At 40.6% G+C, this 72,089-nt stretch overlaps 2 protein-coding genes and 1 long non-coding RNA gene across 8 annotated transcripts; 2 read left to right on the top strand and 1 right to left on the bottom strand.

Annotated features, from left to right (window-relative positions):
- The first annotated feature begins 34,795 nt into the window (after positions 1–34,795).
- Positions 34,796–45,589, top strand: pcgf1 (polycomb group ring finger 1). 6 transcript variants are annotated; one of them, XM_081699202.1, is made up of 10 exons: positions 34,820–34,924; positions 35,869–35,974; positions 36,466–36,618; positions 36,705–36,773; positions 36,883–36,988; positions 40,952–40,994; positions 41,923–42,006; positions 43,333–43,482; positions 44,946–45,026; positions 45,411–45,589. In XM_081699202.1, exons 1-10 carry the CDS (start codon positions 34,838–34,840, stop codon positions 45,459–45,461), a joined length of 930 nt encoding a protein of 309 aa, XP_081555328.1. In that variant the 5' UTR covers positions 34,820–34,837; the 3' UTR covers positions 45,462–45,589. The 6 variants fall into 6 exon arrangements, with proteins under 6 accessions (XP_026872317.2, XP_081555328.1, XP_026872310.1 ...); XM_027016509.3 differs by having other exon boundaries at positions 41,920–42,006; XM_027016516.3 differs by lacking the exon at positions 43,333–43,482 and having other exon boundaries at positions 34,796–34,924; positions 41,920–42,006.
- Positions 45,590–48,445: 2,856 nt separating this feature from the next.
- On the bottom strand, positions 48,446–51,199 carry lbx2 (ladybird homeobox 2). Its single transcript, XM_027017093.3, has 2 exons — positions 50,414–51,199; positions 48,446–49,611 (listed from the first exon to the last, which is right to left on the bottom strand). Exons 1-2 carry the CDS (start codon positions 50,736–50,738, stop codon positions 49,151–49,153), a joined length of 786 nt encoding a protein of 261 aa, XP_026872894.1. The 5' UTR covers positions 50,739–51,199; the 3' UTR covers positions 48,446–49,150.
- Positions 51,200–51,988: 789 nt separating this feature from the next.
- Positions 51,989–57,090, top strand: LOC113581331 (uncharacterized). Its single transcript, XR_003411058.2, has 3 exons — positions 51,989–52,225; positions 56,273–56,412; positions 56,805–57,090. It is a non-coding gene; the product is annotated as an uncharacterized LOC113581331 (long non-coding RNA).
- Positions 57,091–72,089: the final 14,999 nt, after the last annotated feature.

The following is a 72,089-nucleotide window of genomic DNA, read 5'->3' as shown; positions in this document are numbered from 1 at the left end:
CAATGGAACTATTCCTTTTCCAAATGGATTTCCAAAACCTCTGGTATGAAATCTTGTTCTGGGAGACATTACTTTCGTGGATGACAGTACCCTCATTAGACTGACTACATTAGCCACAAGAGACCATTCATTCTGGTTTTCAATGTGTCAATAACCGACATTAACGCATTAGCGCAGATGCACTCACTCCACTTCACACATCTGGGTTGCCACTGAGGTGCAAAACTTCAGACTCTCAACTAAACGTCTGGAATTCTGTCAAGTCTTTGCTTCTTTCTCTCTATTTCTTTCTCTCCCACTTAGTGACTTCTTTTTGGCTGCCCTGTTTGAGCTGTTTCTCCCTCAGTAAAGGAGGAGGAGGAGGAATGCAGGGTAGCATGTCTTATAATGTTGTGCTCAGGAATGGTGTTTACAGTAGCAGTCAGACTGAAAGATGGCCGTTTTGAGGAAAAAATGCCTTTTGTTTAACTTCCCACTGATGTTATCAGAGCCAGCTCTCTACAGCCACCTACAGCGGGCAAAGACTGGGACACGCGGTCCAATTTAGATGTTCCTTTGGTCCAAACCTTTTCTTTTTGGAGGTACAAAGTAGAGTGATATGTGGCATAGAGGTCAACGCTAACACTACGGCTGAGGCCAAACCTTAATTACTCAAAATAAACAGCTAAAAAAATATATATATATTTTACACAGACGGCTGTGTGGGTATTACGACCTTGAAGTAACACTCACAGAGTTTCCAGTCAATCTTTTTTCTGGTCTAACACATTTTTGGCGTTAGGGGGTGAGAAGGAGAGTAGATGCGAATGTTGATAAGAGATAAAAATGTATTAACATCTCTGCAAAAATATGTACACATCATTGTGACCTCATGACACCACAAATTTTAGATCAGGATCGGAGCAACCTTATGCTACAACTGTGCATAAATAAAGAACAGGTACCAAAAAAAAAAATTAAAAAAATCCCACAACAAGCTTAATTTTAGAGTAATGTTCTTTGTCCCAAGGGTAATGACCAGTCCTGAAAGCGTCTGATACGTGTTCCGTGTAGATGGAACCAATCCACGACGATAGCTCTTAAAAAAGTTGAATAAACACTTTTTAAGAGTCCAGACATCTGAAAATGAAAGAACAGAGAGCGTTTAGCGCGGGGCTCCTGCCAGCTCCTCTCCTCTGGCTTAACCTTTGATCAGTGGAGGATGGCCCTGGAATGGTCCCAGGATGCTGAAAGGAAACATAAAATCCCTCCATGGAGCTCCTCCCTTTCAGGACGGGGCCCTGTGAACTCCCTGCTGCCGACGGACGCCTATTCATGGGCCTGGCTCCACCGCGGGAGGCTAGCGCAGTGAAAGGTCATGCCGGGAGTTTGCCATCTTTTAGCATCTTTTTTGGCCACTCTCGCGTCCCGTGTGTATATTTAGAACAATGCGCAAAAAGCGCTGCTTTTGGGGAAAGCCCGTAAAATAGGGAGAGAACGTTTTTCCACCGGCTGTGGCCAAAGTATACTAGTTAACACTTGTTTTCTCTGCTGAATGACAGACAGGAAATAAGGGGGTGCGTTACAGTGCGGTGGTCGCTGCCGTGCCCAAGCGCTCGGTGGCTCTGTGGGCAGTGGGATGAGCGGGAAAGGGACAGCAGCGTAAAAGACGCTCAGAGTGCTCTCTTCAGCAACCACACACTTAATGAAAGGGCCATGTCAACAGAAAGCTGGTGGCCCTGCCATTCCCCACATAGAACAGCCTTTGTCTCGCTAAATATTGCTTAACTTCTCCTGGGGCTTCTGATGGCCAAGAAACATGCAAAACCAAAATAATGGTTGACCTCTAATATAATCCTGACTGTCACAGCTCGGCGCGGAGGGAATTTTTTTTTCCTTGAGTCTGTGCAGAAACCACAAGCGTTCGTCTCGTTGCCAGGGAAACGCGCGACCACACTCGGCTGCTCCGTTTTTACTCCGCGCAGCACCGAGGCGGTTTGGTGATTCTCCGCTGGTTTCTTTTTATGACCGGCCTTGTACATATAGCTGAGGGCTGTTTTTACAGGGATACACTATGTTCCAGGAGACGATTACTATGACAAAACAGTTTATGCATCCCGTGTGAAGGAGAGATGATTTGTGTTCATGTTAGGAGACTACAAACAATTGAGAGACAATAATGTATGGGGTAAGGGATTAGTTTCTTTTGTTAAATAATGCAGGCTACTCTTTAGTTTTATGTTGGTTTCTCCACATTAAATGGGATTTTCTCTCTTTTTTTTACATTTATGCCATAAATATTTTTCCGTTTTTTTCCAGAGGCCAGCATTTAGCCTGGACCAACCTGACACTCCATAATAAGAGTGACTGGCAATAAGGAAGGTATGGAAAAGCCCAGCACATTTCCCCTGACACTGTGTGTGTCTGAATAGTAGCTGTCTGGGGCTTCCTGTGAGGAGAGGAGAGGCTGAAAGCTCTGAATCTTCATGAATATATCCCACTTCGATTGAAACACATACAGGGCTGTCCTTAAACAATTGGACATTGATACAGCTTTTGTTCTTTAAAAGTACAGAATGTAATCTTCGGGGTCAAAGGCATTTACATTTATACTGGGTGAATCATATAGCCCTTCTAGACAAATTATATACACATATATCAGGAAGCCATAAGTAATTGTACAAATTAACATAGTTTTGTATAATGTTTAGTACTTGGTTCCAAATATTTGCACTTCACTAGTGCCTAAAGTCTGCAACTTACAGACATCATCATCTTCCCTGGTCTTCAGAAATTTGGTGCGGGCTCAGTAGGGTTCAGGTTGGGTGAGTGACTTGGCCAGTCAAGAACATTCCCCGTTTTAGTCCCGAATATCTATATAGTTGGTTTAGTGGTTTCGGGTCATAATCCTGCGGCAACGTTAAATACCATCCACTGAGTTTTGAAACACAGCAATTAGATCTGAGCAATTAGGACGTGTCTTTAGACTTTAGAATTTACAGTCACCATTGGCAGTCCCATCATCAATAAAGACAAGCAATTCAGCTTCAATGGTAGCTATATATACCACTGTGTTTTGGAGAACTTTGCTTTGGACCTTAAAAGGTTCCTCTTTTTCTTTGCACTCTGGCACTTCTTTGTCTCATAAGTCGACCAGACATTATCACAGAGCACTGCAGGTAAAGCTCCTGACATTATATTGATGCTTTAGGTCTGATGTCAGACCGTTCCTGTTTATGGTATCCATTCCTATATATGGTATGTCTATGTCTACATCCTGTGTAATATTTCAACATTTCTTCTAGATTTTTCTTTCTTCATTCATTCATTACTGTGGTCTTCTGTGGTCTGCCAGGTTGTTTGCTATTGCTAAGCTTATCAGTGTGTAATTCCTTCTTAACAATGTACCAAACAGTTGATTTTGACACAGCCAAAGATTAGGCTACTTCTGATTGCAATTTTTTGGCCTGCTTCTTGGTTCCTCATCTTGAGCTTCAGGAACATACTCCAGATATAAATCTTTCACCTTGAATAAACTGTAAATATTTGCTTAGCACTCTTGTTAATGAATGTATGCAACATACATCTGGCTAATAAACCAGATGTTGGCTAATTGTAAAATGGGGCACTGTGTATAAAAAGAGCTGTTCCTATGTGGTTCACTTAGTGTAGATGGAAATATCCCTGAAATACAGCCAATATCTTCCCTTTAAAACTCATAGTTATTTTTTATTTCATATCCAATGTCCCAAAAAACCAGAACAAAAACTGCAACTGTCAACTGGCCTTCACCGTATACACAAATTTGGACAGGTGACTCTCTTAATAATCACTCCTTGCTTCTTTCTGCTTCTCCCCCCTCTTCATATCTTTTCCCCAATTTTTCTATTTTCTGTTTTTTGTTTTTTTGTTTTGGCTCTATATGTTTTCCTTTGCCACACAATGTTTTTACCCTCATAAATTCCACCCATCCTCTTTCTTTTTTGCTGTGAGTTCCTCATTGTCTTGAGATATGAGATGGTTCTTTGTTGTGCATTGTGCAGGCCTGTAATTAGTGGACTCTGTGCCGGGCGTTTTTTCTCACTGAGCCTGTTCACGATTAATCAGCCCTTTCCCACTGATGGCCAAAGACCCTTGACTCTCCCCTCTCTAGAGCCAAGCCCATCCCTGCCCCCTCCTAATAACCACCTTGTAGTGGCCCACACTGGGAATTTTTTTTGTTTGTTAAAAAAATACACAATTGCATCATATCCTTGCATTATGTCATGATTTGAGGTCTACAGACATTTAATGGATGGGAAGAAGAAATGAGGTCTATTCAAAGGAGCATGGGCACCTGAAGACAAGGGGTCTAACAGGTGATTGTCACTTATTTAATGAAAACATTCAAAAATATATTCGCCAAATATCCTAACATTAAAGCGTATCTCAAATACATATTAAAGTTGGCAACTGACATTGCAAAAGAATAATATAAAGTAATTAAAATTACGGTCATTCATTTGCTCAATTTCAGTACAATGATTCAAAATATGCATGCTCTCTCTCTCTCTTACCCTTAATTAACATTTGAGTTTATTCATCTGAAATGACTAATGGTAATGGCAGAAGAAAATGGAGGTCATTAATTTGATTTTGTTTGTACATGTGCAGCCAACGTTATTGCTGTTATTGTTATATGGGTGGCAACTTATTTCTTTTGCCAGAGTCTTATTGATGGTCAGTCCCATACTTCACACAAGTCATCAGAAAATTCAGCTTTTCTGGATCAGGTAGCATCATTTAGCAGTATATAGAATTTCAGAACTACCATAACATGATGGACATGGAGTTTTTACAGCAAGTTCTTATTACAGTGTTCCCTTTCAAAGTACACACTTTATTCATCATCTCAGTCTGAGTTTAAAGACACCCACAGTGAGCTGATTGTTTTATCGATCAACTAAATTTCCCTTTGTTAAATTCTTCATTGTGAGGAATTCTGCACAGTGCCATTGTAAAGTCGCAGCTGATGGTTGCATGAATGCTTGTTTGTGATTCATGTTGATAAGGAGCTAATGGCCATTTTTATCTGACAGTTGGGATTCTGAATGTTATGTCATATTTATTCGTCACTTAAGAATGAGAGAATATGAACTTAAGAGAGAAAGGAAGAGAGAACCTAAGGGAGAGGCCAGTGCAAAGGCAGGCGAGGATTTCACCTGAGGTCGAGAGATCCGACATATGTTTTCAGAAGCCAAGACAAGCATTCAGTCATTGTGGCCGCTCTCCAAAACTAATGATGTCAAGTGATTCCCTAACAAAATCCCCTTTTTAAAACGAAGAATAAAAGAACTGTTCAAGGGGAGGAGGGAGAGAGTGTGGGGGTTGTGGAGGAGGGGAGGGCCAGGATGTTCAGGGTGGTGGGTGGCTGAAAAAGAAATTGAGGAGAGGCCCGAATTGGGAGACAAAGGCCAAAGGCAAATTGAACTTGAAGTGCCCCCTGACGACCCTACCTGATATCCTGCCTCTGCCAAACCACTGGCACTATCATATCACTCTGTGGTGAGAATAAAACCTTATGCCACTGCTTGTTACCAGAATATTGCTTTTAATTGTTGCCCTGAAATTCCTGCGCTTGCAAAGGATGAGTCAGAGATGATTAATCAGAGTAACGAGGCATTATGAAGGTCTCAGAACAGGCACCAACTGTAGGTCAGGGGTTGGACAATGTGAACATTCAACTACTTAGCTTCCTTTGCAACTTTATGGTAGGAATGTGTTTGCCCAACACCAATTAGGAAGGCTCTTGGTGTGCCCAGATGAATGCGTTTGACGGGAAGGCTTGTCCCATGAAGTGACAGCCACCCTGAGCGGGAACAGGCATGTCAGTGTCATTGGGACCATAATTGGTGTCATTTCCCAGGGGCTCTACCTCACATCCCAGTGGAAGTGCTAAATGATAGGAATCAGGGCTTAATGGGGCTCCTGGGAGTTTTAAACAAATACAGCACAACCCCCCACTGCTCTGCACGCTGCATGCACCAGTGGGGGGTCCTGGCCCTCTGCATTCTGAGTCTTCATACAGGTCTGCTCCCGTGGGCTGCTCCATCTGTGGATTTACCACTACCTGCCAAACGTCAATCCAGTTTCTTATGTGCACCCAGCTCTGTTTCCTCAACATGGATCCAACTTTATTAAAGCCACGGTTGGCTAAAGATAGACTCCAAGACATAATAAAGGTTTGCATTTATTCCAATGACACCAGTAAAAGTTTGCATTTCACAATTTAGTGATTGCAATCCCATAGGATTGGAAAATTTTTACTCTTGTAGAACTAAAAACAGGCCAAGCAGTTTAAGGTATGCTTTGTAGCATGGACAAACTGTTTTCCTGTGATATAATTTGCCATAGCCTCAAGTGATAATTGACATCAGATTATTCAGTTTATGCGGTTGGTAACCACCTTATTTTGTACAGTTTCCTTGCGAAAGGTTATATACAGATATTTTACCAATATTGTTGTCTATGAGATTTGTTAATGATGAGATGGGCAACAACATGTCCAAGTTTAGTATTTTCCAAGGTTCAACAGACCAACAGAAAAGAATCTGAGCAGTTGGTCTTTATTCTGGGCTTCCTGATATGAGAATCTATGAGATTAGTTACATTTTCTGTTTTTCACTAGTCTTTGGATCACAGACTAGTGGACTTTGAAAACAAACTCCTTCACCTAACAACTTGAGCAGGCACCCTGCACATGCACACACACAGACAAAATTCCAATACCCTATTTGCTTGTTGTGGATAGTTGGATAGTTTTTGGTGAGGCTTGAATTGAGTCATTGTTTGATAAGGACATTTACATTTACATTTATGGCATTTTGCATTTCTTATCAAGAATGACTTTAAAAAGTGCATAGTTGTTCACTCAGAAAAGTATCCATAGCTCATACAAGGTCAGAGTCCAAAATCTTCCTTAAACCAAGATACTTCTAGAAACAACAGACAGCGTTGAAACCTAGATTTAGAAATGCAATACAAGATAATACAATTCTCTAAAATACAAGATAATTAAACTGCAATTACTAGACTATTACCAAGCTGGACTATTACCAAGTGGTCATGGTGAGAGGAATAAATCCTGCCTGACATCCAGACCCCAGGTTGTGTGACTTCAGAGCTGTGTCGTAGCAGGTGGTAAGCACTACAGGGCATGGTCCTGTCACCTTTTCTGTTCACACTCTACACATCTAACCTCGGGTACATCTGCAGATATTTTCTAATGACTCTACTGTTGTTGGGTGTGTCATTGACAGGCAGGAGTTGGAGTACAGGAATGTAATTAAAAGCTTTGTGGAGTGGTATGGAAATAATAACGCCCAACTAAAAGGAAGGAGATGGTGGTGGACCTCAGGAAGACCAAAAGCTCAGCGCCTCCTGTCTTCATCCTGGGAAAAGCAATGGATAGCATGGAAACATATAGGCACCTTGGAGTGCATCTGGACCATAACACTGTACTGGACATGTAACACTGATGCAGTCTGCAGTAAAGGTAAGAGCAGATTCCACTTCTGGAGGGGGCTCAGATTGTTTGATGTACATAACAAGATACTTTGGATATTCTGTGACAGTGATGGGTCCAGCGCTGTCTTCTATGCGGTAGTGTGTTGGGGGAGTGGCATGAAAGCAAAAGATGTCAATAGACTCAAGAAACCGATCACGATGGCTAGACAGGTCATTAGGAGCAATATGGCCTCTCTGGAGTCAGTATTTTAGAAATGAACAGTGGAAAACCTGCTGCAGATCAGGGACAACCCCTCCCACCAGCTCCACCTCTGCGTTGTCAGACAGAGGAGTAGTTTTAGCTCCAGAACGCTCCAGCCTCACCGCAATGGAGAGTGTTAGAGGAGGTCCTTCATACCCACTTCTATCAGACTGAATAAATCTTTACTGTGCTCTGAACTCGTATTCAAGGTTATTGTCTCTGCTGTGATTATTGTTGAGTGCGTTTGTGTTTTTAGAGTGACTTATTCTGCTATCTAATAAGTCAAAGAGAAAGAAAAGAAGAATTGTGTTAGGAAATGAAAGAAAGAAACAATAAAAGTCTTAAAAAAAAAAAAAAATCTCTACATGTTAAATATGTTTTTATATGGGCCCTAATAATCACACATGCTGCAACTGACCATATGGAATACCCTGTGCTTATGCTTCCACACCCACCCACTCAAGCGTGCACACACACACACACACACACTCCGAATGACCTCGCAACACTCCTGCCCATGTCTGTTTATAGTAAACGATACCAGGCATCTCATGTCGAGCCGGGACCGCCTCTGCACTCTTGCCCTGTGGGGCACCAGTGGCTGGCTCGGGGGAATTCATCACTGGTGCGGCTTGAGCTCAGATTGGGTTTCACCCTAATGAACTTGATCAACGTGCGCTAATCAAACCTGCAGCAGCGCGAGCGTGCGGAAGACGCCACCAGAGACAGGCTGCCACTCCGCAGCTGCTGTCTGTCAGAGCCGCAGGCATGAGGCTTGAGAAGCCCCAGACCTTGTCCGGGGCTTAGGCTTTATTATCAAAAGACATTTCCATTTTTTAAATGCCACTTTTTTTTTTTTTTTTTTCATTTTTAAATGCCAAGTGTAAGAACTTAAAAATAGCTTCTGAAAATAAATCTGAAAATGAAAATGCTACTACACATTTGTGTTTTTTCTACTCGCAGCAGAAGAGCAGGCAGTGCTTTGAAAGTGAAGTGTAGTTATTGATAGACCTAGTGCTGTGATGGGGATGATTAGAAAGCCCCATGTGTTCTGTGAGTGTGTGTGCGGGTGTATGCATGCTTCATTTTTTTTTTTTCTTGGCTTCTCTTTGTTGTACACAAAGCAGTTGACGAGAGCTGGATTGTGCGAGTCTGTGTGAGTGCACGTGTGTTTCTGTGAGAGCTTTCGGGCCATTAATGATTCGGCCCGATTAATCACTGTCCTTCTCTAGACCCCACCGCTGGCTGACTTCCTCACTGGCTGCCCTGCCTCTTATCAACCACTCCGCTGGAATGTGTCAGCAGCCAAAGCGGGGCTCGACCCCCTAAACACTGCTAGCTCCAAGAGACAGGGAGTGTGTGCATTTAAGATTTCACACAGCGAGACAGGGATTCCACATGGTGACATTCTCAGGCCCAGAGCGCTTACCCTCCTCTCTCACATTATGCATGACCAACTCCACACTCTGAGATTGGGGTTACTCCACACACATATGTGCTATGTGTGTAAATCAGACGGTGCAGTGTGACAAGGCGACTATGGTGGGCTTAATCTGAAAGTCCTTGTGAAAGGCATGTTTGTCGCATTCAGGGTCCACGCACCCCAGCGGTTTTATCCACTGCCGTGTTATTGTGACTGGAAATGAAGTCTGGGATGCTCATAATACAGGTCTGTGCTATTCTGCAGATGTTGCTTTTTCTGTATTAGGTAAATGATTTGGGGTTTTCAGTCAGAACTCATTCTTGGCTTTTCCTCTTGGGGTTTGTCTTGCAGTCCTCTCTGTCCATCAGGTTTAAGCCAACAGATCTGCAACAACCCGGAGAGAGGAGACTGGGTTTTATCTATGAATAATGATCCAGTTCATAGAAGTGAGCAACAGTAGGCACAAGGACTATATGGAGAGAAAGAGCAACAGTGTGGTCATATAGACGCTGTCACCCCTCTCAAATACCCCCCCACCCACACACACTTGCACAAACACACAGCCAAATAGGCACACACTCATGTACATACACACATTTTGACTGACAGGTCACGACAGGGGGGAAATTCCCAAACCCAGTGCAATTTTGCAATTTGTAAAAAGGCATTAGTGTGCACTCCACACACACATATGCACACTTGCACACACATGCGAGCACACACACACACACACACACACACACACACACACACACACACACACACACACCATTTCCTTCCACGGGACTGTGCCATCTATGACTCTGTCTGAGGAAAGCAGAGCTTGACTTACACCTTCAGGTCCTTATCTGAATGGTATCCGATGAAGTGTGTCCTCCTCTTGCCTCGCAGTGCCTCTCTGGGTGCTCCTCTTCATCCTCTAACCTCCCCTTTCCTCCTTCCCCCTATCCTCTTTCTCTCTCTCCTCTCACTCATCTGTCACTGGGAGCAGATGGGCTGCTGATGACCAAGAGTGAATGGAGGACTTGGGGGGTGGGGGGTGGTATTCTCCTCAGCTTCTCAGCCATTCAGGGCACCTTCCCTTAAATGGGCACCCCCACACAATGGCTGGAGTAAATAAAGACCAACTGAAGGAAGCTGTGATGCTCTTGAATGGCAGAGAGGAGATGCTATCTCCACGAGTTGATATCCAAAACCACTCTGGAGGACGATAAAGGCCCTCTGCTTGTTGAAGAGTGTCTCTCTTTTTGTGTTTTGTTTTAAATGCTAGGTTGGGTTACAGGGTTGACGGTGAGGGGGCAGGGGGTAGGCGTGGAGGGTTGAGGATGAGAGGTTGAGGTATAGATGCACAATGGGCCCGCCAGAGTGTAAAATTACCACTCTGTGATAGAAAGGCCAGAGCAAAGACATGGAAAACAAGCAATTTTTTATGTACCATAACAGACAACAACCAACAGGTCAAATCAAATTGAATATTTGTGTCTAATTGTAGGATTTGGGCACATAAAAAAAAAAGTATTTCACATCCTAAGATGCATCTATAATGTTTATTTCACAGTAAATCAAAACTTTAAAAAAAAAGTAATACTTAAAATTATTTTACTTTATTTTCAATTCTTAATTAAAAAAATATATATAATTTAATTAGATTTTTTATTTATTGGCACAGTACAAACTTAGATTCTACCAAACCGCATTACAGAAATAAGCATCCCGTTTCATCAAAAGGCCACTAACAAAGGCAGCAGACCTTAACACTGTGGTGGAGAAAGTCAAAATAATGTCTAGCTATACTACCATCAGTGATGTAGCCCATTCTGGCTTTTGATTGCCCTTTCTTCTCCTTCTTCACTTTCTAAATATGATGCTCCACAGGGCTCTAGTCTTGCAGTGAGAGATGCAGATATCATTCAGGCACGCTGTGCTTTTCTGGGTTTTATCTGCTGCATCATGGTGGCTAGGAGACCAGGAGAGCTTCTTCTGATAGCAGATAATTCAGCTGTTACTCTCTCCACCATAGCCTTTACAAAAAGAAAATTACATCTAGCATTAATCATAAGCTGAAATAATAGCTACAGGATCTTTTTTTTTTTACTCACTGGGGAAGTACCCACAGGTGTTGCAGTACAAATATCACTGCGTTGGAAGCTGCGAAATAATTTGGCCACTGGCATGCGTGATCGAGCCCTGCCTGGAGCAGGAACAGTCGATTCCGGGATGATTCAGATGAAGCAATAACAAACAATGAATTTCCGATGGTTATCGCATGATCAAAAGGGCTGTGCATTACCTGGCAGGTTGGCCAATGTCTTTCCTTTGTCTCAACGTGAAGAGCATGAGGAGCAAAGTCATTCATCAGCATACTGAACTACTGCACGTCTTAAGATACTGGAAATGGGTTCCTTTTCAATGAGGCATCAGGAAGGGATAGGTGAGACAGTACGGCAGACTCTGATTAAGAATGTCTTGCCCCAGTGTTTAGTACTGATAGATGCACATGTGAAAGAAAAAAAAGCATGTCACAATGAATCCTACAGTAAAAGTGAAGATGATTTACATGGATCTGTTTGTGCCTGTTTGTGTCAGTCTGTCTGTAAAAGCACACCTGCTCACACACAAATGATGCAATAAGAGAAGAGGAAAAAAAGGAGATATTTCCTCTATGGTTACTGAGTGGCCAGTAAATTACCTGTGAAAAACCTGACTAAGGGCATTTTTGAAGTCGTAGTTTGATTAGATGAGCATTTTGTTTTGAAAGCCAGTCTGCTTCCCTCCTGCGTGATCGGGACTTTCCACTGTAGCAGAAGCACTCATTAATCAAACTTAAACTCATCATCAGAAAGACTCCTGTCAGATTTGCCCCATGGAAAAAAAGAATGCCCTGCCCCCATCAAACCACTGATTTCACTATTTAGAAATCCAAAGCCAATTTGTAGGTATTGCTTTGCGGTGAGCTATGCAGGAAATGATTAATGATGACACATTTCTGGGATTTTGTTTATTTTATTCAGGGTTGTGGTTTTTGCAGGTCAGGTTTTAAACTGAAGAAGAGATGTTCTATATAGGAGTTGTGGATATGATAAGTGCAACATCTGGGAATTGTTATCATATGCATTTTATATTATTATGAGATCGCACATAGAGGAATTATTAATTAATTAAATGATAAGGACTACAGAAAGTGTTTTAAGGTGATATATATGTTCTTGCGTGGGAACAGAACAGGAGGAACTTGTGATATTAATGCATTTTCATTATATGATGCACATTCCAACACATTAACATGTATACCTATTGTAAGAGACATGAAGCATGTCAGAAAACAAATAAGGGATGAAAAATGCTTTGCTGTACTGTGCTAAACAAAGTAGGGAGAGGCCAGAGAGCTGAAATCAAATTTTGGCCATTTCTTGGCTTGGGCCATCACTCTAACCATAACGATATAAGACAGCATCACTTCTCTGTGTCAAAAGAGTGTTGCAGATGTGTCCTTCCTTTATTTAAGGAGTGTGGGGCTTGGGGTGAGAATAAATTTATGCCTTTGTCTTCCATTTGGGGCTAAGCCGTGTCATTTGTAACTGAGACATAACATGAAACCCAAGGCCTTTTGTTCCAGATTCACTTTTCAAGCCTGTCTCCCTTTCCACCAAGTTCACAATTTAATAAAAGTCTGGACTCCATAAACAAAAAAAAAAAAAAAAAAAAAAACAAAAAAAAAAAAACCAGCTGCAGACTGAACAGTCTGAAAACCATATCGCCCTCTGTCTCTCTATTTAGTAATTCAGTATCATGTTTTTTTTTAAAGAAAATAATTGTTTTAATGTTGGAAAATGTTTGCTAGCCAGAGAAGGTGGATTTAAAAACTGAATGAGAAAAAACAAAGAAAGTAAACCATCTTTCAAATGTTACTAAAAAAAAGAACTGAACTGAACTGGTAATTATCAGGCCTGATTTCAGAGATCATGACTGTCACCACCCAGACTGTTGATGTTAAACCACTTCTTCTTTTTACTTCATATAGTATAGATATTTGCATTCTGTATTGATTATATTTTTACGGCATTGCTGATATTTGTTTATTTATTAATGTACCAGTTTATTAGCCCTTGAAACTGGCTCCTCTGATTTTATATAATAAAATACACAATTTGATTTCATCCTTAAAACATTATTGTGATCTAATCATTTAATTTTCAAATGTAAACAACACACCAAAATCCATCTGTGCAAATGATTAAGATGAGGATTAGAGGTGGAGTTTCCATTCTGACCATTTCCACATCTCATGCTTTCACTGAACTCATCATTTATGAGTTTTCCGCCCGGTTCGCGTGTTTGCACCGGTTACCCTCATGTTTGCTGGATGCTCTGGAGCAGAGAGAGCAGTGTTGATGCTGTTACAAGCTGCTTCCCATTCTCTAGCACACCAGGAAAACTAATAACACGTGGCTTGTTGCCAGGCCCAGCTTATAGGGCCTGTGATGTAATGTTTATACAATATAGGGATATTTCACTTTGCTGTCAGACTGCTAACTCACCTGTGGTTATTCTATCCCTAAAGAATCCCTGCAGCTTGAGTTGCGCTGCAGACAGTGATCGCTCTGCTACATGAGGGGAGGGTGGGGAGGCAGGGAGATGGTGGGTTTCAGGCCTGAGTGAACTGGCCTGCCCTAAGCTAAGGAACGGCTGCGCTGGCCATGGTTCAACAGCGGAGAGTGCAGAATCCTCCCTGGTCCGGTCCCGCACTGAAACCAGAGCTTGTGGCTTTGGCTCGATGTGTGGCCATCTTAAATTGAAAGGAGGTGTTTCCCCAGGAGAGCTGGACTGTAAGAAAATCCCCTTGTCCGATGTTTAAGAAGGACCAGCTGCTCCGGAGCACGGTGAAAGTGTGCAAAGATCTCTCTGAGAAAGGTGACTGAAGAAGTGATGGACTACAGGATATGCTACTACACAAAAGTGACATAGTGTCTAAAATTCACCATCCTATAAGACCTTGAATCCATTCCTCACTGAATTGACCTGTATGGATAGACCAAAAGTGCTGAAAATCATTGCTCTATCAGGGAATCAAATGCTATACCTGACAGTACAGAAAACATGGCCATTGGTCAATGTTTAAATCGATCCTATCCACTGACTGCCAACTAACTGGTTTATTTAAATCAACGATCTAGATGAAGGGCACTTTGTGCCAGTCATAGCAGAGCAATGTGATAATATTTTTCGCTGACATCTGGGCTGCAATGGTCTATGTTGGCTTTTTTGAGTGACAGTGCATCAGAGAAATGAGGGTCGGGTAGGTATGTGAGCGATTGTGTGGGCGTGAGTCAGAGGTTGCAGCATTGCTTGGTTGCTCTCACCTAGCCATGCCAAGTCAAAAGCTCATGCTTTATATAACGCTCTGAGGCGGATGTTGCCTGTTCTGCTCCCAGTCAAACCCATCTTTGTTTAAAGCAAATAGCTCTCTAATCTGTGACACGGCAAATACCTCAGACAACTATTTTTGATGGAGGTTGGCAGCCATCGTTCAGGTAAACTCCAAAATATCTAAATGTTTTGACAGATTCCAAGGTTACTGAAATATTTTGATGGAAGTCGGAGCAAAATATTTTGATAAGGCACCCTAGAAGATTATATTAATGGCACATTGTGGAGAGGCTCTGCCACCTTCTAGGCACTATGTGAGAATGTGTAAAAAGATAAGGTTTACCGCTGGTAATATCACCCAGACCTCCGACCTCCACGGAGCTTGTTGACTGAACTGGTTTTGTCTATGGCAGGATGTCGAGTGGCATTTGCCACAATGAGACCAAATCATGTTTTCTGTAATTAAAGCTGTGATTGCCATACAGATCTGACAGGTCAAGTGCATTCTGTCCTGGAGAGGTTTCATCAAAACCATGCATCAACAAGACTAATCCTTCTACTAAACTCTCATAAGGGCTGTTGGAGGTAACAACAAACTCGCTCTTGAACAAAAACTGAAAGGAACTCAAACTAGTACTCTATTGAGAGAGAGAGAGAGAGAGAGAGAGCGCCATCCAAAGAATTGTTACTCCAATCTCACATCCAATTTTGCAAAACCTCATGACCTTACCTCATCCCTTGCACTTTAACCTTGGACTAGGGTCTGTTTGCTTTTAGGGAGAGAACACACTCATATTGTCATGTCAGGAATAGACTGTACTCAGACTTGCAGATCACCTTTAATTACTTTAATGAATGAACTGGAGACTCAAGTGAAACATATAGGCTCTCAAATAGAAATACTGTGGGGAAAAATGTGCATATTAGCAAAATAGGAATTCAACATCACAGAGGTGAGATTCTTTTACCTTGAACTCAGTGATTGCTAACCTGCCTACTGGGCATTTTCCATTCAGTGCCACCTGTTATTGGTTAATGAACATGATCATATTATTTGTTGCTTGGTCCTAGAATTACAGAAGTGATTGGTGTTCTAAGAAAGTGGAAAAATCTTTGGGTTGAGGTCAAGGTGAGGTATAATTTAGGATTAGCATTGTGGTTAGACCTCTCCTTGGGACTAATCTCTCAATGCTTTTGAGAGCATTACCTCTGAGTGATGAGAGCATCCTCACCCTTCAAAGTGCGGAGCAGGTTTTGTGTGCCTAGCGTAAACACTGTCTGATTATAGGCTGAGATTAGAAGAGTAATGGGCCTCTAAAAGCAACATAAACTTTCCAGAACATTCAGTTCAATTAGAAAACAGTTCTCCATCCATATCAAAGGCTTTGAGGCATCTCAGCCCCTCCATTGCCTGTACACACTAATGATCAGGTATGCGGTATTTTCCATGTCCTTTTTATTTGTCATCTGCTGCCCTTTTCATCAAATACACCATGCTAATTGATAGTGAAAACATGAACCCTTATGGACATTTGGCATCTACTGCTAAAGGTAAAAGAAAAGATCATTTTGGTTAATTTCAGTATTGAAGGTACAAAGGGGAAAGGGGCAAGTTGCAGAGGGAAGGAATGAGAAAGACAAAAAGGGGTGAGGTGAAAGAGGCACTCAATGAGAAAGCCACCCCTTAATGTAACATTCAGCCCTCCATTAGCATAAATTTGAGATTGTCCCTTTGATCTGCACTAGGCACTTAAAAGAGAAGTTAGGCCTTTTTTTCATACAAGAAAAGGCAGCTATTGCAAAGGGAAATAGAGCAGTATTTTGTATCTTTTAAACTCCTTTACTGGCTGTTAGACTGTTGATTAAAATGGTCATACACTAGGAACTGTGCTGTTTGTGGACATTTTACATAAAAAGCACAGATTCTGTGGTCTTCAGGGGCCACTTCAGCATATTACACTGATACGCAGTAGCTTTTGTGTGCACTGTACTGGATCACTGAACAGGCCAGGAGAGTGAGAAGAGAAAGAGTGTGAGAGTGAGTGAGAGAGAGAGAGAGAGAGAGAGAGAGAGAGAGAGAGAGAGAGAGAGAGAGTGAGAGAAAGAGAGAGAGACAAAGAGAAACAGACAGATAAAAAGAGATGCAAACAGGCAGACAAAGACACACAAAAGGAGAGAGGAAGCAAGAATGAGAGGGCCGTAAGAGTCAGCTATCCTTAGCTCTACTTAAAAGTCTCTTGTAAATTGCGAAAAGGAAAAAAGACTTTTTTCTCCCCCCTCGCCTGGGCTGTGACCAACTACAAATAGCATGGCCCTGTGTTTTTTATAGATTGGTGGAAATGAAATGAAACAATTTCATGTTTCTATTTCACTTTCCTTCGCATTTCTGTCCTTCTGTTTGTAGCTACTCTGCCACCCTCTCAGGCATGGTGATGTTAATGATGCTGGGTTCTTGGTTCCCATAGGCTGCTAGAGACTTCTCATGGTTCACAGAGTCCTTCCCAGTGTGGCTCCTCAGCGCAGGGGAGGAAACCCTGTAATCTTGTTGGTCATGGATTAGCAGACCGCTCCACGTTCAGATTCCCATCTCAGTTCCATTTAAGCTCCATGCGTATGTCCAAGCTCCTTGGGCCGTGGCTGTATCTCAGACAATTCGGCGGAACCGCAGCTGACCGCAAGCAAACGGTGGAGCCCGTTCCCACCCGTTCCCACCCGTTCGTTTCGGGCTACGCCATCATGCGTGCGCACGCGTCCTGGTTCTGCCTGCGAGCATGTGTAATGTCACTGTCAGTGTGGGAGCCCCCTCAGAAACGCCTGTCTCACGCTACAGAGACCCCTCAAGGGCCTGCTGTCTCCGAGCAAGTGAACGCACCCTTCCAAAGCAGACAATACCACAGCAATGTCAAACACACTGATATCACAATACTCAAACAGTAATTACATCATGGCATGATCTCACACCTAACGAACAAAACGGTTGTGAATGTTTCCAAGTGTGCAATGACGGAACTGATTCGTTATCTGCTGGGTCCCTTGGGATGTTCACAGGGCATGGGTGTATCCACAAGGCACTATACGCATATTGCTATTTTGTTTAAACAGGTGACATCTATTTCATTCTATGTAGCAAATCATTTGCTGTTCATTTCGGTTCTGTGGGACAATATTAATACCAGGATCAGTGGCATTTAAAACTCAGAACAAAAAATCATTCATGCCTTTATAAGATTCGGCAGGATCAGTGTGTTCATCAATTGGAGAACATGGTGCCTTCACCAGTCACGTAATCTTGACAGTTCAGACCCTTCACTTGCTCAAGTCAAAAGTGCTAAGGAGCACTCACTGCGTTATCGCCAGCCTGGCACTAACATCAGCTCACCACGTTATCGCCAGCCTGGCGCTAATATCAGCGGCTATCTGCTGCCCGGCCCTCCCTGTCTGCCATGGCGGCCTCCTCCCCGGGCCGCGCTTACTGCCCCTGCTTGGGTTTGTGATTGATGGGTGGGAAATAGCGGCAATGCAGCAGGGCAGGAATGCCATTACCGCGCGATTCACACACCCCTACGAGATTCCAGCGCACCGGTGAGACAGAGCATCAGAGACAGCGCAAGAAAACGCCTGGAATTTACATTAATTCGGGTTAAAAAAAGTGGAGGGAGGGGAATTATTGCTCACTGTTTAGAAAACGGCAGACCCACGAATCCAGCACCAACCTCTCTCTCCACTTCTCACCCAAAAACAAGCGCCACCTTCCCCCAGCCCTGCTTCTCCTGATCCTTCTATCTCTGTTTTTATCGCTCCCTTTTTTATCCTGCTCTTTAACCTCACTCACTCACTCTCTCCATCCTTTCCCCTCCTCTCTCTTTAGATTCTGCCTTCATTTCTTTTACTACTCTCTCTCTCTCTCTCTCTCACCTCCCCCTCGTTCACCCTTCCCCTATCTCTCCTGCCTATGCCCCTCTGAAATCCATTTAGAAGCGCAAGGCAAACACTCTCTTTTCATAAACAAGCTTTTAAGGCCTGTCCTTTTTGCTTCTCTCTCTCATAAAGTTGACGAAGCTTCACGGCTCGCTGGGCAACATTAGAGCGGAGAGGTTAAGTGGTGCACCGCGCTGCAGTCACCTACAGGGACAGAAAACCTCACCCCGAAGCCACAAGCACCACGGTGCGCCGGCTCCTTTACACAAAGACCAATAAAACAGTGCTCTTTATGAACCAGCTGACACAGCTCCGGGAATATTCACCTGGCCTTTAAATGCTGTTCTGAGAGGAAGAAATGTGTTGTAATGATGGATTTATCAGCCAGGAACCACAGGAGTGCCGTGAGCCAGAAAAAAAACTGGATGTTGCCATAACTAAGGTGGCTCTTCAGTCCCTTGACAGGAATGGAATTTGATTGCAGCCAAACATTATTTGTTTGAACACACACATGGTTTCTTCAATTATCCCTAAAAGCTGTTTTCAAACCTCCAAAACAATGACTGCCCCTTTGGTTTCATTCTCAAGAGCTGAGATTTGGTTTTCTGTGGCACTTAAATCTCACACAGGATATTTCTGTCACTGAGATGAGATGTCTGGTGAGTTTATTCCTAACTGCACTGAAGTTTTAGTTCTAGTTTTAATTTGTGGTCCACTGGAAGGACGATCATTTCTGAGAAAGGCTCTGGTGTTTCACACCGTTAATCTATATCAACACCGTCTTTGAAATAGTAAAATACATCCCACCTTCAGGCTTTGAGTTTGATCTTACCTAAATAGCCTCATCTCTTGCCTTTCTGATTGAAAATTCAATTAAATAGAATGGAATTGTGCAACAGCACACAGCCAGTAACCAGTTTCACAGACAACTGTGCTGTTCATTTTTTTTTCTTCTGTTTCTTGTTACAACATGTCAAGAGTAGTGGCATAGTCAGTGTGGAGCCCTACTCTTTGTGGACACACTGGTGTGCACGGTAACATTTAAGTTCAGTTCAGATCAATTCAGATCTGCGAAGGTTCTCTGAAAAAATAGCCGTGTCCTAGCTGAGAGTCGGTCCTTTTGTGTTTTTTCTCTCTTTGCAATCTGCCTCTGATTATCGCTGGGTGGGACCAGTGATGTCACCGCGACCAGAGCAGTCCAGGTTGACCAGCACAGTGGAGTCGGCATGCTGAGTCATGTGCTGAGCACTCTGAATAGTGAGGAGCATAGGGTGGTTTCCTCAGTACGGCAAACGCCGACTGAGATCATTATGAAATGAAGCGGAATGAGTGCCATATCTCTGGTGGGGTGAGGGATGTATATGCTCCAGCTTCTTCTAAGACTAGCTGTGCAATACAGTGGCTGATAGTCAATGTCAGCTAAGAGAGACCGCTCAGAGAAACCAAACCTCCAGCGGTCATTTGTCTCAGTGGATCAGACATCCCCACACCTACATACACACACTCACACAAACACAAATACACACGCATATTTCTTGATATTGTCTCACTTTTCATGAACTTTTCACTCACTATGTATAGCCCACCAGGGTATGTGAACTATCCCTGTAATAGCATCTACTGTATGTGTGCTAATGTCTTGCTGCATGTACATGTGCCTTAATGTGGATTGTTTTAAACTGCTTGCACGCATATGGACATACGCTGCATCCCGTGAGCGGTTCAACAAGCACCCTTACATTTGGCCCAGTGCTTGGTGTAATGTGTGGTTGGTGTCATGTGGAGATGCATGGAGGCGTGTGGTGGCTCTTTCTATTGTTCATGCTCTGATCGGGTGCAGCTGCTTCAGCTGGCCGCACCGCATCTCCCTGCTGAGTCTCACTCGTCTATCTGCCGCAGAGCCGTTCTTCATGCGTGCATTTTTTCCAGTGCTCGGCTGCTCTCGGCCCTGCGCTTGGCAGCCCCTCCACATGTGCGTCGTGCTCAAGCCTGAGCATGTGCGAGGCAGCCCGTATCCGTGCCAGTCAACTGATCTGTCAGGCATGCAAAAAAAAGACTGATGAATGGCTCAAAGCGGCCCGAAGCTGGATCCAGTCGTCACATGGGGACTGGGGGTGGCGGACTCCCGTATCAAGCTCATCACGGACAGGCGAAGGGGGGTAGTTTCAGTAGAGCAGGAGGCATCTGGGTATAGATTTAGCTCTCGCTGTTGTTAGTTTTGCTGGTAATTCATATCTGTCAAGAAGCAATGTGCGTGTGCCTCCTCCACTGAGAGCATTTGAATGGGTGCCAACATCTTGGTGGCTGTGGAGACAGGAGGAATACAAACCGCTTTGCAGATATGTTCATGAAAACTGAAAGAGATGGTCTCTCCACTGGGCGGGGAGGTAGTGCTGCTGTTAAATTGTCAGAGAGAACAGTACTGACTGGCAGACCAAGACATTTCAGGCCAGAGGGAGGGGGGAAATCCTCAGTTCTTCTCTGTGTGGCATGGATCAAGCCCCCCCCCCCCCCCCTTAATAACACTGTCACAACAATGTCACAATAGTCTTTCACATCGCAATCACAGAGGACACATGTAGAGCGCAAACCAATCACCATGTTCGTTGGTTGGCAACAAACCTCTAATTACACCACTAACGACTCCACTTCCTTAACGATGACAGTGCCACTTCTTGGCTAGATTGAGCTGTGCTACCCAGGCAGGAGGAGGTCCAGATGCTGGATGTGGCAGTCAGAGAGTGAAGCCTGTATTTAAGATGAGCTAGGGAGGAGGACACCACTTTGAGGATGAAACAGCTGTGTGCAACAACAACAACAACAACAACAACAAAAAAGACGTGGCTACTCGGGAGCTACCGAATGAGGAATGTACTGAAGAATGTGGAGAGTACGTCAAAATGAGGCTCGGGCTGTATAATTATAGTCTTGAGGATAATGCCGTTATTAGCAGTAGTAACATCTGTCCCTTGTAGACCAAAATGTTCAGTACACATTCTTATGGTATATGGGCTATGGGAAAATGTTGTGCTATGTTGTGTGATAAAAAAATTGATTCCTGAATTCAGGTTCATTTGATGAGGTATGTCCTGGACCTAATATGATATTTTAATAAGACTGTATAAATATGATATAAAATCTTGAATCAGGTTAATTAATGAATATAACATCATGTATTACATATATAACATCATGTATGTAATAATTACTCGGTCTGGCATGGAAGGTTCTTTTTGAAAAAACATTCCATGAAACCCCACAATTGACTTGCCAGCAAAAAGTTTTCTTGTATTTGTCAAAAATAATTGGGCTTGGGCACTTGAGTTCTGTCATAATCAATTTCAAATTCTGTCATGATCCTGAAAATAAGCAGACATGCCAGAGATTGGTGTCCTTCAAGAAAGAAATAGTTTGGCTTACAAAGTTGTCCCCACTTAAGGGAAAAGGATTTCAAAGGGTTTTGAGGATTTCGTAGTGAAGCCAGCAAGTTCACTTCATCTCGCATCACCAGTACTTGTCACTGGTCAGACGTAACCAACGCATAGATGAATGGATGTGTAACAGCAAGCAGAGAAATAGGGAGTGGCTGAGCCTTATTAAATGCTGTTAGTTTTAGGTTGTCAGAATAATAAGCCACTATTATTATTTCATTAAGGTCAAATGTTTATTCATTTGCTATCTAACCCTCTTTGAGTCATGCTGAGGAATGCTGTCTTGGTACAGTCAGAGCAAGACAGAGGGACCAATGAGGCAGCCATGGCTGAAGACAAATCTTTTTAACAGTTATTAGGTGCACAGAGGGGAAACAACACTATATTTGCCTACTGCCAGGATCATTACTGACTCATTTTCAAGTCAACAGATATGAAATGCTAGGAAACCAGAGGAAGATACTGGTGTGAGGCAAGAAGCTGAAAGCTCACAATCTGTCCTGCCATATTCTACTGATTCGTGGAGTTCATGAGTGGCTCCAAGCACTGGTTGGTTTAAACAAGCACTGGAGTGGACCGTGAGCCAAATCACCTGCATGTACTAATATGTGTTAGTGTCACACTTGGATACAGCCTTAAGACATTATTGGTAGTAGTGACATGAAGAAAACTTTAAAACATTGAATCAGCCATTAGTACAAGGTTTGATCCAATGGCTGTGCCTCCATCATTCCATCCTGTTAGCCACAACGCTCAGCTTCTATTCCCAGAGTTCTTGTCACTTGTTTTTTTTTTTACAAATGTTTGCAAACATACTAAACTATTTTCACTAAACTATACTCAACTATTTTAATTTTATCTTTCATGTAATCAACTAAATAAGATGTGAAATTTGTAAAATGAAAGTCACAAAACTGCCTAAGGTTCTACAAATTCAGGCAGTTGCCCTCCACTTCTTTGTCCTGAGACTTGTCGTACCAGAGATTTTGCTCTGATATGGCTAAGTTATCCTGGCCCTGGCTCCCACAATGATCAGCCGGGCTATGCAAAAGAGATGTGGCCGGAGCCTCAGTACCAACACAGCCCAGTGGGTACTGGTTTGTCCAAGTCAGGGGTGTGGGAGGTCTTAACCCGTCATCCAGATGGCAGACTGTTCTCTGCTGTGCCAGTACACTGCAGGACCCCATACCCACGCCAGAGCTTATTAGGTCTGAGCACAGCTCTCAGATGGACTCTTTCTGGACTTGCAGCAGGAATTTTAAAATGTGGAATTCCTTTATTCCCTAGTCTCCCAAAGAAACACACACACACACACACACACACACACACACACACACACACACACACACACACACACCACACACAGAAACCTGAGCAAAGCATCATGTGTCTGCATGTGTGCAGAGAGTGTGTTCAGGGACTTGAATATACACATTGAGGGGCTCTGAATATGAGAAAAACATTTAAATGTATGTGGGGAATATCTGCAGTCCACTAGCCATGTGTGTGTATGTATACATGTGTATGTGTGTTTGTGCATGCATAATTATTTGTGTGTGAGAGAGAGAAAGAGAAGGGGTGTAAATAAGAAAGAGAAGCACACAGATCAGACAGTGAGACATATTGCGCCTGCTGGTGTCTCACACACACACACACAAACAAACATGTGCCACAGTGTTTGTGTGTGCATACCCACCAATCCACCATCCTGTGTATATTTTCAGGTGGATAAGTTAATAGATTTATGAGTGTATCTCCCACATTGCAGTACGTCATGAGCCATGCCGAGTGTGTTTCATCAGTCTAATCTAGACTAGTACCTACAGGGGAGGTTTTCTACAGGGCTCTGATAGCTTGCTCTGGTCATGCATAAAACACACACACACGCACACACACACACACAGAGGAAGTGCTGGAAACAGCTGATATATGTTCAATATGCCTTCAGGTGCAGGCTGATCTGCCCCTGTATAACTGATAATCACAGATGTTTGCCTGGTTTTACACCTCATCAAACGCACAATTATAGAGGAATTCATTCACCATAACTATTCAGTTAATACCTAAAGGATTTCAAAAATGTGTATGGTACTCTGAAATGAAATTCTGAAACATTGTAAAACTGCCAGTAATAACAAGAGTGTGTGATACGGACAATAGGTGTCATGTTCCATGTTATCAGGCTTACTGAGGAGCCATTCCTAGTGCTATACTATTCAGCACAGATGCAGACAAATGAAAACACACACACACCCACCAACCAACACCACCCCCCCACACACACACACACCAGATGCCCTAGATCACGAGCAGCTGCAGGTCTCCACCCTTGATTCTCTCTCACGTTCAGTTTTTTCACTCATGACAGACCCTCACTCTAAGCACCTTGGAACAGAGAGAGAGAGAGTAACAGCAGCTCTAAGCAATGGAACTGTTCTGCACTGTCCCCTGGCTGCAGCCCCTTTAGATGAAGGAGAGGGAGAGAGTTCATGCATTGCTTTTTAAAACATCAGGGCCTCTTGCATTATGCGGCACGTTTGAAATTGTTAGTCTCTTTTGTACAAATATACACTAAGGGCTGGTTCTCTACGATCAAGATTAGTCTTAACCCTGGGCTAAAAATAACTTTCAAAGGTGCATTTCCCCACACATTACAATTTCACTGAAGACCTAATTTCAGAATTCCAAAGTTCTATGGTTTTGCATGTGGCAGCTAGAGCAGCTGAGATAGCAAGCTAATTTTAAGGTAGCATTATCTTAGGTTAAATAATGCTATGGTGGGAGAAGCTCTTTTTTTTATATCTATAGACTTACTCCACAGATTTTTCGCCCATTGGTGGTTTACAGAATAAAAAACCTCAATAATAATACACAGCAATATCATGGATACATAGTGTCTCCCAGGTGGCCTGAGAGATTGTGCTGAGCTTTCTGAATGACATCACTTAGTGTGTTTGAAAGCACACAGACTAACAGTAGATGTGAAATATTGACACATAGATCAGATGTTATCAAAACTGAAGCCCATCCAGCAACATTGGCAAGCAAGGCAGTTTTATCCCAGACAGTTTGGCTGCCCCCTACTGTGTAATTCAACATTTAATTGCTGCTCAAGACAATGATCTGTCCAAGAGGGTCCATGTTGGTCAATGTCAAATTCTAAAAAATAAAAAGAAGAAATCAGAGAGTCAAGAGAGAGAAAAAAGCACAAAGACTCAAGAAGTTTGAAAAGAGAAGAGAGCACTCTCTGTCCATGAGGTCTTAGGTCGAACAAAGCCTAGAGAAACATTGATCTTAATTTTTTGGCAGTCCAAACATTTACCTCTACATCTTTAAACGGAATGGGCTGCTTGTGATAAACTCCCCCAGTAATCTAGTTTAAAGTTGCTCTGCAGGCGTTTGAACTGTTGCGTATATCTCGTTCTGTCTCACCTCTTCACACATGCCTGTAACTGATTGAACCACACAGACCAGCCAAATGGGAAATCAATTTCCACTCAGCACGGCTTGCAGACTGCAGCCCACACCTTATCAAACCCTGTCTCTCCCATCGACGCCATCTTACACACTTAATCACTTCCCTCGGTAAGACTCAGCTAAACATTGATCCTATTTGAATATGGCATTGGCCCATGGCTGTTACAGCAATATTTTCATGGGGGGATAAGTTCTGGTTTATAAATTAACCGAAAACCTGTTGCAAATAAGCAAACCAGGATTTTTTGTTTTGTTTTGAAATGGTCATCATATTGACATTTAATTTATAAATGTAAAAGAAAAATCATTTTCAAGAAAAATAATTTAAAAGAAAAGTCATTGCTTGACTCAAAGCAATACTTGGCCCTGATTTTTACAAGCATTCCACCACAAACAGACAAATGATCAATAATGTAACTCAAATGTATTTATTAGGTCCTTGGTGTTTGCATTTTTCCCCATTTTTTTTAAACGTCTGACTATCTGTGCCATATCAAAGCACTGAATCAGCAAAACAAGAGTATGTAAAGGATGAGAAGCTGAACCAAATCAACAGTACTGGTCTGCCATTAGCGATAGCTGGCCAGGCACTGCCTCCAAGCACACTGACTGACTCAATCAAAGCTGATCCCAACCACCTGGAGCGAGGCCAGCGAAGCCACTCTGCAATCAAACTGAAAAAGGTGACGTCAAGAGGAGCTTTCCAGGGTTGATGGGAAATAGTAGTTCTGCTAACCATGCACTCTTTGTTTATCCCCCCCCCCACCCCCCAGTCATTATTCAGCCTGGCTGATGAGCGAATCAGGCTTAATTGTCGCAGGAAAAGCCGCAGTCATCTGTTGGGATGATCTGGGAGGAAAATGAGGTTCTGTTAGATATGACCACACCGTGGCTGGGCCTGCCCGCTCTCGCCCTGGGGCATACATGTTGCTTCTTCCTTGGCCAAGTCCCATGCATGTTTCCATATGGGTGGTGGACACACAGGCACCTGGAGCCTGACATTTAAAATAGGGGTCATTCACTCACTCTGGAATCCAAGAGCCTTATTTACTCCCTTTAAGTGTGATGAACAAGGAGTGATGAAAATCAGTTTTCTTACACATATGTCCTTTTCCTTACACAGGGCAGCAACTGACATCAATTTCTAACTGGAGTATGTCATGTAAATTCTATAATCCACAAGTTCCAATATCAGAATTCTAAATATCCCAGAACTTCAGGTTCATGATTTTTATTTTATTTTTTTTGCCTTTCCACTTTCCATATTCCAGATTCCAGTTCTTGGCTTAAATAATGGTAACTGTGATTGCCTTTGCTCTGCTGATTGCTGGCTGAAATGGTGCAGGTTCGTAAAAGCTGCCTGTATTGTAGAGTGCTCTGCTCTCTCAGGCTATAGCCCTTTAATCTTGATACAACTTTGATCCACCCTCTGATCAGGACCTGCAGGAAAATTAAAGGCCTTCCGCTTGCACACAAATCTACTGGATGGCACTTTTGCCAAAGTTTGCATTGTCCGGTCACCATGTTAGCATGCCAAGTGACTCAGCATTATGCAGGCTAACTCAAGCTGAACCAATGCCTTTAAAAAGTAGCAATACCTTAAGAGCCTTTCACACATACTGCACTTTAAACATCAAGTTGCAGGCCCTAGAGCCTCAGATGGCTTGAAACTGAACTTCTTTAATCTGGCCTACGAAAAAACAGCGTGAAACTGAACACTTCACCACTACTAGAAGTCTAGGAATCTACCTTAAGGTGGACTGGATGGTACTGGGGGGCGGGGGCAAGGGGAGTGGAGAGAGGATCCGTGTACTACACAAAGTGTTGCACAACTTACATTTCTTTCTTGCACATTTCACCACAGAGTAAACAACCTGATCTCTCAGAAACTGCTACTAATCTCAGCGTTGTAAGGGAGACCCCAGAAAGCAGGGGAGCAACACACAAATGCTTACACACACACACACACACACACACACACACACACACACACACACACACACACACACACACACACAACATATGGCACACTTCCACACAAGGCAAACAAATTCACCTTATTCTCATGGATAATTAGGTTCATATCTCACAATCTAGCCTACTCCCCTGGCACCCAGACCTGGCAAAAGTAAACAAAGGCACAGCTCTTCACTCCATGACATCCTTTCCTTTCATACAGTAGATACATGTCAAACAGCGGTGGCCAAGCAGTGCAGATTACTAAAGATTTGCAACGCAGGAGGATTACCCAAGAATGCCCGACTTTGATCTCCCCGCATTTACCCTTTGATTCGCAGTAATTATTCAAAGGAGTAATTTTTTCTACCAACAAAATGATAAATGGCTATAACAATTTCTTAATTTTGAGCTAGTAAGACAGCCTTATCTGTGTCCATGTATGTGTGTGTGTGTGTGTGTGTGTGTGTGTGTGTGTTTCAGTGAGGAGTCTGTCTGCCATACATGGTAGAGAAGTGAAGATATATGCTGGTTAAAAAAAAAAAAAAAAAACTTTTTTCAAAACCTTTCTTTTCATAGTCATAATTTCTGAACCAAATCTGTTTCCTCCCTTATTGAAGCAATATCACCTGCATCCTCCTTCATGCACACTACACGAAAGTTCATAAATTACTCTAAATAACAAAGCATATTATAAGCATAGAAAATGCATTTTCAGTACTAGTACACCACAGAAATATGGCCTGTATATATGATACTAACATCATACACTCAAACTATGCCATCAAAGTTTTTGTGACATTTGAAGAAGTGTACTCTAATGTTCTAACAAAGTGCAGGAAATAAAATCAATAGTGAAATATATTCAGAATATCTTTCTCTCATTCACTTTTCTGTTTGTGCAAGACAACATATAACTGAGGTTGCATGCTACTGACGAGAGATAGCAAAACAAGATGAAAGTGTGCCTGCATGTAGGTCAAAGGAGACTAGACAAGAGAACACAATCTCCAAAACAACCCAACCTCAACTTAGCATGGGCTATAAGGGTTCCCCTTCTGGGACACAATGCTAACGTAGCTGGAGCATCAAAGACAATCATTATCTGCCACTGCCAGCTCACAGCATGCCTCAGAGGGGCATCACCTGGGCGGTCGAGGCTTTTTGATGAGTGTTTATCAGTAACTATCGTCATTTGCTCCAGAGCTAGCAGGGATAGGTCCACGACTCAGCCTGAGTAAGTGCAACCTGCTGAGGATGGATTTACAGGTCAGGCTTCACCAGGCTGGTTCTCAGCCCTCGGCCCGGGATGATGTTTAAGTTCAGCCTGTATGCACCCAAACAGCCATGACAAGATAAGACAGGCATGGGGTAAATGAGGAAGGTACATCCGTAACAGAGCAGATGCATCTGATAAATAGCTGTACAGGAAGCTGCCATTTTGCAACATTTTGAATTGCATGCAGAATGGGGCTGCACGATATATCTTTTTCAATCATTATCACAATATTGGCCTATGAAGTAATATCGCAGAAGGCCACAATGACCCCTCTAAAAAATAATTTTTTTTAAATGTATTTCTCTGAATAGCAACAGATTTTCCTGATAAGTGTGATCTAACAAATGTTAAAAAATTTGGTCAAAACAAAGATCAAAGTTCAGTGTATATCTATAACATATTTACCAGTGTCTTGACAATTCCAATTCCACAACTGCAATGTGCAGTAAAATAATCACTGCATTTTGAGCATATTATGCAGCCATACTTCTCAAAGCCAGTTATAAAGTTAGAGAATCAGTTTCTGGTTGGAACAATCAATTGAAAACAGGTTCTTGACCCACTGGAGATAAAGCTGCATTGGAGAACATAAGCTATGCCTAAAGTTAAAGTCTCACTGAGTCCTCTAACTCATTAATAGCTTATGTGTTCACAATTGCCTTTAGTGTATTAATAACTATTATTAATAACTACATACAACAGAGCTGTATCCCGGGATACAGCTCTGTTGTATGTAGTTATTAATAATAGTCATTAATACACAAATGATGACACTTGCAACCTAGAAACCTTTGCATCTTGTGCATCAATCACAATACACAAAACAAAAGCAAAACAAAACAATACTCGCTCAACTGAATGACCCCTTCTCATTTCACAAGTGTGTATCTGTGAAGTGCTTATGTTATGTTGAATCCTCTCAGGGCAGCTATGCTGCTGCTGCCCTGGCCACTGCACCACCCTTAATACCTGTTTAAGGTGCTTGCTGTTAAAGTATACTTTATATTGGGCCTGGTCCAACATGAGGCAGCACTGCAGGAATGCTGGGGAGATGCCAGGCGTGCAACACCGCTGCTCCTCTAAGTAAATACAAGTTTGGCTGAGCTAAAAGCAGTACCAGTTCAACTGAGACCGGAATCTCTGTTTCTCAAAGACAAAGATCGAGATCCTCTTTTAATAACTCATAATAAGAAGACTGTCTGGGAGTAGTTGGAAACACTGAATACAGTATACATTTTACTAAATTTCTACCTGAAAGCTATTTTTTGCTCAATAAAACACTTTTTAATTATATTTTATTATACATTAACGCTTTATTTAATTTAGTATGTTATTACTTACCATAAAGATAACAAAATATAAAGCAATGAGTGTGGTTTATCAGTCAAAAATGTTGCACTTGATTTTAAGCCTACTGCAAGCCCAAATATGAGTTACAATTGTACTGAATCATAATTGTACTGATTGAATTAAATTATACTAAATAATAATTGTACTGAATGTGTCTCAAAACACCAGCATTTTGTTTTACAATATTTCTATGGTGTACACACTTGTAGTGTTTTAAACCTATACTTTTACCAAAGCTGAATCCCAAAACACCTCAGCAATTACTTAGGTGAAACTATAAACTCACCACCCACACACTGCAAAAACTATTCTATACCATCATAAATATACACACAAACAAACACCACTGTGACATTTTGAAACAAGTCCTGAAAGCCTCTCACCTCTCAACCCCCTGCCTCTCCATCCATCACCCCAGCCTGTCTTGACAGATCCCCTCCGCTCCTCCACCTGATGGGACCACCTGAGTGTATTTCCCTCTGGCTGAAATCAAAGACTGCCATCAGGTCCTTTGGGACAATTATACCAAACTCTGCTTATACTGCTGTAAGATCACTCCAGCAACAGAATGCACATCAGTCTTGTTTGGCCGAATGGAGAAAACTTGATCCTTTACTGATACTATACAGATATCTGTGTTATCATCCATTGCCAGGTTATTTAACTTTGGAGCATATAAAACAACAACAATGTATACAACAATACAGAGGATGTTTGCATTTTTATTAATTGTCCATGTAAGAAATAATACAATTGGAGTGAGAATTAGGCCTACTTATTATACCACCAAATCATAGTTAAGATAAGGAAGCAATGCAGCTATAGCATGATGTTTCTGTGAGTCAGTTAGGTGCATATTGACATTTTGAGCATTTAAATTTTTTTATTTACAGAAAATGCAAGCAGAGACATTGTAAAGTAAATCACACACCTATTATTAAAACAACCCTGATGAAACATTGATGAAGCATTAAAACTAAACTGCAAGGCTCTTCTATCCAGTTTACTTAGACAGGTAAATGCACACATTCTCTCTCTCTTACTCACAATGATTTGGCCTGATTAAATCAAAATGTCCACTTACAGATCCAAATCACTGTAAAAGCATTTAAACGAAGAAACAAAACAGCAAAGCCAAAGAGATCTGGCACAGATGAACAAAGGATGTAGCCATCTGCTCAGTGATACCCCTTGCTCTGCTCTAGTACCACCTGCTGGTTAGGACTGGAACATCACATTGGTCACTGACAGGCACTCTATAGTACAGGGCTTCTTTTTTAAACTGGTTATTGGTTACATCACTACTCTCAATAATTAATAAACATCTGTGTATTTACATAGGAACTATAACGAACAACAATGAAATGGCAGATATAGGAACCATCTAAAATATTTTTTGTAAAGGCATATCTAAACATGTGCTTAGTTTTCCAGGTCACAGTAGAGTAAACAGTCCACTTATCCCAACATGTACCATTCACAACAGCCTGTATGCCTTTTACCTTAGCAGGATGTTGGGCTCCCAAGGCCTCTGTTTCTTAGGGATGATTAAATTGGAGTCTTAGCAGTAGGGCAGTACTTTCACCAAGAAAAATGTGTATTTGTCACAAGACGATTAACCTGTCTACTTTCAAAAATAATTTCACATCTTAATACATTAAAATACTCAATTGTTTGAATTATGAAAGAATTAATAGAAGATAATTCCATCTTAGAAGTGAAACAATGTTGCAAAAAGTAGTACTACTATTTCTCTCACTTTTTGGACTTCCAAACTATTATTAGAATTCCCATAATCCATGAGCCCCCTTCCTGTAAGAGACTCTTGCTCTGGCTGTGCTCTCTGGGTCCTGTCTGGCAGATTGGGCCTGGGCTGGTCGCAGGACCTAAAGAGGGCTCTCTTCATTAGCTTGCCACTTAGCAGCTAATTTCTAAAGGGGCCAAAAACAAAAAGTGTGTTGTCTGTCCCTGCATGCTCTGATTGCTTCGAGGCAGGGGGCAGGCAAAAGTCTGTATACCCAGAATGGAGGGCCTCCACCTGGCATGGCCCAGCAAGAGAACCCCCTCCCACCTTCTGGATGTTTGTTTGGTTGTTTTTGGATCTTAGGGTGAGTAGGTTCAGGTTAGGGGTGGTGGAATTAACATGGACATCTTTCTTTTTGTTTTATTGTCTCTCATTTTCTCTCTCATAATCGTAAAACATTCTCATTAGTGTTCTCACTCAGAGAGCATATGGCAGTCAAATAATAACCAGCATATAAATCATAATTAAGATCACTAGACATAAAACTTCAGCATCAGTAATGTGGTTTTCTAAAATCTTTAATATCAAAGACCAATAACTTCATGTTGTCAAGAAATTTCTTTTGTTACCCTTAGCTATATTTTTGACCTATATTATTATTCAGTTATTTTTTATTTAATTTGTGCTTTCCAAATGCTTTCTATTAACTGTGTTTCTTATGAAAGCAATTTTTCACTGATTCAACAAGATTGTTTTCACTTATCAAGATCTGTTTTTGCTTCAGAGTGAAGGGAACAGAATCTCTATCAACTAATGTGTTGGTAAAACATGTTCTGGTTCCCATTTACATGAATCAATCGCAACAAGAAACATGCTGTATTGCCATGTGGTGTCACCAGCATGTTTTCATTTTCTCTCTCTCTCTCTCTCTTCTCTCTCTGCTACACTCCATTTATTGAACACTCCATTTATTGGATGTCTGTTTAACTTATCTCTCCTATGCTTTGATAGTCAGGAAGTATGTTCAGACAGCTATATTATGTCAGTTGAAGGAGAATGAAATCAAAACGTGTTAGAAGGCGGCCCATTAAACTAAGCTCTGTGAGGTCATGCGGACCAATTAAAACAACACATTTTCTTAAATTCGATCTCCCTTCCCATCTTCTTTGATATGTTCTTCCTTTGTCAGGGGCTTCAAGGATTGTTGTCCACCTTACTTCTATCAGTCTCTTAATGTGTTATAACTGTTATAACTGTGAATGAGGTAGTGCTGACTTTATTCTATGATGTGTACTTCCTCTACAAGGAAGATGTTATTTTTCATGGAGGTAATAGTCCAAGTCAAAATAGCTGACAACTTCAAATCTCATGATGTAATGTGATAATCAGCTCATGAGCCAATCACATAAAACCCTGAAATAATGGAGAATCTCTGGCTTTTGTTCTTATCAATCAAAGATGTGCATGTATCATTGATCAGACATGGCAGGTAGAGTTCAAAGTTTAATTTGATTTAGAATTTTAAATTATGCTCTTAATAAAAAATTCTCTACATTGAACTCTTTTGAAGTTCATCAGCTTGTCGCTATAAAAAACAATAAGGAAAAGTCAGTTTTGCAGTATGAAGAACACTGGCTGAGTACAGGTGAGTGATTTCAACAGTGAGAATAAAGAGGTAGAAGGTGCTGAGAGAGTGAGGATGGAAATTCCATATCAGTGTTAACATAGGGAGCTTTAATGTTAATCCAATTAGCTTCGGTCTATGTTGCAACACCCCTTTCCCATGTATTCCTATTGTATACTGAGTCAGGGACTTGATTAAAATTAATACCATATGGCAAGGCAAGGCAGGTATATTTATATAGTATATTTCATACAGAAATCAATTCAAGGTGCTTTTCTGAGTGTCCATCATAAGGTGTTTTGAGAACAAACCGTAATATAACAAATATCAGATTTTAGTTAAAAATAATTGCAATATAAATTGAAATAATAATATGGCCATGAGGAGGACCATTCTTGGCCTTTCAAAGAATCAACAGGAATGAAATTGTATATGGGAACCTTCTTGTCATTATTTCACTACCCCAGGCTCTTGTCAATACAACCCGGTAGCTACGATCACAAATCAATGCCTGAACCACTGGTCCATGCTTGTGATATACCTCCCAGAATTCTTTACATCCTAATCACATCATTGTTGTACTGTCATTCAGGATCAAGTCACTATGGTCACAAAGGTTTTCCAAATTTTTCACATCCTTGTAATGAAAATCTCGAAAAAAGAAAGTTATGCTTAAGGCAGATATTTAATTAGCCTACTTTCAATATAATAAATAGCTTTCTAGTCTACCCACCGCATTTGTGTTTGTGGTAGATTGTTTGCTTAGTGTGCTCTGTGATGTTTGATTGTAACCATTGATTTAATTTAGTTTTTAGCCTTCCCTTTCAGCCTATTACAAGTATCCAAGAAAAGAAAACGTACATGTGGCCATCTACTGGCCAAGTAGGAGCATCACATCACATATGTATGTTTATGTTTATGGGTGTGTGTGTGTGTGTGTGTGTGTGTGTGTGTGTGTGTCTCATTTATATATATATATATATATATATATATATATATATATATATATATATATAAAAGAATGCAAAGAAAGCTTTTAAAAAATTTTTTTTGTTGTTTTATATTTCTACTTTAATGCAGTTATAATGCTAAATGATGAACGGCATGCTCTTACAGGCAATTATACATTAAATTCGTTGTTTAGCATCATAATACTACATACTTTTTAAAAATGTAAAAGTATAAAAATTGAAATTATTTGACGTTATAGTTTATAGACAACGTGACAGGTTTGACCCTGTTAAGCCTAAAACCTAGCTAGATGAGGCTCTATAAAGCCACTCAAAGAATTCATTATCCTGAAGGTCAGATTTCCTTACATTGAGAGTTTATGGTAGAGAATAACACAGTGAGGGGTTTGGAGACAGGCATGCTTGACACACTATTTTGCTTTACATGCAGTGCAAACGACCGTTTAATTATTAGGTAAAAGTAAGATAATTGAAATGATAGTGTGGAGCAGTCGGATTTTGCTGTACACACCCTCGCATCTAACCGAACATGCCCACTACCGTTACCCGGAAGTATGCAGAATTCCCAAAGATGGCGGAGCAAGGTCCAATGGCGATAGCTATGCGGCTAAGAAACCAACTACAGAACGTGTATAAACTTGACCCTCTAAGAAATGAGGTAAGTGAGGGAAGTTTGTCACAATACAGCATAGCTGCTTGTGCCAGGCATTTTATCGACTCCTCGTGATACAGTATAAATACGACTCTATGCGCCTGCCACCGCGCGCTCGCCCGGACGGTGGAACATGCAGCGTCTTTGCGCAGGCGTGAGTGCGAGAATCAAGTGTGTCGTTCCCCATCACAAGGGTTTTTGTTTGTTGTTGTTGTTTTCTCTGGAGTCCTTTAAATATTGTACATGATAAAATTTGTACATTGGGCTTATGTCGGAACATTTTCGATTCGACGTTTCTCTTTCGGTCTGAAATGTTGAAAATGAGTACATCCTCGCGGTGTGCCGTAGATAGCTCTGTTAGCCGGTTAGCATGACAAGTGAACAACTGCGTTTATTGATGTCAGACACCAACTCCTCTTGCTTTGATTTAAAACCACATTCGCGCTGAGTACGCAGAGATTTGCCAGAGTGTAGCCTATTAGTCACTGAACACATATAACCAAAAATCTCTGTGGTTACCTCTGTCTTACCTTGACCCCCCGCGTTCACTGATGCTGTGACCGGGGCGATTAAGATTCCCTCTAGTCAGCTGTTCCACGATACGGTTCACGACAAGTTTGTCCGATATTGGACCCTCACTGGCTATAGCAAATATCTAAATTAAATCGCTATGAATAATTTTGTTTTACCAACGTTACTGTATGGGGTTTGTTAGAGCGTCCGGTAATTTCAATAGTGTGCAAAGATTTAACCTCAGATCAGAGCCGCGTGGTAATAACGCGCAGTACTCGTAGCCCGTTCGCGTGCGCAAGAGTTTTGTTGGGCAAGTCCATCGTACCAATGTAGACGTGCAAACTTCAGAGCTGAGGTTCCGGAGGAAAAGGAAAACGTGGCTTGCGTTATTGAATAGATTTAGTGATTTCAGATTCTTATCCTGTCTGATTTTACAGGAGGAAGTTAAAATAAAAATTAAGGATCTGAACGAACACATCGTGTGTTACTTGTGTGCGGGATACTTCATTGATGCAACAACTATTACCGAATGTCTTCATACCTGTAAGTTTTGTGCGCTCTTGCTTCAAACACACTCAGCAGCCGTTTTATTAGAAACACATTGTACCTATACTTACTAGTTTGTTAGATTTTTAAGTGTACAGTTCAAGATGCTGTCCATCAGTTTGCATGCAGAATTCCTCAGCCCTTCTGTTCCTTTCATACCTGGTCAGCTTCTGACCACAGGACTACCACTAACCAGATATTTAGGCAACAGACCGTTCTGAGTACAGCATTAAGACATGATATAGTAGTGGATTTAAGCTGTGTTAATTTGATCAGGATAAGAGTTGGTCCTGGGCTTTTTTACACACGTAGTCCTGCTGGGCAATGCAACATGAGCTACCTACAAGGTGTTTCAGGTGTAAATTACATGGGTGTACTTCAAAGGATTCTCTCAAAAATGCTGGCTCAGCTGTTAAACAGCCCTTTTCAACTCTTAATGTGTTCCTAATTAAATTTAATACATGTTTTTTGTTTATTTTTCTCTCTAGTCTGTAAAAGTTGCATTGTGAAATATCTCCAGACCAGCAAATATTGTCCAATGTGTAACATCAAAATTCATGAAACACAGCCCTTGCTGAATCTTAAGCTGGACAGAGTAATGCAAGACATTGTTTACAAATTGGTCCCTGGACTACAGGAAAGTAAGTAGCCCTACATCGCAATAGACCATTTGAAGAAGTGGTATTAGTTACAGAATATTCAAAATTTGTTTCTTCTTGTGCTTCAGGTGAGGACAAGAGAATCAGGGAATTTTATCAGTCAAGAGGCCTCGAGCGTATCATACAGCCGGGTGACGGTAACCAAGTTCATGTTCAACTTCACTGTAAAGGAACAGGAAACTTTTACCATAAACTTAAACAGCGGTTTGATGCTCAGTTCGCTTTTGCTGTATGTCTTCCCCATAGATTCATTGCCAGACAATACAGGATTACCGTACACCAGCTTCGACCACTCTAAAGCCCATTTCTACAGATATGATGAGCAAGTGTCACTCTGTTTGGAGAGACAAAGGTAAGAGCACAGTTTGGTTTATTTTTATTGTGCACTTCCTGTGTGGCTCACTTGAAAGAAGGCGAGAGAACGGCTTTTAAATCAGCCAGTTAGGTGTCTTTTGTCCTGCTGTGTAAATGGACACCTGACTAATACAAATTGTCCACATATGCAGTTGTCTAACTGTAGCGCCTAGCTCTATTTAAACGCTAGACCGTTCTCTGCTCAGCAGCAACGCAGGCACATGTAAAAGCTGGAGCAACGCTGCTGTGAACTGGCACACGCATAGCAGCACAACACGCTTTACCAGCGCTGTCTCTCTGGCACACTGACAGAGGCGCACCGCCCACCTCGTGGTGGTGGCCAGTCAGCAGTGCTCCTGTGGTCAGAGGTTAACCACTGGTGCAAGGGGTGAAGGGTGGCTGATGCATTGTGCAGCACGCAGAATTAAGTCCGAGGTGGACACAGGTATACCTTTTAAAGTAGGCAGTGAATGCAGGTGCAAAGTGTTCCAAATATAATGGCTGGTGAGTATACATATATTGCTTGCATACATGTACATAAGAGAAAAGCATTTTGTAGCCTTGTGAGATATACTTTCCTGTGTGTATTCATAATAAAAAAAAAAACATAGGAAAATAAGAATTGTGACAAAGGTCACAGGTGGTGTAAAATGCCAAAGTAAATATGAAATGCTGATAAGATTGCATAGTGGAAACTGGTGCATAACACAGTAGGCTTGGGCAGGATTGTAAATTTAGACAAACTGTTACCATGATGAAAACTGTAGCATTAAGGTACAGTTAAGCTTATCGTGTTGCAGATGTGACATTTTTCTCATATTTGTTGTGTATCCTAAGTGATCTGTGGAGTTGAAGTGAGAGAGCGACAAAGAATTAAAGCATAAAATATCTTAATTCTGAGGATTAAAAACAATGATATATAAAATGGCTTTTAATTATGTATAATTCCTGAGTAGATATCGATTTAGTTTTTGACCGTCACAGACCAGCTCAGACACGAACATTCTGCTATAGTTATCGTCTGTCGAATTTTTCAGCTGTTTGTACCAATGACCCTTTTTCTTATACTCATGACTACAGCCATTTAAATTCAGTGAACACTTACCAGAGTATTCCTGTTGAGATTTGTTTTTATTTTACTTAATACTATTAACAGATTGTCTGTGTGTGTTTGGCTGGAAAGCAAAATATTGCCAAATTGGGGCATTGGCACCTTTGTTTGGGACAAGCTCATCTATTTTTCATGTTCTTCGAGAGAGAAGAGCACATGTTGTGTAGCTTCTTTGTTTCATTTACATGTACCCCAGCAATCAATATTTTATTTGGCTTTTCAACTGGTGTTAAATAATTACATTTTTTGTTAGTGATATTGCATTTGTGTGGCCTGTAATGAAACGCAGTTTTTTTTTCTATTGAAATGTTTAGTTAGCCATTAAAATTATTTAAAATATAGCAATATTTGGTAACATCTTTAATTGGTCCATGGCTACAATTCAATGCAAAGGAGAGTTTTAATGTAATTGTCTAACTGATGGTAGTTTCTCTTATTTTATTATCAGCTGTCAGAGTAGTTACTCTATTGTGTAAATGTTTGTTTCTTAACTTGTCCATTTGTGTTCAAAATAATAGCAATGTGAGTAAAGCTCAGAATCCTTATAATAATTTTTATTTCCATGCATTGGCAACGCTGCACATTATATTCTAAATCAAAACATGAAGAAAAATATCAAATTTTTAATTGCTTAACAGAAAATGAAGAAAAATGATTATTGGGCTGTTCAAAAAAATAGCAGTGTCTGCATTTTTCTTCACAAACTCAAATATTTACTGTATAAACTGAAAATCTTTAGGATTTAGCATTGCTGTGAATCACTAAACTAATATTTAGTTGTATAACCACCATTTCTGAGAACTGCTTCACATCTGTGTTGCATAGAGTCGACCAACTTCTGGCACCTGTTAACAGGTATTCCAGTCCAGGATGATTTGACAACTTTCCACAATTCCTCTGCATTTCTTGGTTTTGCCTCAGAAACAGCATTTTTGATGTCCCCCCACAGGTTTTCTATCTGATTAAGGTCCAGGGATTGGGCTGGCCACCTCATAACTTTAATTTTGTTGGTCTGGAACCAAGATGCTGCTCGCTTACTGAGGTGTTTGGGGTCGTTGTCTTGTTGAAACACCCATTTCAAGGGCATTTCCTCTTCAGCATAAAGCAACATGATCTCTTCAAGTATTTTGATATATGTAATCTGATCCATGATCCCTGGTATGCGATAAATAGGCCCGACACCATAGTAAGAGAAACATCCCCATATCATGATGCCTGCACCACCATGCTTCACTGTCTTCAGAATGTACTGTGGTTTGAATTCAGTGTTTAGGGGTCGTCTGACAAACTGTCTGCGGCCCTTGGATCCAAAAAGAACAATCTTACTTTCATCAGTCCACAAAATGTTTCTCCATTTCTCTTTAGGCCAGTCCAAGTGTTCTTTGGCAAATTGTAACCTCTTCAGCACGTCTTTTTTTTTTTTTAATAGTGGGACTTTGCATGGGCTTCTTGCTGATAGATTAGCTTCACACAGGCGTCTTATAATTGTCACAGTACTCACAGGTAACTTCAGACCGTCTTTCATCACCCTGGAGCTGATCATTGGCTGAGTCTTTGCCATTCTGGCTATTCTTCAATCCAATCGAATGGTAGTGTTCCGTTTTCTTCTACATCTCTGGTTTTGCTTTCCATTTTAAAGCATTGGAGATCATTTTAGCTGAGCAGCCTATCATTTTCTGCACTTCTTTATACGTTTTCCCCTCTCCAATCAACGTTTTAATCAAAGTATCCTGTTCTTCTGATAAATGTCTGGAGCGACCCATTTTTCTCAGGTTTTCAGAGAGAAATGCATGTACAACATGTGTTGGCTTCATCCTTAAATAAGGGCCACCTCACTAATTGAACTCTACACTGCTATTATTTTGAACACGCCTGTTTCAATTAATTATTCAATTACACAATCTCAGGAGCATGCATATCATGAATGTTGGGTCTGATGGTTTTCTATGACTCTACTACACCTACTGGTAAATTATTTGCCATGTAGTAATATAATTTCTACCAAAAACAGTGATTGATCTGGTTAGTGATGTTGGACTGCTGTTATTTTGAACACAACTGTATATCATTATGTTTCCTATAGTCACCATTGTTAAAGAATTGCTATAAATCTGTCAAGATGTATTCTAACTACTGTAGCACACACCCTCAAGTGAGTATTCAGCCAGATATACTGGATGGAAGAAAAAGCAACTAAGAAAAATTAGATTATGGAATCCTCCAGAACTTATTATTTTGAATGTTACATTTATCAAGCAGTAACTGCTGGATTAGTTTCCACAGTCGAGCAGATGTTCACTCCCCCAATAAAATGTAAAAGGATTTGCCTCATCAGTTAGCCGGGGTTTGTGTTTGCGTTTGCTGTTTGTTAATTGGTTAAATATGAAAAATCCATGAAATGCTGGTTCATGGCTCAACTCCTGTAAATCCCTCTTGACTTCCTCACTTTTGAAGACTAGCATGGGTTGGCCCTCTCCTGTCCAGCAGAATCTCTGTCATTATAACTGAAGATGCTCACTCGGGTCCCCTGGGTTGCTTATGGTATTGCAGACCAGATTTTCCACCATAGGTCTTCTATGTCAGCCCCTATACACTGGAGTCTTTCTGTGGTTAGTCTGTCATCTTAAAAGCCCACCTGAGCTTTTCACACATCACTGCCTCTCTCCGTCCTTCCTGCTATGTTTTGCCAGTAGCAGATGTTTCTCTCATGGTTAATTGTCCTTCTGTATTGTGCCCTACAGAATTGTGATCTTGACGTTTATTTCTTTATGTTTTTAAAGAATTCCTTTGGTTTTAGAAAAAATTGTGTATAAATGAAGCTAATTTGTTATTTATTTTTTGTTTTTGCAGCTCATCTTTGTCTGGAAAAGACAAAAATAAATTAACTTTACAGGTAAGACACAATGAACAAAGTAGAAGTAAGTCTAATGGCTATGATGGTTTTTATAATGATCAGAGTATGTGAGCGATGCAGAGGGAGAGCGGAGTAGAGTGATACAGTTTCATCCAGTGTGAGGATCAGGTTTTCATAAAGCTGGTGTTTCCTCTCACTCCAAGATCACTCCAGTACTGCTCCAGTGCAACATGTGACATCGGCCTTTAATGAAATTGCACTGTATAATTTTTACAAGCTTGGAGACCATGAAAATGATCAAAAGGTCCCTAATTATGTCCCTAATTAAAACCCCTAATAGAGAACACAAGTATGGTGAGGTTCCTACTACACTACTACAAATTAAGGATTTGTTGTGGAATCTAAAAAGACATGCCTCAAAAACATGTAGTATTCCATCAATAGCCCCTGCACGATGCACAGCAGGCCAAACAATATAGTTTTTTGGTTAAAATAATCTTGAAAGAGGAAATTATTTTAAGATTATCTTAGATAAAATTATTTTTGCAGCCTGCTGCTGTTTTCCCTTCAGTTCCATAAAACATGACAGCTTTCTTAAAGTGTGTTTTATCTCATTTTGTAATGCATATTAAAACAGAAGCATTTTTTTCTGGCTTGAGTGGGCAGCGAGGACTGGGGTAATGGAGACAGTGCAGCAGAGATGGAGCAGAGGGACTGCAAAGCTCTCTGAGCAAGGAGCAAATGAGTGGGAATAAGAAAAGCTGGAGCAGAGTGATTACGGAACACTTTGCGAGAGCAACGGAATTTTTTGCCATTCTACACCGCTCACATACTCTGGCTTCTATAATGGGTTTTGGATTTTAAACATTGGTGATATGGCAGTAGCCCTTGAAGTAGTCTTTTTTTTTTTTTTTTTTCCCCTCTTGTGATAACAATATTAAAGTGTTCTCCCTGATCTCTGCAGCAGAAGTTTGTGCGCTGCTCGGTCAGAGCTGAAGTCAGGCACCTGAGGAAAGTATTGTGCCATCGACTCAATGTGGAAAGGCACCAGGTCCGTCCTTTAATTTCTTCCCCCTGCTCGCCCTGCTTGAGACATTGTTTCAGTAGAACTTTAATACTATAGATGAATTAACGAAATATACAGCTAAATCAAATGGACAGCTGTCTAATTCATTGTATGTTTACTGGTACTTTTTGCATTTTAGAATTTTATTCAGTAATTTGAAAGGTGTATTTTCAGCATGTTACTTTTTTCTCCTGTTGTCATGGCATGTTGTCAGTCATTCCAGACACTGGTTTCAGTGACTAACCCTTTATTTAGTGCTTTTCACCTCCCATGGAGGATCTCCATTACTGCTGGGTGATATATAACATTTTTCAATAGATTAAGCACAAAAGAAATAATAATATGGAAAAGTCAGTATTGCAGTGTTGACAGCATATGCTCAGATGTATAGGTAAGTGAAGGCAACAGTGAAAAGGCAGATGGGGAAGGAGGGTGGAGCCTCATCAGTGTTGTCAGAGAACGTTTAATTTACTCCAGTTTGTATTAATCTTATTACATCCCCATTACCTATGACTTTATACACTGCCATAACATTAAAAACCACGGACAGGAAAAGTGAATATCTGTGATTCCGTACCTGTCAAGGGATGGGATATATTAGGCAACAAGGGAATAGTCAGTTCTTGAAGCTAATCTGTTGTCTATGGAAGGACAATGGGAACCAGCGATGGCTCGTGGGATCCCAAGGCTTACTGATGCACGTGGGGAGCAAAAGCTAGCTTGCTTGGTGCAGTTCCACAGAAGAGCTGCTGTAGCACAAATAGCTGAAAAAGTTGCCTATTATAAAAAGGTGTCAGGACACACAGTTCATCGCAGCTTGCTATGGGGCTGCCTAGCTGGAGACTGATGAGAGCACCCATGCTGACCCCTTTTCACTGCTGAAAGCACCTACAGGGGGAATGTGAGCATCAGAACTGCACCCTGGAGCAATGGAAGAAGGTTGCCTGGTCTGATGAATCATGTTATCTTCCATCATGTGAACAGCTGGGTGCATGAGTGTTGGTTACTTGTGGAAAAGATGGAACAATGATGCAAGAAGGAAAGCTGTTGGAAGCAGTGTGATACTATGGGCAATGATCTGCAGGGAAACCTTGGGTCCTGCATTCAACTGGAGTTTACTTTTATGCGTACCATCTACTATTGTTGCAGGCCAAGCACACCCCTTCACTGCAATGTTTTTCCCTAATGGCAGTGGACTCTTTCAGCAGGATAATCCTTCTGCCACACTGCAAAAAAAAAAAAAAGTTCAGGAATGGTTTGTGGAATATGACAAAAAGTTGAAGGTGTTGACTTGGCCTCCAAATTCCCCAGATATCAAGAGCATCTGTGGGGTGTACTGGGAAAACAAATCTCATCCATGGAGGCCCCACCATTCAGTACTTAACGGATCTGCTGCTAACGTCTTGGTGCCAGATTCAACAGTACACCTTCAGAGGTCTTGTGCAGTCCATGCCTCGACAGGTCAGAGCTGTTTTGGTGGCACCTACACAATATTAGTCAGGTGGTTTTAATGTTATGGCTGACTGATTGGTGTATATAAGGTGTCATTACCATGAAGTTCACTATAGCTGTATTTGTCTGTACATTGTCAATACAGGAAAGGTATTGCCTTGTATAAAAATGTCAGACAGAAAGAACAGTAGAAAATTTAGTTAAGATGATAGTGACTCCCGGACATATACCAACAAAGCAGGACAGATGTTGCTGAACACAATATTTGCAATAGAGAATAAGCACAATTTAACTGGGGGTGTTGGGGACATATCCTCACCACTTTCTGAAATGGCAGATTTCGTCTTCACTACTTTTTGAAAGTGTACTCTGAAAATATTTTATATAATGTCTTTCTGCAGATGCCATAACAGAATCAGAAAACGATCGTGCTTATATTTTGGCACAAGATGCCGCGACGATAAACGCGGCACAACTAACAAAATAAAACGAAACAAATCATTTTTATCTAAATAAATAGTTAACAGTTGTTCTGCGAATATACATATATATTACATATATAGTATTGTATTGTTTAACTGTGATATGTTTAACAAAGACGGCCACAAAACCTTTCACCTTTCTTTCATCCTACGGTTGATTTCTTAACAGTGAAAATGTGTGCTTGAGGACTTGATTTCTTAAAGCGAACACGACTTTGAGGGGCAGCTGAAGTGAAAGCAACACTTGGTCCCATTCTTGTCTCCGCATTTTTCAAAGCAAAGTTACGCCTGTGCAATAGATGAATGTGGTAAATAATTTTAAAAATACAGAACAAAAACTTGGATAAAAGAAACCTTTTTGAGCTAGCTTCATTGAGACACATCTGTTCATGATTAACAAAACGTTAAAATGTTTGGCAAATAATTCATTTCCATATCTTATACTATTGTGAGAATAGTTTTCGACTCTATATAGGAAATTGTATGAAATTACACTGTTATTGAACATGAATAAATTACTTTGAGGAAAAAAAATAATATATTGAATATCATATTTCAGTTCAAAATGATTGCAGTAAGTTATACTGCAATCATTTTGAACTGAAATGTGATATTCAATATATTATTAAATCTATATCACCCAAATCTACTCCCAATATGTGTCATAGGAGCACAGTTTCAATATATTTATGATACAATAAAAATGCACTGTTAAAGATGGCATACAATGGCATAAAATGTAATTAGGAACTTTCCAAATGAACACCTAAGTTAATGAACTAAGTTACTGGCGAGACGTGTATGGTTCAGGAGAAAAAAAACATGTAGCTCTAAAACACTGAACATGTCCTAATAAAGGTTGCAGTGGAGTTTTTTTTTTTTTCTCTTTCTCTTCAGATCAAAAATTCATATGTTTTAACTGCCATGCCTTTGTCCTGCCCCACTCTCTTCGTGTGTGTGTGTGTGTGGGGGGGGTCTTCTATTCGCTAGGTCCAGATGTTGTTTAATAATGAATCTCTACCAGATCACATGACTATGAAGCGACTATGGCTCTCCCACTGGTTTGGAAAGGTAGCTTCCATTCTTTATTCTCATAAATCTTATGTAGTTTATAATAGCTATTTCTTTAAATGTTTAATAATTTATAATAGCTATTTCTTTAAATGTTTAATAATTTATAATAGCTGTTTCTTTAAATTTTGCTTTTGTGTTTGGAATATTTTAGAACACTAAACAATGAATAGGATTATACTCATGAGTAGCACAGAAGCCTAATTTATAAAGTAATAGTAAGAGCCAAATATCTGGTGATGCTTTGTGGTCTGGTAAAAGGAATGATCAGCTGAAGTTTTCTTTTGCCTCATGCACTGTATGATATGAAGGCAGAAGATTCCGGTAATACTGACTTTCTACACACTCACTATTCTTCTTTTATTGTTATTGTTGTTATTTTAGGCCCAACCACTGGTTCTCCACTATGCCATCAAGGACAAGAGAACAAGATAGGATTGTATAATAGTATCAACTGGTGTAAATAATTTGTATTTCACATATTCTATTTTAATAGTTTTTCTGTGCATATATACTTATTTTTTGTTTTGTATTTTTGAAAAGAAAAATAAATTTAAGTGTAAAAAAATCTATTGCTGTCCAAAGACTACATTTTTGTTACTCACCTAAAATCGGTGATCCATCGATATATCGATACTTAATATGGTTTGAGAGGCTCGCTTGTTCAGTGTTCAGTAGTGGGAACTAGGTTAGTGGAAGTGCAATTCTAAACACGAGCACAATGTGGCAGTATTGATATTTCAACGTGTTTCAGCAAAACGTCGCCTGTAAAAACGGTTATTTAAACAGTTCGACGCACAGTGCCACGGGCTGGCCGTACTACTTTTGTAATGACCAAGCCTGAGAATGTGCCATCAAATCACGCAGAATGTTTTTTTCAGCACTTTAAATAATAATCAAGCACAAATTCTAACAAACAGTTCAAAATGTGTCAAATGACCAAATATCCCATCTAAAAGCGTTTCTAATTTTCAGTGTTAAGAAAATCGTCCAGGAAAATGACTGTTTAGATTGCATGTTGGTTATTGTAATTATAACGTGAGCTATTGATAAAATTACGTTAAGAAATTGGAGCACTGGGTAGCAGAGACAGATGGTGCGGGCAGACATTTTTTCGGGTTTCGAGTAAACACGTTAAATCAGTGAGTATTTTTGTTTTATTTTGTGTTGATGGAGCACTGCAATTTCCATCATCGAATCATTACGGAAAAGCTAAAAGTAAATGCCAATTCAGTCGCTCAGGAACTTTGTTTTGTTTATTTAATTATTTTAAGCGGTCAGCTCTAAACTGGCATGTAGTCATATCACAATTGTGGCATACGAACATGTTTAACAATAGCTACAATTTCCCGTTTAACGCACTGACAATGAACACAGCCTAACAGAGCAACCACTGGAATCGATTTTCCTTCATTTATACCATAGCTTAGGAAATCCACGTAGCGTTTATGTCACATCGCCGTATAACTATTTACAAAGCTTGTTTGTTTATCATATTCAGAACCATGATGTTGGTTTAGCTTTGCCTGATCGAGTGTATGAAGCACCTCGATGAATAGTCCTCCGTGCAGCCCATATTACACTACGTGATGCCATTCAGTTTCGACCAGCTTTTATGCTAGGACTTAGATATTTAAAACTTTATTTAGGTAGTTTAAGCAACAAATACAGGTAATGTATTGATTTTGATTTTGGTTACAAATTGCAGTCTAATGCTATGGTACGATATCCCAACTTCCATTAAGAATTATAAGATTTTAAACTTAGGTGAGCTAACCATAAAACAAATAAATGTCGATATATTTTAATACATTGCAGTAACATGTTTGCTGATAATGAGATTGTTAATATGTAAGTATCTTCGCTTAATAGTAAAACGTCTGGATCATCCACTAAATCAAGACAAGATTGTGATGTTTTTGTTATGTGAATCATGATTATAGCCTATATTTTTCGTTCATGTTTTTTTTTTTAATTTTAGTAAATTGTTCTATCTTAATAGTATATAGACTGTAATCTACGTGAGAATGACCTTAAATGAGTTATGCAAGTAATAAACCACTTTCATCTCCAAAACAGGATCACAAATTGACACATCTAACATGTAAAATGGTATTTATAAATGCTACATAACAAGTCTTTCTGTTGCATTCAAACAAGATCCACACTGATGTCGACAGGGCCAGGGGCAGATGTTTTTCCTAACAATAACTGTCTTGAAGTGTGAATGTTGATATAACCTGACTAGCAGTATTTGCAGTCAGAACCACTAAAATGTTCAGTCATGTTGCAAAATATTTAGAATTCTTATGTTGCGAGAACAAATTCTAGCAAATCACACGCGCCAGGCGTTGCAAAAGAAGAGACAGAGAAGTCTGACTTTGTTTAACCGGCAATGACAACTCGTTATTGGCCCTTTTTCGGTCCTTCCCACAATGCCCTCATAAAAATCTACTTGACTTTTCAACCCTTACTATTCCGAGCGATTAAGTCATTTGTGCGCCTGAACGCTCCGTTTTCTTCCTGACCAAAACCTCTGCCTTGATCTTCTCGCAGCTGATACAAATGGACCGAAAGATATTCAGCAGACGGCTGTTCGGACAACGCGGATGCGGAGAGAAAGAGGCAACAGTCCTCCCATTTCTTTCGGCTTCCTATTGAGATTTATTCATTAGGAACCCCATGCTAATCAATTGCTATTCATGGGCGTTTTTCAACACACGCATTTAAAGGGGCACAGATGCCGGGCATTATTTCGACCCGACCGACTGAGACTGTTTATGTGCGGCAAAGGCGGGTTAACTTAATCAATCACGTTGACTAGTTTGGGTTAGGGAAAATTCATAAACCATATGTCGCAAAGGGGAAAGCAAGCTTTTTGTTGCCAGCCTAGAGCGCTAAAGTCATTGTGACAGGCTTTTTTTACGAGGGCATGGGGCGGGGGGGCGGGGGGGCGGGGGGGGGGATGTTCAATTGCCCCTAATTGAGCTCGAGCCACTTAACACATACAATGACTTACCATGAGAAGAGAACACGATTTGTTAAGACAGGACAGACCCCAAGATAGCATGTTTACTTATAGTAATATAAAAGGCCTATGTTATGCTGTTGTTGATGTTAATCCGAATAGTGGACGCACAACATATTTTAGTTATAAACCTAGACTACAGCTTTCACTACAATCAAATAGGGTAAAGGGGAATTAAAATAAAGAATAATACAAATAATAATTATGATAATAATAATAATAGTTATTATCATTATTATTATTATTATTATTATTATTTGTTATAATAATGCTTAAAAATAAATTACATGCCAGGTCAATAAATACATTTCAGCCAATATATTCACATTGCCATCAAGATGCAGAAATGCACTTAGAGGCTCAGATTAGAACTTCACAGCAAGAAACAACGTGAAATATCATATACCCTTTATTTACATAAATGGTGATTAAATAGAATGTTACAGTAACTTTATCGTAAAATGCATCGTAAGGTGACATACACATAACCTTGCCTCCTGTTATTTCACTAATTTGGCCATGAAGATCTATTCAAAATTCATAATTGTACAATTGTACAATTGTTCATATATCAATAATACGGAAGAAAATGTTTCAGCAATTGTATCTTATCCTCAACAGGACTATTTGTTTTAGTGAATGCTTGTCAAATTGCAAGCCTATTTTTACACTGTATAAATATAAATATGTCTATATATTTGAGAAATTAGTTGAAAAATCACATTTGGCAGATACGTATCATTAGCAGCTATAACGATGTAAATAGTGTGATGGTGATGATGAACTGTGTAACAAAACAATTGCACACGTTTCCCCTCAAATTATGTGACGAAATAAAACTTAAATGTACATACACATGTTGCAGTCGTGATCCTGTACCACAATCACTAATCAATTCTCATATCCTACTGAATGAAAATGTACTCCTGACGCACGTCTTCAGTCTGAAACGGGGAAATCTTGAAGGCTTTCCAATCCTTGCAATAAATTAAAACATGAGCGAGAGAAAAACATCCTTTCAATTTCAAACTCTTCCGCAGAGTCAGCGTCCGTGCAAAAGTGAAAAATGCCCATTTGTGAAAATAAGGGCCTATTTTCAATCGTCCACTTCAATTTCTTCATCCTCCTCAGAGAACTCGTCTGTGGTTTGGCCTCTGGAAGAGGGCGGTGACTGAGGGAAGGCTCTGTGGCCGTGTGAAGATGGAGATATACTGGGGGAGATTGGACCCGATCCACCCTGGGGGTCATCCATGTCTTCCATGGCCACCAGTTTCTGCAATGCCTGCGGTGGGATTTTCTTGAGGGACTCAACGTCTGCCTTCATTTCTTCCAAGTCTCTCTTGAGCTTGGCTCGTCGGTTCTGGAACCAGGTGATAACCTGCGCGTTGGTCAGACCCAGCTGCTGTGCTATTTGATCTCTGTCGGCTGGTGACAGATACTTCTGATACAAAAAGCGTTTTTCCAGTTCGTAGATCTGATGGTTCGTGAAAGCGGTGCGGGACTTTCGTCGCTTCTTGGACGCCTGTCGTTGGCCGAAGGCGTTTAAATGTTCACGACCTTCGAATGGAAAGACAGAAGAGTTAAACTCTCAGATCTCTTGGGAATAATGTATGGTTGTGAGACTAAAATGCGCATCATGCCATGTGCTATATGAAGCTATCGTGTATTAGGCCGTGGTTGCTCAGTCCAGCTGCGCAACAGCTGTTTTTGATAAAATGAGAAAGTTTTCCCAAGCAATACATTTATTAACTCCCAAGCAAATCAAAACAATTCACGAGTCAATCAGTAATCAAGGGACAGGGCATTCTATGTCTCTGACAATCACACACCACCATTGCTGTATATCTGACTGACAGTTCACCAAGGACAGTAAGAAGTCTATGCATGAGACTCCTGTGCATAATTATTTTAATGCACATAGTTTCCTAAGCAGAGGCTACATGTAATAACATGCTTTCGCATATTAGAATAAACATTTGGCAGAAAGTCAAAATCATAACAGAATTACACTTGTAAAAATAGAATACTGCCACCTTAATAGCATTCCCGTAACAATTAAAATGGAATAGCGTGCCGGAATATGTCGCTGAATATTTGACATCTGACAAATAATGTCAAAGACTGACAGTGTTCAGAGCATACAAGACCTCGCTATATGCCTCAAAGTTTTCGCTACTGCATTCCAGCGAAACGTTAAATTGAAAATAAAACTGCGGCTGAAGGAATATATGCACGAGTCACAAAAAAAGGCTAACAAAGAATGCTTTCGGTTATTTGTTTGAATTTGAAACACGAAAATATTATCAGTAATATGCATATCAGTGGAATAACGACAATACAATACAAAAGAATTATTTACCTTCTGCTGCTTGTATAACGCTGACTTCAAGACCTTTAAATGTTTTACTTGCTAGCTCCTCCAGAGCGCATAACGGCGACGAAGGAGTGGTGATACCGTTGCGAACCGCACTCGAGCCAGTCACTTTCTCGAGCGCTCGGGGTGGGCAGAGATTAGCGACCGATTTCTTTACAGAAGGTTTGTTTAAAATATCCTCAATACTAAATGGGGTGAGAGGCTTGTTGGAGTTGGCAGGGGGTGGGAGTTGGTCCAAAGGACCCCGTCTCCTCTCCTCGCCGCTGGACTGCAAAACAGAGCCTGTCTTCATGTCTTTACTGGAGGTCATCGCAGTCCTAAGAAACAATTTCAAAAAAAGTTTTCTACTTCGACTGATTTGCCTCGACCGTTGGTTTATGCATATAATACCACGTTTCAGGGCCTTATCGTTTTCTTTAAACGGAATCTTTGAAGATCTTCAGTCTGAAATGCTCTTCCCAAAACACCATGCTTCAGGCGTAGGCTGCGTTCTCATAGGCACCACAAACGTAGTCCCCTTGTTTGAGTCCAACTTTTTCTGAAGAGCCCCATGAAGATCTTTAGGAAGTATAACGGCACTGGCTGGGGGCCGATTCGCTACACGAAAATAAACTGTCTCGGAGAAACAAGAAAGATCAAGCAACTGCTAACGAGTTATTGTTGATTGGGCGAAGTTCAATTAGAGAAACTCTACACTACTTGCTGACCTGCTGCTCTGTCTTAAAGGGCCAGACCATAATAATTAATTGGACGCGAGAATAGGAGGAGTTTCCCCTGCGGTGTTACCGAAGTTTAAAGAGAAGGAAGACGGCTCGAGATGTTTATGCATCTGACACCCCACTCCCACTTAGAGTGAACCACGTGTTCCACGCGTACTGTTCTCTGAAAAGGAAGCGTTAGTGCTCATTAAAATAATACTGGTAGTGTTCCTTTGACTCAATTAGTAACGACAGTGTATACTTCTTTCAATCGGTTCTGCAAATCAGAGTGATCTCATTATTGCTGAGGCTAATTATTCAAATATCAAGGACCGTTATGAGGATGTGAGCCTAACACTCAAACAGCCTCCACATGATTGGCGAACCACTAACCGCAACAAACCTCACAGCATTCTATTTACATCCCTCTACTCCACAGAATGAATAACAATAATACAAATAACTACTTATATATTATTTTATCTTTCTTGTCAAATAAAAAAACGTTGTGACTCTAATTTCAGCAATCAAGAAATATTTCAGTGGCGAGAATAATAACGATACCCGAAAAACTATAGCAATTTTAAACTTAAATGTAAGACCTTTGTGTATTATTAAACAATGTTTATTCAAATCAAATCGTATTCATAAATAAGTTGAAAACAGGATTAAAAGCAAATTATTAATCGGTTAACATGTCTTAATTTATAAACAGAAGTGTAAAAAACAACAACAACACAATCTTTCTTGTGCGTAGTTAGTTTTTTTTTTTTTCATTTTTAACTCAGTAGACCATTAGAGTCAGTTTGAGGATGATTACGTGTAAACGATTCAAGGTAAGTTTTAAGTTACGTTGCAGACGACCGGAAAATTTTCCAGTAACACACCGCTAAAGATGAAATCGGGACAATGCGTTGCTCCTTTAATCCACGGAAGGCAGATGCAGGTAAAAAGCGGATCGACGTTCATTTGTCACGATGGATGGCGCGGTTTTTGTCTCTTCGATACGTTGGACAGTGAAATCCATATTATGTCTTGAGGCATCTCCTTCGTTGTGTACACATGGGAAACGTATCGAAAAGCTTGCAGTGAAAAACAGGTAAGTCTCAGTCGTGCTTTTAAAGCATGGTGCTGCGCTGCAAAAACAAAGCACTGTATTTGTATTCTATTAATATCTCAGTTTGTAGATGTGCATGCGTGCTATGTTCTTCGTCATTAATTGTAATGGTACATTATAGTGTATATTTATTGTTATCTACCAAAATTCCAAATGAGATAATTCATGTGCTATATTTAACACTATACGAGGATATTTTGGATTAATAATTTGGAAATCTTTTGCTAGCTCTTTCATTATACCTTATATTTTTCATGTCTCAACGTTATAATTATTATTATTAGCTTAATTAAAAATGTATAGAAAAATTGAAAATATATTAAATAATTTATTGTATCCATTCTTATGTGTTTATATGTGGTAAGAATATATTTTTGTTTGATGGTTATTTGTTGAAGACTAAAAAGCAGGCAATTACGGAAAGGTGATATTGATTTACAAACATAATGAATACGCCCAATATCAGTTTAGAAACAATATGCCCACTTTAATTCGTTTATCCATAATTTGTAGAATTTATTGCACATTTTGTGTCCACGATTTTTTCTACTACAAGGTTATTTATTTATTTATTTTAAGAAAAAAAAAAAAAAAAAAAGACATGGCAGAGGGCTAAAATGACGTCACCATACAATGAGATTCATCGGGATTTTAATCGATTAGAGTGATAGATGTTTCTCTTACACGAGCCGCTGGCGATGAATGAAAGGCTTGCCGAAACACGGCATTGTCCCTGCCAGAAGTACCATATGGTGACATTCGTACAGGGACCAAAACAAGCCAGAAGCCTACGACTAGTAAAGCGGCACGACATTCTATTAGGGTGGATTCAGACCAGTCCACGTGGGTGACACTGAGCCTATATGAATATGTTTATGGGAAATGAGTAACAATTAAACACACACACACACACGCACACACACACACACACACACACACACACACGCACACACACGCACACACACACACACATACACACACACACACACACACACACACATAAAGTCTGAGCGGGAGATGCTTGAAACTCCCTCAACGTGTGACAATGCGATCCGTGAAAAGTTTTACTACAATAGAGTCTCTTGTACTATTTATTGCTTGTAATAGTGACCTAATATACTACGTGCTTTTTTGGATGAATGACGTTTGTTGTTATACTTCATGTTTCAAAACCTAGTTGTGTGTACAAAGCATGTATTGTTAAACAGTTTTACTTTCAAGTGGCCACCCTTAATTATAATAATATAAACTTTTAGCAATTTCTCTTGATGAGCTTTGCGCTGGGTTGAATCTATACTGTTAGATTTGTCAGCTGTAAGAGTGAGTGTATTTCAGCCAGGAAGAGTAAAGCAAGGCCCGTTGAGCGATAGATGGGTATAATATTTCAATGTGAATGGATAGAATTTCTAATATGGAGAATGATCGCATTTATGCGCCAACAATAGCACTTCACACTACGCCAACGAGGATGGGCAGCGTAACCGAAGCGCCTCTCAACGCACTCAGCGTGGTGTTACATTTCTCTCAAGTGCGACAATCATTATTAGTTCTAAAGATAAGTCTAAGGAAATCTCGTTTCCCTGCATGCTTGAAAAAAATCTTTACGTTCTCTGGCACAGCAGCGCCAATTCGAAAGGTTGTCTTTGGCCTAATTTAAACGTTAATTAGAAACAGAACACCTGACACAATCAATCATCAAGTCTAAAGGGAAGACGGGTTTTATTTTTGCTGCAGTTCTCGGTCTCGTGGCCAGTGTGTCTGCAACGCAGACTTTTCTGCGCAGATATTTTACATAAATGACAGTCCTGGTTAGTGGAAATATTAAATCTACATCCAGAATTTTTTAAGCTGTTTTTATTCCTCGTGGAGGAAATGGATGTAATTTTATGGCTAACTAAATAAAAAATACCATTATAACATTCATTCAGATCACTGCCTATCTCTTTATTTTAAGTGCTCTGCATAGTGTCACACCCTTTACGCACCAGCCTTACCAGTTTACCATTCTAAATTCACAAGTTACCTTTGATTTAGAAACGTGAAATATCAAATGAAGAATGTATTAATATAGTGAAGCAAAATAGTGTAAGCTTCACAGACCAAATTCATTTATCGTATCAAATGTGCTCACAGTAATTTTAGTTGTAAACACTTGTGAGGCGCAGCTAGATTAAAAGATGGGCTGATAACTCATAATTCGCTCTCATTTTATGATGACTACATTTCTCACGCGCTTTCAGTGAACAAGAAAATGAGGCACAGGACCAATCTATATCCACCTTTTCAGACCGAAGCAGGTGCAACAATTCTGATCCACGTTTTAGTCCTGGAATGCACTGAAGAAATTAGCTAAAACATAATTTCTGCATATATAACAATAAATCGACAAGGTAAGTTATAGGCATTTAACTGAAGCTCATTCGTGTTGTACTGTGTCCTCAAGACGGATCTGTTGCTGATAGAATTTGCCCTCCCGCCAGTTGCTTTCTTCGGTTGCCTACTCCAAACAGCTGTACTAAGTACAGTATACACACGATACGGGGACATACGCATTAACATGGGGTCATGAGGTGACTTTTAACCGTGCCATACCAAGTGAGATATGTTTGGGGGTAGTTGTAGCCACTCCGGTGATTTCGATTATAGCTGTATTTTCCACCAAGCCTACACTCTTCAGCCTACACCCACTGACCTAAATCTGGGGCTATTCCTAACATCATTGCGATGGCGATCAAAAGAAGAATATACTGTTTCATAATAATAAAAAATAAATAATGCTTCTCAGTGTAGTAGATGCTAATCAGTTGTATGGCGGATTTAACCCGTGAAGCGATTTAAGATGTAACCTTATTGACTTGTGCACACGTCTCAGTTTGGTGACGTATTCACTAGAATGAATAATTAACCCTCTCGTCTGCGTGCCTATGTGAACAATCACCACATGGTCAAAATTGCCTAAAAATCATAAACTTACTAAGATATGACGAGACGGCAGAATCTAACATGCCTACCGGTGATTTGGGGCATGTTATAATACATGCTGGGACAGAATATATATGGTTTCAGTCGAAACTAAAAGCTGATAAACCAGGCTTCTTGGGCAATAGAAAACTCGATAACTCTTAATCTTTGTGAACACCTACAGACATACGAACTCAGATCAATCAAACAAGAAAATCTTGTTTAATAAAATAAATAAATAAATAAAATGATTAAATTACTTATTTGTGAAGCTATGTTTATTAGTCAAAATCAAAAGCATAAAAAAACTAATAGAATAGAAAAGGTTAGATGTCATAAATTAAAACAATATAGGCTCTGAAATATTTCCTTTTTACGTGACAATCTAGTGATGACGGTAAAGACAAGGATGACAATGATGGTGATATTATTATTATTATTATTATTATTATTATTGATGAACACTGATAAATAGCAAGAAGAAGTGTATGCATAAATTATGCATAGCAATTTCATAAATTTAAGGAAATTTATAGTAGCCCAAAAAGGCTTGTCCACTAGAGCTTATATATTTCGCATTAAGGGGTCAGAGATTCAAGAATATTGCGGTTACACAAGAGAGACACAAACGTTCAATAGACTGCTCTGTCTTCTATGCTCTGTTTATGGCGTTTAATGTCATATTGATTATTTTTTTCATTGATTTTGACAGCCACAAGTCAATTAACCACCAGTAAGATCGGAAATCCATTAATTTAGAGGTTCGAAGAGGCCTCTGGGTTAATTGTGTGTGGCACGTTGGGAGCGCGTGTGAAGCTTATTCATTGCTGTTTTCTGAGTTGCTGGCGCATGGGCTTGTGTCCTCATTACTAACAGTAAGTAGCTTCATTATCCACGTTTGTTTAAGGAGAGCACGATTAGTGGCAAAGTGGTATCCAAACCCATCTCCTACACGTCACCGAAACAACAATTAAAGTGTTGGCGTTGCCCGCTGTTTTACATCCCGTGTTGCTTTTGGTGGTGTCATGTTCCGCGGTATTTAGTACCTGTTGATGTTTTCTCTTTCAGTGGATGACAAATGTTTTGGACTCCCGACTGGGCGCCCTCCCGGAGCCTCAAACTGTGGACAAACGGTCGCGCGGTCCCCTGCCGGATCAGAGGGCCTGGACCCCCACGGGAACAATGTTGCTCCTCGCCAACGCTCTATGGTTGGTTGGAGATCATAAAAAGAGGCGGAGGAAAAACCCCGGGAGCTTTTTCCTCTATTTTCCAAGACAGAGCACATGTGCGTTTCGGAAGAAATAGAATCAGTACCACTGATAAAGAACAATTAATGATACAGATATGTCCGTGTGAATTCGATGTAGCCACTACTCATGGTCGAACGACAATTTATTTGTTGGTCCCACATTTAGGTCAGAACACATTTCGGATGTTTTATTGTTTATATATCACATCACGACAGGCTACAGTCCGAGGTACACAAGCGGGATCGGGCAAGACAATTCGTGTTAGGCTTCCGCCTCCACATATCACGTACCTAAAAATAAGATTCGAACGTTCGAACACTCTAAATGACAACCGCTTTCGTTCCTTCTAGAACCCTCCTCTTCTCACCTGAATGGACCGCTGACGTTGCACCTCCCCACACTGATGGACACGCGCAATTACGCACATCTGCGTCGTGGTTTCCACAAAGACGCGGTTTTCACTAAGGGCTCAGGCCACGAGATCATCCTAACAATCATTTTTTATGCTAATTCATTGTTAATATATAATGTACTAATTATAGTTGCACTGATTGTGTATAAAACGTATAAAAAATAGACATTAAAGTGTAATCCATACGTTTAAAAAGCTGATTTTGAATCTAAAAATGTAATAAAAAGTTATTTCTGATATGAATCATAGCCTATGTATTTAGAGTTCTACCCACACGTATTTGATTCAAAATTATTGATATATGAATATTACAATTGAATTAAAATTAAATAAAAATTTAGAAAATTACATTTAGTACATATTTAGTACCTAATATAACAAGTCAATCTAATAAAGCAGCATCAGCAAAGACAACACCAAAATAATAACCGCCACCACGGTCACCACTACCACAACAACAAAAATAATAATGATAATAATAATTGTGAGTGATGGTGATAATGATGATGATGTTGACGACCACGACGTCAACGACGGTGACGATGGTGATGATGATGATGATGATGATGATGATGATGATGATGATCTTGGAAGGTAAAAAAACACCACACACGGCTTCACTGCAATTGTACAAAAACATAGAATTGTACAAAAATCCAACATGTCGTTCTCAGTACATTCATGCAGCATTTGACAGTGTTTTGTAAGTAAACCTGGAGATCTGGAAAAAACATTTAAAATTCGGAATAAGTCAACCCTTTCCTAAACACACACACACACACACACACACACACACACACACACACTGGATGCTGCTTTTGTGAGTAACGTCATCTGAGCTGAGGAAGAGAAACGACGCGGTCTGATCAAGGCAATAATGATGACGGTCAGCTATGGAGACCTAGAATGATGTCACCATGGTCACACGACGAATACACAAGATTGGTTAAAGTTGAAGGAAAAGTGATTTTATTTCGTAAATCATAGCCGATGATGTATTATTATTGCACCAGGTATTAGTGAAATCCTAGGTCAGATTTGCATTAAGTAATAATAGTAAGACAATTACTTCTATGGTAAGGAATCTTAAGTAAACTAATTTTCCCGATATACTACTCATGGATTATCATCTTCCATGCAAGTTTGTCATTGTCATAAGATATTTATTTCAAGAGTAAGGTATACCTAATATAAAAAACAATGTTGTTTCTCATGTAAACAACTGCACATGAGTTTTGTTATTTCTCTATACATTTTTAGCCTATAGATTTATTATTACATTATATCACCATCGCAGTATTTGGGAAAAAAAGCAATGAATATTTTTAGACATAATTATGCAAATACTATTTATGCTTTGATAGTATCTCTGAAAACACATTTTATTTGCTTTGTGAATATTTCATCCATCGTCTTATTCCAGGCTATTGCACCGTGAGTTTTGTTTAATACACGACGAATTATTTAAAAAAGTCAACAAGGATACCAACGTAAAGGATAATAAATGCACGGATTCAGTGTTTTCGAAATGTAAGCCTTATCAGTTTTGATGCAACTGACGCACTTTTTCATCATAGATATGTACAGTCACTCAGAGTTCGCACTTAGTAGACAGCGTACACTAAAGCACAAACAGACATTCAGTTAAGTGTGACCTGTAACATGCCCTCACATGTGAAAATAACTTATTCGCTGATTATGTAAGTAGCGGTTGGAACAATATCAGCCACGATTAATGAAATTCTCTGTGAACCCAGTCTATGCTTCTAAAAGAGGGGATTTAATTCAGAGTTTACTCTAGGCTCGTATCAGCGCTTCATGAAGATAAATAGTATTACATTGTTCTGTGGGAACCGCAGTGGAATCAATCACGGCAATTCTAGCCGTGGTCACTTGGGCGCCTAATGGGGAGAGCGGGAGGGCCGCATGAAATCATCCTATCATAAAATTCCCCAGGTCCACGGGTAACGAAGGCACATCGGTGTAACGTTTTACGAGGAGAGCTACCTTTAAAAAAAACAAAAAAACAAATAAATAAATAATCGGTGCATTGAAGCCACCTCTACGGAGAAGTGTAGGTTCCAGCGATGCGTCGCGACCCGAAACACACCATCTCGCCTCCCTGGGCAGTGGAGCAGCACGCATGAGGATTTGATTAAGCTATGATCAGCTCTTGCGCTCTCCGGTTCTCCTGCGCCACACCGCTGCGAGAGCGCATTGAGGAAATAGCTCGTCTGGCCGCTGACAGAGCCCCGGTTTCTCCGCAAAGATAAATGACCCAAAGTATTTAAGTTTAACACTTTGACAAAACCCACCTGATCTAGAGGATTAATGCAATGAAAGTCCATCTGCGAGTGACTCCACTGAGAGTAATGGCTCGCACCGGGAAGGTCAAATAATATTTAGGATAAGTACATATCCAGTAAGGAGCTGAACTTTCCCAAGGCTCAAGCATACGCTCTCTTCTCGCTTTCTCTCTTTCTTTGTGTTACACACACACACACACACACACACACACACACACACACACACACACACACACACACACACACACACACACACACACACACACATACACACACAAAGAGCGAAAAAGACAGAGGGAAAGAAAGAGTGGAAAAAATGAATGGGGTTACGTTATTATCTGACAACATATTAAATTTGGTTAATTTGGTTTACAGAAATAATACCAAATGCACAAAAGTTCTTACTGCTGTATGACTTGAAATATAGAATGCTGGCTACATTAAGAGCAACCCATCTCTGCCCTGATTACATATAAGGAATGGTAAGAAGCATGTCCCAGCCGTGTCTCATAAATAGCATCCAATTGGAGATGGCAGATAAATGGCACTGTCAGAAAGGACAAAAAGATAAATTTTCAAAACATCCCAGAGAAACACCCGGCCAAGGCTTCATTTACCCTCTGGTTTTGGACTCAGTCTGAAACAGAAACTATTCACTCCTTGGAAGTAAGTCATCTTACGTAGGAAAAAGGCCTCGTCCCCGGTGCCACATTACTCATGGTACGCAAGAGGGATTAGCTGAATGTCGGACTGCAGCGCAGAGTGTGACTGCTGCTTTATCGCGCTGGAATAATGTACCGTATGAGATCGTGAGGCGAATAGATCACACAGATTAGCACATTAACTAAAGCGAAACTCAAGATGTAGGTAAACTCCGCGCGGGTTGCAGAGAAGGGTAGAATGACCGGTCGCTCTTTTGGGGAATCATGCTGCTTATCTTAATAATTTGCGCGAATAGAAGAATGTAAAACAAACAGAGTGGTATAGGCTAGTTGTAACAACACAGTGCTCGTTGTTTTTTAAGAGTAAATCAAAATCATTCTTATTGTAAAAATCACACCAGACACCGTTATCGTTTCCTCTCCTGGACGCCCCTTCGAAGGAGAAACCAGAAAATTTGTTCAGTACCTGAGATATTAATTCCATTTGGATCAGCTTTGACGTAAAACTGAGTGTAGAAACCCCACCAATTCAACTAGGTAGTAAATTCAAAATAATTGATTAAAGTGATTAATAATATAATAATTCAGTAAATAAGGAATAAATAATTAGTAAAACTTTATTAATTAAAAACATATTTTAGAATATCTGAATCTGGTTTGTAAAAAAAAAATAAAGTAAAAAGAAGAAAGAAAAAAGAAAACTGGAGAAGTCAAATTGAGGGGGAAAAAAAATGTCAGGAAAAGGGAGTGAAAATATGGAGGAAGGTCTCAGCCCTGGCTGCGCCATAACTTACTGTATCCCCGTAGCCCATAAATATCAGAAATAGGCTCACACTCAAGTCGATCCACGAGCAACAGTCCCCGAGCGAGTTCACGTGAGTGCGTGTGCATGTGCGTGTCCCTGGGGGCAGCGGCCATACTAGCTTCAGCTGTAGTTGGTCCTGCTCTCCTGTATCGCCAGGGAGGTACTGCGTGGACTCATGAAAACAAATTCACTCGTTCGTTTTTCGCTGACGGTGATTACTAACGCAATACTCTTTTTTTATGGCTTTATGTGGGCGGTAGGTTTGTGCGTTTTGGTATACTAGCTTCATCCTTTTAAACATTTTAGATTTGTTTTGGTGGAGAAAAAGATAAAAAGTAAGTGATTACACCGTTAAAGGAGCTTCTAAGCCGCTACTGTAAATTAGTCAGACGACAAGGCTTTCAGTATAAGCCAAAGGTGGAGGTAGTAAACTTGATGAATTACAAAAGATATTTCACACCATCCAGAATATAAAGTACACTTAGACAGATTTGAGGAAATTAGAATACTGGAGGTTTTCTGTGCAAAACATAAAGATAATGTCTAAAACTGGGTCACTGTGCCTAATGGTCTTGTTAAGACTATATTGAAGTGAAAAATTAACATATTGTTTGTAAGGCAATGTCTTTTTGTACATTATCCATACATGATGTGCTGTGCATATGGCTACGTGTGCACTTGAGGCGAATGGAATCTTAATTAAAGTTGAGACAGGAAGTGGTCCAGAAGTGGGACCAATGATCTGGAAGAGATAACCACATTCATCTTTTGTGTGCACATGCGCATCTATGGAGGCAGTGACCATACTGCGTGCCATAGACTGGATTCATCACCTGTAGCATCACCGGTCTTCCTTTCCAGTAATGGCAGAAAAGGTCCAGTGTGCGCATAAAAGAACATATATGATCTCTTTTATATTTCGATGAGAGTGGTTAACTTAGAGCTCTTATTTACAGCTCTTTGTGGGAGGTGTGTGTATTTTGGTATATTCATCTCAACCATTAAGCAGTTTAGATCTGTTTTGGTAGGGAAAAAGATAAACAATTAGGCATGACAGTGCTAAAGGAGGTTGTAAATCTCTGCTGTAAATATGTCAGACAACAATGCAATGTCTTGCACACCAACCATCCATGCAGTGTCAGGCGCTTAGCTTTACCTGTGCCAGAACCTTAGTTAAAGCAGGTGATAAATGACAAAGATGACAGAGATAGGTGTAAAGAAATGAAATAGTCATAGTCCACCTTTCTAACATGAGGCTATGTAGCTCATCTAGTGCTTCTGTGCTGCCAAAACCTTTAACTCAACATAGATACATCTACAATAAGCATGACAAATTATCAGTTATTTCATAGTTTCTTGGATGGCTAAAGAGACAAACCTAATTTTGACATTTATGTGATGCATGTATTGTTACACCAGAAAGCCTATGTAGCTACTTTTAATAAATGCAATTCTGGGAAGTAGCTATGGTAAGAAATTAATTTCAGCTTCATTTATTGTCCAGTCATTAATCACCACCATTTTTGGGGTATTTAGACTGGTTTGACTTAAAACAGCGCGCCGTCTCGTGACATATTTTTCAGTAATTCAGAGTGTATGCATTTTTAAACAATCCCACACACAAACAAACAGATCAAGCAAAACAAAAAGTCAATATTGAAATTCTTTGGACATCTACCAATTCCCTCCTTTACCAGATGCCCACCCGGCATTGCAAATTTTTTTCTATGTGATCACTGAGCAAGAAATCAGAAACGCTGATCGCCTCAGGTCATACATTTCTGTCATACAGTTACTCTCATGAGCGATGCACACTTTGAAGCTACGCGTCTCCTCAAGCAGCAAACGTCCTGCGGTCTCTTCACTCCACTTAAAGCTCCGGCACAGACACGCGGGGTTGGTTAATAAAAGTGGTGGCCGTCCTGCCAGACAAGCAGCTCAAGTGCTTAATGCAGATGTGCTGGATGGGCCCACAATGGGGTGGCCGAGATGAAGCGTCTTGGAAACAACGGGGACAAAAGCCTATCAGCGTGTCACAGAGGCGGGTGGTATTGTATCCATATGTATTGAACAACGGAGCCGTCAGGACTGCTGGCAGGCCCATTCATCACGGATGACTCCCGGCCTGTCACACACACAATGCCGAGCTACAGTCCACCGTCATGCCGCACGTTGTTCCGTGACAGTATTGAAGAGAGCGGAAGGCCGGCGCAGGGAGCGGACAGGCGGCTTCGGATGGTCTCGTGCAGTTTGGTTCTTTGCTACCCTGTAAGCAGCAGTCTGCTTTACAATGGGGAAGAACTTTGAAACAAAACAAGGTTCTACTTCGACATTACAGAATGGCTCATTTAAGTGTTTACATGCACTTCATATTACCAGGAAATCAAGGTGCAGTACAATTTACTTGACAAAAAGCCTCCATAAACGTTTCTCTGGTGTTATTTACTTTCACACCCTGTACACTACAAATGCAGAGGCCTACCATATCGATCATTCTGTGGTCATCATAATTGGAACATGCACATTCTGTCATAAACATTCTATCACTCTTTTAATAAGACCGGGTCATGAAACTATTTATAGAAACAGGAACCTGGGGCTGCATCATGCCATAGCCATATGCCAACATGGCAATGTCATATATCAGGTGGAGAAATGCTCTATATTTGTCTCAGGTTGCTGCATTTAGAGCAGCCAGTTTACAGGGCTACACATTTATAGTGGATGTCAGAATCTGGCATAACACCAGCCGGCAGCACTATTCCAAATTATTTCAGTAATTCTTAGCAACACTGTGCTTGGATGCCACCGTGTGTTTAAAGTGCAACAGAAGTACCACATATGATAATGCAAGTGTGTAAGAATCACTTTCAAGCTTGTCATAGCTTTAAAGAAGCACAACTTATACCTTGAAAGAGGGTCCATATGAATAACCCCTCACCCAATTTTAGGTAAACAAGCACACTGGTATACCACAAATTGTATATTAACAATTTTAAGCTCCCCCCTCTAAATCCAGCCCTTTCAACACCACTGACCACACTGACAATCTCATCCTCGTCTCTATCTCTGCTTACCCCACTGCAAATCTTGGCACTTTCACAGTACGCCCGCCATGCTGACTCAGCTACGCTGCTTTAATTACTGATCTGCTCTGGGAGAGAGAACAACTCAGTGCAAAACCACACTGGCGTGCACACACACACACACATACACACACACACACACACACTGCCTCGCCTCCCCGACCTGGGACAGACACACTGGAGAACGCAGAGCAATAAGCGTGCTCAATAGCAGGCAATAAAGTGGAGAAGTGTCTCTTTCCTGACCGCTCTGCAGTAGCGTAACCGGTTTATCCAGCAGAAAATGGAGAGGAACTTGCAGCAAGTGATTGCGCAGTGCTTTGGTAATCGTATCTAGGCCAGCATGGCAGAATGTTCCGTCACAGGCCCAGTTATTAAGGCTTAGGATATTAAAATGCCTTTATTTGAGGCATAATCGGTAGTTTCAATAATAAAACCATTAAAAATGTATAATAATCTTGCTCTTGAGCAGTGCAAGCAGGATGGAGGGTCACTGAAAATTCAATTTCATTTCTTTATTTCATGAAGAAATGCTGCTGCATTGTGGACGCTTCATTGTAATGATGCCCCTAAATCTAATCACACAAAGCTGGAATTTCCTATTACCATCAATTACAGAAGAAAATGGCCTACAACATGCAATGTGTGACTTCAACAAATTTAAATACAATTTTGTCATAATACAAGTGCTTTGACAATGGAGGCACGGAGAGTGATTATGAAAACGAATTCTCAGAACAAAAGTAAAATAAGATAAAAACAGTCTAAGTATCGATTTTCATTCTCCATCCAATCTTTGGCAAATGTGAGCAAAGCATTTTTTCTTCTAATGAAAACAGAACATAAAGAATTAGCTAGCTAATAACAATATCTCGAGGGATACCGACAGCTATTCCCAACACAAAAGAGCATTAAAACAAGTCCTACAGAGAAACGGTTACAGTAATGAGCCAGTGATGTAAGTCATATCTCAATATATCTGTGCGCATGTAACTGCAGTCATGTCACAATGACAATTTTGTGCGTGTCTGTGCATGTGTGTGTGTGAGTGTGTGTGTGAGTGTGTGTGTATCCAATGAGCGCAGACCTTCACATAGAACATTACTTGTGCTCGCTCTTTCTTTTGTCATTTAAAAGCTGTCCCGTGAGAGCAGCCCTTTCTCCAACCCCTTCCCTGCGTTTAGTTTTAATTAACCTCACAGAGATACTGGGCCCGAGCTTTAGCGTGTACATGTCAGGGAGGTTAATGATTTTTACAGGCTCGGGGACACAGTGGAGAGGACAGATCAATGAGCCTCAATTCCCAGACGCAGCGTGCTTGCCGGCTCGCTGTCTCGCTCAGGCGGAGAGCTGACTGGCTCGCGTCCGCACTGTGACCGTACTCTTCAGCAACTCAGTCTTGCAGCCTTAATCCCTGGGCCTGAGTAGCTTGGTACCTGCCTCGATGTGACACACTTCAGACACTCAGGGACACACTGTATAACTTCCCTTTAGCCACAGATGAATTATAATCCAACTCGGTATGCTTTTTCAACTTTAAAAAGAATTTGTTGGTTACTGTGAAACATTGTGAGCTTCTCTCTCTCTTTCCTCCTTTTATTCTCTATTTGTGTCTCTCAGACACACACACGATTAAAAATGCCCGCTTTATTGTTGCACACACAACTTACATATTTAATTTAAAAAATTAATCAACAATATGACATTCTCTTCACTTTAGATGTACTCTCCATAGCTGTGTTCTTATTCAGATTGGGTCATAGCTTACTTTATGGACCTCTGTAAATTGCAGCCTATTAAGACAACACCTCCCCCATTGGTAGCACCTCAAATATTTTGTATTACTTACAGCAATCTCAAGTCTGTTCAGTAGGCCTGTTGACTTTTATATTGGTGCTCACATTAATTTTGTAGCAGCCTGACAGAATATTGATGCAGATTTGTGAGCCACAGTCCTTTATTTTGTTCCAGTTGTTGCAACAAGTATTTTCACTGACGAGGAAGACATTTACTCAATAGAAACTATTGATTTCTCAGTGGAAATTTCAAGGCAGTTATGCATGATAGGGACTATAGGTTGTACAACATATTCAGAGTTGTGTAATTCCTAAAACTCTCTAGCTTTCTTCCTCAGATGTGTCTCACCCCCATACCCCAATTAAATTTGAAATCGGGTGCTTTCACCCTTTTTTTATGTATATCAGTAATGAACAACTGAACTGTTGAGCAACAACAACAACAACAACCTTGAGGTACACTTTTCTCTAAAAACAATCCTTATATAACTTTGATTAAGAAAAATATTAAAATTATACTTATACCACTTGTCTGTGAATGCATTACCAACAAAAAGAAAGCTCTTTATCAAGAGATAGAAAGCGCATACTTACTTCATAGTGTAATAAAAAAAAATAGCTGTTAAAAATCAGCTATGTATCCCCCAGTTCCCTATTAACATTTGTTCAAATTTAAATTTAATTTATTCCCGATTGAAAGTAGCTTTAGGCATGAATGCTTTAACTCACATATTACATAAGTAATAAGAAGGCATCATTCATTTTGTAAGGAAATGTCTGTTGGAGTTTGTCAGTGTGAAGATCTAGTTTCAGTAAAGATATGAGCACAGATATGAACTGCTATCTGCTCACATACTTAAGAAATTATATAACTGTTGCTGATCCACAGCTGCACAGAAAATCCTGCAAAGTTTAGCATTCACTCAGCTTCTAGTACAGGCTAGTGCAGTTATGTTTTGATGTATATATCAGACTGTATTAACTGATGGAACCCCTATCCTTAAAAAAAAACCCTTCCTCATCTGTGGCCAGAACAGATTCATCTCAGTCAACACTATTGCATGACATCATCAGAGGGCCTTGGCAGTAATGTCTGTAGAGACAAGGCTGTAACATTAGCATGGGGATACAAAATTTGTCTCTTTAAGATCCATCTTCCTCCGTGAGAAAAGCTGCTTTATCACAGTGCACAGGACAGTCCGTGCTCCTAGCTGGGGTCAGGACAGCCAGCTGAGGCCTCTTTCTTCTGGAACGTTCTTTCCATTTTTCTCTCCATGACTTCTATCGTTTACTGATTGCACATGAGACACAGTCAGGGCCTGACAGATAACTGGCAGGGTGGAGCAGTTCTGGAGAAATCGGGTTCACACCGCGCACGCAAACGCACATGTGTGCACACATGCATGCAGTTGCATTTTTAATTCAATCACATTCCTGGCAAACCACTAAAGCATATAGTTTCTTGCAGTTATTTATGGAGAGAAGTATTTCTCACTCTCTAAACAAAGAGTGGATGGTCATCTTTCCCAAAAAATTAACATCTGTGATTTCTCTGATATGTACTGCTATAATATTATTGCAGTCAGCACCTGCTTTAACCTGTAGCTTGTAGAATGGCATTTAAAGTGTTTTGGAAGTGAATGAATATAAGGCTGGATTGGCCTCTGCTATTGTTTCTCTCTGAGGAAAAGACAACTGTTTATCCACACCATCCTCCCAGCTCCTGCGTTACAATTTATGTTTCAGCCCTTGCACAAGTGATGGGCCTGCTCTGCGTTTGAGCTTTAGAAGTTCGAGGGATGTCTTTCACACATACCAGGAGGCCAGTGTAATTCTCACCACCATCCCCACTTCATGTTACTGCATCTTTTACATTCTCCTCTGCCGTCTGTCTCTGCGGGCCCTCTGAGGAGTGTGATAATGGTTATCGTTCTTGCTTTTCAACTGAGCCCGTCCTGTTGTTAACGGAGGAAGTGCAAGAGTGGCTGGAGGAATCCATATTTAACATTCCACAGCAATATCACGGCAATCATGACCCCTGCTCGGCACCTTTTGGCTCAGCATGCCTGCTCACTGAAGCATCTGTTAGCTGTTCAACGATGTAGACTCCATTAAGGAGATCATTCAACAGCTCAGTGGAGGATAATTTATCAAGTAACCAGAGGGCAAAAGGCAAATTTCAGATGCACCCAAGCACAGAGCTGGTGATTGGACAGAAAAGCATTACAGAAAAATAATAAGGTAATATAACGAACAAACTAACCCCCCCCCCCACACACACACACACACACAGACACTACTATAGATTTTTAGTTGATGTATGTATTAAATGTAACAATAAAACAATAATTCCCCCCAAAAGGACTAACTATCAAAGGGCTAAATTAGGTCCCCTAATGACTTGTAATGTATAGCAAATGTGAAACAGTATGTGTGCACCATGTGAGTGAGTGGTCCTGGGATTCCTCTCATTTCTCTGGCCACAGCGGGCAGTGTGTACTGTAATAAATTACTCTCATAAGTACACCGGTGATGGCTTTTAGAGAGAGATGAGGCTGAGAGTAAGGAAAATGGAGTGACCTCATGACCTGCAAACTCTTAACCCCTGGCCCCATGGTTCCCTATGACTCCCCCACACATGCTCCCTACAACCCCAGATCTGCACCTCTCAACATGCACAAGCGCACCCGTGCACCTCACACTCTCTCACACTCCCAGGTGTCTTCCTCCTCTCCCGCGCTCGTTACTTAGCACACATGGGAACAGAGAGGCGGTAACACAGATGAATACACTGGCTGATTAAAACAAAGTTCAGAGAGGATGGGCTTCCTCTCCTCTCCTTGGATCCTGTTTTCGTTCGCCTGCAGGTCGCTCGGTGTGCGCGTACGGCAGGAGAGGAGAGGCCCCGGCGCTGCTCGCATTTCCACTGACAGCCCTCGCTAAGTGGAGCTGAGTTATGGGCAGTTGGGTGATGTGTTTGTTTAAGCATCTGGTAGCGACTCCTTCCTTTTTTTGCAGTGATGTAGAGAGTGCAGAAGGACAGAGAAAGCAGTATGGAGACCTGTAGTGCACACAAGCAAATACACACACACACACACACACACACACACATACACACACACACATGCACAAACACACACATACACACATTTGACAAAATGATTAACATGTACCATATATATATATATATATATATATATATATATATATATATATATATATATATATATATATATATATATATATATATATATATATATATATATATATATATATATATATGGCATGTGTTAATCATATATTTGTTACATATCACAACATAATACTGTACAATAATTATAATAAACCATAATTAGAAATCTTACACATATTCTTTATATGTAGGGACTTAATATTTTTGCACTTTTTATTATTATTTTAAAAATTCCTTAAAATTATCAAAGCCTGTATCAGTTGCATACCAGTTTACCAATTTCAAAATAACTGGATTACAAAGTTTTGGACTGCAAAGTTTTGCAATACACTGGTCTATACCTCACATGACCTCATGGCATAAATATAAAACATTTCTATTAGTAAAAAAGATGCTAACATAAAATTATATTTTCTCTCTCTCTCTCTCTCTCTCTCTCTCTCTCTCTCTCTCTCTCTCTCGCACACACAACTAAAAAGACATTGTTCACTTTCACCAATTACACACATGGAGGCCCTGCTAACAGCATTATAGATGTTATTGGAACACTGATACGCTCTGAAGTAATTACCAGAGCTTTTAATAACAAGGAGAGTAGATTTTCGTGTGTAATATCAGTCTCCTGAATAATTAACAGGCTATTTAATCTAAACCAGCCCCTTCACATCTCCAGTCTTTGTAGTCGTCTCAGGATAATGCAATACGCTATCAATGCTGTATCCACAGGGAAAAGTCTACGCACGTATCCAACACTGTTCTGTCAACGTAACCATGACAACTAGCGTATATCTTGTCTTTGACCCACAGGAAATACCTAGAGATCGTCAGAACCGGGCGATTCCAACCAAACGATATTGTTAAATCACTAAAACATTATTAGGACTAGTATTGGATAAAAAAATCCGAAACTCCATCTTCTCTGCCCGTCCAGCAGCAAGTTAGTGTTAACAAACATGGAACATCGACCCTTCTGCGAAGTTCTCCATGGTTCAAATCGATAAAAGACGGGGAAGCGAAGTGAAACATCTGATTTATCCTTTAGCGCTCTTTCTCGCTCTCACTCTTTCCATTTGGAGAAAATGTCAGTAAGAGTGGAAACCGAAAGGTCGAGGCAGTGCTAACAGTCGGGGCAGGGTTTATTAGGCTAGCAGCCCGCTCCAGTGCTCGACCGCGCCGGTGGAAAACGCGGCTGCTCGAGCGATGACATTTGGTTTGTTTTTACACTAGGACTGGCGCACAGAGCTGCAGCACTTCATAATGTCAGCGGGTAAGATCGTAGCCCTGCGTTTATTGTGTTTATTGCTACTGTGTGAGGGCAAGCCTGTTATTGTATTTGGTCTTAACCCAGAAATGACAACTAAATCAATGGCCACGCGAACAAATGTTAGTTTTGACTGAGAACCAACAGGGACGAACATTTATCAACACCGTGTTCACTGTGATTCAGTGCGCAAAAAGCAACTGTGACTTTGAACATTCAGTTGAGTAATAATTTACATATATGACTTCAAGTGTGAATTATTTTGGGTGTAGGCCAGTTAATGTCTTTTGGGGGGGCTAGGCCAAATAATATCTTAGTGTTGTCCTCTCAGTCTCCCGTCCCTACGTGCTGATTCACAGATGCTCAGCAGGGAAGGTGTGTGACAGGGATAGGTTGAATGCCTTGATGCTTCCCCTAGTTCAAAGGTTAATGAATGATTATTTCCTCTCTCCCAGCAGGCTTTGCCCACTCTCCCAGCTTGCATTGCTGCCAGGAAAAGCTCATTTGGGCTCACAAATGTATTTTTCCTTGGTTACAGTGAATTCCCCATAACTACAACAGACAAATGATCATATGCTGAATTATTTGGACAAATTGAACCTATAATAATTAATATACCTTACTGACTGTAAGAACTGAAAGCCATTCTACTGAATTACTGAGCTGTTGAATTACTCTTTACATCTTGGTCATATCTTACCTTTGCAGTGCAGTTCCTCACATGAATTACGTTGTTTATGTATATGAACTTTCTGGGGTTAGAAACCAGTTACCATGTCCCTCAGTGATAAAATGATAGAAAAGGATAGGGTGGCCTTTACCCCTGAAAAAGGAACATCTTTAAAACACATTACAATGTGAAACTGTCTGCAAGAGTGACCTTATCTCTCCCCTCTCTTTCCCTCTCTCTCCATCGCTTTCTCTTTCTCTCCCTCCCTCTCTCTCGCTGACCCTGAATCGTTCTCACAGACTACTGGCAGGCCACAGTCTTGGAGAGACAGAGTTCAGTGCAGATTCCGTTTCACCCGGTGCAGGTGCTGGTGGCTGGACTCACCACGAACCATACCAAGACCCCAGACCCTTCCCATGGGGCACGGCGATAGTTCCATCCCTTGAGTGTTGCTGCTTTTTAACTGTCCTTTCACCTGGTCTTTGGAGTTGGAAAAGTCTGCTGACTTGTGGGTCTCGCATGCACTGTGGACTGGACAGTGAAAAAGAGTATTGAACAAATTTAAAAGTGATAGATGCTTAAAGTGTGCTTATAAAAGTGTCAACTAGGTTTTTTTTTTTTTCATATGATCATGTTATCAGTACTTCAGACATTTGCTTTTAGTTCACCAGCACCTAAAAGTATTCAATAAAGAACTGAAGTGTTTTACTATTAAAGGCCAAACAAATGTGAAACTGTGTATAAGCCCTGAGTCTACAGTACACTGCTTAGGTTTATTAGTGGGCTATAGTAGGACTAATGAAATCAATTCAGACGTCTGACGTCTGGGTCCAAGTGGTCAAACAGCAACCCCCCCCCCCCATTCTTTCACCTCCTGAATGTTCCCCTGTTCCACTTTCCTTGGCGAGGCATAAACATTTGCCTGAAGTGTGTGGGGGGAGCTCATTCCTCACCGAGCCAGTGGACAGTTGTCCTTTGGGTTAATGGCTCACTGAAGACCAGAATCAGAGCAGATGAAAGAAAGCAAAAGGGCCCTCATTTTCTGCCATTCATCATCCTTGTTTTCCTTTGGCTGATCTTTTCACCCTGCTTTAAGGACCTGTCTGCTCTGCTCGAAGCTCATCCAAGGAACGAAGGGCCAACGTGGCGGCCAGGGGATGGGTGGGGGGGTGGGATGGTTGGGGCTGCTTCACGAAGCCCTCTCTGCTGTAGTATTCTCAGGAGCCCTGAATCAGATCCAGGCTTTAATGGCTTTTGTAATGGCGAATTATAAGGGTCCTATGATGGGGAAGATTAATCGGAGGTGGTCTGAGGGCTAACGCAGTTCAGGATTCAAGGAAACCTGAGATAGCTCAAATAGCACTGAAAGTATGTAGCCCACTGCCCCCTTGACTGCAGTATTAGAGACGCGTAAACCCAGTAACATGTCATTTTGGTGCACGGT

This window comes from Electrophorus electricus, chromosome 16 (assembly GCF_041902795.1).
Source record: "Electrophorus electricus isolate QZ-2024a chromosome 16, ASM4190279v1, whole genome shotgun sequence".
Classification (NCBI taxonomy): domain Eukaryota; kingdom Metazoa; phylum Chordata; class Actinopteri; order Gymnotiformes; family Gymnotidae; genus Electrophorus; species Electrophorus electricus.
The sequence above is the reverse complement of the archived record's forward strand: the minus strand, read 5'-3'. Positions and strand labels throughout refer to the sequence as shown.

What these genes read in the sequence shown, in the direction of transcription:
- lbx2 (XM_027017093.3), bottom strand. Translation starts at nt 50,738, where the DNA reads ATGACCTCCAGTAAAGACATGAAGACAGGCTCTGTTTTGCAGTCCAGC. An exon ending in CGTTATACAAGCAGCAGAAG is followed by an intron (nt 49,612 to 50,413) that starts GTAAATAATTCT and finishes TTCCATTCGAAG; the next exon opens with GTCGTGAACATTTAAACGCC.
- pcgf1 (XM_027016509.3), top strand. Translation starts at nt 34,838, where the DNA reads ATGGCGGAGCAAGGTCCAATGGCGATAGCTATGCGGCTAAGAAACCAA. An exon ending in TACCGAATGTCTTCATACCT is followed by an intron (nt 35,975 to 36,465) that starts GTAAGTTTTGTG and finishes TTTTCTCTCTAG; the next exon opens with TCTGTAAAAGTTGCATTGTG. An exon ending in TCAATGTGGAAAGGCACCAG is followed by an intron (nt 42,007 to 43,332) that starts GTCCGTCCTTTA and finishes CAAATTCCCCAG; the next exon opens with ATATCAAGAGCATCTGTGGG.